Source organism: Acinonyx jubatus, chromosome X, assembly GCF_027475565.1.
Source record: "Acinonyx jubatus isolate Ajub_Pintada_27869175 chromosome X, VMU_Ajub_asm_v1.0, whole genome shotgun sequence".
Lineage (NCBI taxonomy): Eukaryota > Metazoa > Chordata > Mammalia > Carnivora > Felidae > Acinonyx > Acinonyx jubatus.
In genome coordinates, this window is record NC_069389.1 from 41,753,135 (window position 1) to 41,808,191 (window position 55,057).

At 50.5% G+C, this 55,057-nt stretch overlaps 7 protein-coding genes across 13 annotated transcripts in view; 3 read left to right on the forward strand and 4 right to left on the reverse strand.

Moving 5' to 3' along the window:
• The window catches only part of HDAC6 (histone deacetylase 6), a 23,133-nt gene extending 19,261 nt beyond the window's left edge, over positions 1-3,872 (forward strand). For all 5 annotated transcript variants that reach the window (XM_027053898.2, XM_053202286.1, XM_027053896.2 and 2 more), the window contains 7 exons: positions 453-602; positions 1,844-2,018; positions 2,127-2,572; positions 2,656-2,763; positions 2,898-3,044; positions 3,142-3,270; positions 3,475-3,872. In XM_027053898.2, the coding sequence (XP_026909699.1) occupies positions 453-602; positions 1,844-2,018; positions 2,127-2,572; positions 2,656-2,763; positions 2,898-3,044; positions 3,142-3,270; positions 3,475-3,543 (1,224 nt within the window). In that variant the 3' untranslated portion in view covers positions 3,544-3,872. The remainder of the gene's footprint in view (positions 1-452; positions 603-1,843; positions 2,019-2,126; positions 2,573-2,655; positions 2,764-2,897; positions 3,045-3,141; positions 3,271-3,474) is intronic.
• Positions 3,873-7,421: 3,549 nt separating this feature from the next.
• Positions 7,422-8,694, forward strand: ERAS (ES cell expressed Ras). The gene has a single exon (XM_027053902.2). The coding sequence runs from the start codon at positions 7,756-7,758 to the stop codon at positions 8,455-8,457; it is 702 nt and encodes a 233-aa protein (XP_026909703.2). The 5' UTR covers positions 7,422-7,755; the 3' UTR covers positions 8,458-8,694.
• A 905-nt stretch (positions 8,695-9,599) lies between these two features.
• PCSK1N (proprotein convertase subtilisin/kexin type 1 inhibitor) lies at positions 9,600-14,809 on the reverse strand. The gene is made up of 3 exons (XM_027053901.2): positions 14,602-14,809; positions 10,412-10,878; positions 9,600-9,965 (listed from the first exon to the last, which is right to left on the reverse strand). The coding sequence occupies exons 1-3, from the start codon at positions 14,713-14,715 to the stop codon at positions 9,770-9,772; spliced, it is 777 nt and encodes a 258-aa protein (XP_026909702.1). The 5' UTR covers positions 14,716-14,809; the 3' UTR covers positions 9,600-9,769.
• Positions 14,810-29,803: 14,994 nt separating this feature from the next.
• Positions 29,804-33,984, reverse strand: TIMM17B (translocase of inner mitochondrial membrane 17B). The gene is made up of 6 exons (XM_027054109.2): positions 33,829-33,984; positions 32,859-32,958; positions 31,397-31,460; positions 30,473-30,601; positions 30,276-30,386; positions 29,804-30,179 (listed from the first exon to the last, which is right to left on the reverse strand). Exons 1-6 carry the CDS (start codon positions 33,852-33,854, stop codon positions 30,091-30,093), a joined length of 519 nt encoding a protein of 172 aa, XP_026909910.1. The 5' UTR covers positions 33,855-33,984; the 3' UTR covers positions 29,804-30,090.
• A 51-nt stretch (positions 33,985-34,035) lies between these two features.
• On the forward strand, positions 34,036-38,046 carry PQBP1 (polyglutamine binding protein 1). Of its 2 annotated transcripts, none has more exons than XM_015087485.3 (7): positions 34,036-34,187; positions 34,608-34,692; positions 36,411-36,522; positions 36,779-36,891; positions 37,072-37,356; positions 37,584-37,647; positions 37,830-38,046. In XM_015087485.3, exons 2-7 carry the CDS (start codon positions 34,626-34,628, stop codon positions 37,984-37,986), a joined length of 798 nt encoding a protein of 265 aa, XP_014942971.2. In that variant the 5' UTR covers positions 34,036-34,187; positions 34,608-34,625; the 3' UTR covers positions 37,987-38,046. The 2 variants fall into 2 exon arrangements, with proteins under 2 accessions (XP_014942971.2, XP_014942973.2); XM_015087487.3 differs by lacking the exon at positions 34,036-34,187 and adding an exon at positions 34,255-34,413.
• Positions 38,047-38,101: 55 nt separating this feature from the next.
• On the reverse strand, positions 38,102-47,982 carry SLC35A2 (solute carrier family 35 member A2). Of its 2 annotated transcripts, none has more exons than XM_027054107.2 (5): positions 46,363-47,982; positions 44,635-44,817; positions 41,335-41,486; positions 39,732-39,884; positions 38,102-38,407 (listed from the first exon to the last, which is right to left on the reverse strand). In XM_027054107.2, exons 1-5 carry the CDS (start codon positions 46,451-46,453, stop codon positions 38,312-38,314), a joined length of 675 nt encoding a protein of 224 aa, XP_026909908.1. In that variant the 5' UTR covers positions 46,454-47,982; the 3' UTR covers positions 38,102-38,311. The 2 variants fall into 2 exon arrangements, with proteins under 2 accessions (XP_026909908.1, XP_026909907.1); XM_027054106.2 differs by having other exon boundaries at positions 39,732-40,474; positions 46,363-47,280.
• Positions 47,983-48,114: 132 nt separating this feature from the next.
• On the reverse strand, positions 48,115-53,230 carry PIM2 (Pim-2 proto-oncogene, serine/threonine kinase). Its single transcript, XM_027054108.2, has 6 exons — positions 52,947-53,230; positions 52,702-52,811; positions 51,920-51,970; positions 50,075-50,447; positions 49,406-49,582; positions 48,115-49,307 (listed from the first exon to the last, which is right to left on the reverse strand). The coding sequence occupies exons 1-6, from the start codon at positions 53,005-53,007 to the stop codon at positions 49,144-49,146; spliced, it is 936 nt and encodes a 311-aa protein (XP_026909909.1). The 5' UTR covers positions 53,008-53,230; the 3' UTR covers positions 48,115-49,143.
• Positions 53,231-55,057: the final 1,827 nt, after the last annotated feature.

The window sequence follows — 55,057 nt, forward strand, 5'->3', positions numbered from 1 at the left end:
CTTCTGTGATGGAAGTATGCGTGCATCTCTCTTTGCCACCGTGTGTATAAAACCCTGTGTTGTATACATATGTCCCATTTCACCATCTCTTGACATCGGAGTCTCCAAGTTTCATGTTTCAGTCTTATGACTCTGCCTCATGTCCCAAGTGTCCATTTCTGGAAATGTCTCCATGTCTGTGTTGTGTCTCTAAGTCTGTGTTTGGTGTGTCCACAGTAGCTCTGTTGATCTGTCTCCATGTTTCTGTGTCTCTGTGACCCTGAGTCTGTCTGTCTTGTGTCTCCACGTCCTCCCCTTCCTGTTTTCAGGGCTCCGGGCTTGTGTCTCCCAGTCTCCAGGTCCCGTGTCTCCATTTTTCTGACTTGCGTGTCTGTGTGTCTGGGTCGCCCTCACCTACCGTCTACCCAGGTCTCCACCTTCACACTCATGTGTCTCTTCTCTCCCTGCTCCAGTTTAACCCAGAGCTGGTGCTGGTCTCAGCGGGCTTTGACGCTGCATGGGGGGACCCCCTGGGGGGCTGCCAGGTGTCGCCTGAGGGCTATGCCCACCTCACCCACCTGCTGATGGGCCTTGCCAATGGCCGCATTATCCTAATCCTAGAGGTAACTCTCGGTCCCTCTTCCTGTGGTGGGAGGGTGGTTTGGACAACTTGAAGTCCTGCCCTTTCTGCTGGCTGGCTGTGACACTCGGGACAATTTCCTAAAATCTGCTTTGAGTATCCCCACCTGGAATTGTTGGCACATACTGGGCATTAATAATACCAGTATCTAGACAAACTTGAGTGCTCAGTATGTGCAAAACACTCTTCTTGGAACTTTGTGTGTATCGTTAATTCACTTATTTGACCAAGTAGCCTGCTGAGGTAGTCTGCTCGTCATTTTCCTCTCTCAAGATCAGGGAAACTGAGGCACAGAGAAGCATAGTGACCAGCCAGAGGTCATACATTTAATAATGGCAGAGCCAGGGCTTGAACCCAAGCAGCCTGGCTCTAGCATTGAAGCTTTTTATCACTACCTGAACTGCCTCTAGCAAGCTCCCAAGACAAAGTAAATTCACTGACCTTTTGTAAGTTACTCAGTGCCCCTGCCCCCCATGCCTCAGTTTCTTCATCTGTAAGATAGGGCCGGCTACTCGTGGAAAAGTGCCTGGCATATGGTGAGCAATGTATAAGTAGTTTCTCATCATTGTGAGTCATCACACACTAGCTTAACCCTCTTGGCAGCCTTACGTGCTGCTGTTTTCACTACTTTTCGGATAAGGACAATCACTCACTACTTTGCAGATAAGGGCAATCACTCACAGAGATTAACTGGCTGCTATAAAGTCCCACAGTGTGCCCAGGAATGCTTGTGGCAGGGCAAGGGAATGGTTAAGAACATGAACTCTTCCATCGGATAGCCCAGCCCCCAACCCCAGCGCTGCCTCTAACCAGCTGTTAGGGCCTCCGATGCATCATCTAGCCACCCTAAGCCTCAGTTTCTTTATCTGTAGAAAGAGCAGAGACTGGGGTTCCTATAGAATGTGAGAGAAGGGGGTTCCGGTACAGATTGAGCACATGTGGTTGTAAGGATTAAGTGAGTCGATACACATAAAGTGCTTAGAATAGGGTCTGGCACACAGCAAGCACTTAATAAATCTCCGCTGTTATTAATGTTGCCTCAGTATTATTGTGGTAATTATCATGTTGTACTTTACATCACCCTCAACAACCACCTCACACAATGTGTGCTGCCCCTCTGACGGTCGTGCAGGGCCCCAAAGGGAGATTGGGAGACAGAACATCTTGCCTCCCAGATTCCATGAGGGCCCCCCATCATACCTTTTCTTCCCCTTTCTCTTAAAGGGTGGCTATAACCTGACATCCATCTCGGAATCCATGGCTGCCTGTACCCGCTCCCTCCTTGGGGACCCACCACCACTGCTGACCTTGTCGCGGCCTCCACTATCAGGGGCCCTGGCCTCAATCACCGAGACCATCCAAGTCCATCGCAGATACTGGCGCAGCTTACGGGTCATGAGTGAGTAGGCGTGGGGAACTGGGGCAACGGGGGCTCAGGGGAGGTCAGGGATCAGAGGTAGGATAGGGATAGCACCCACACTCAAGGATCTCCCTCCCATGGTTCCAGAGGTGGAAGACAAGGAGGAACCCTCCCTTTCTAAGTCAGTCACCAACCCTGGGTCAGCTAAGAGGATGACCACACCAGAAGGGAACATTCTGGATGCAGGCACAGAGAAGGCTGTCTCAGCATCATCTGTGGAAGAGTCCACTCTAGGCCAACCTAAGTCAGAGACTGCTATGGTGGAGCTCAGTCAGGACCAGTCCTTGGAGGCTCCCACACAGAAAGCCATGCTGGACCAGACCACCTCACAGGCAGCCACAGTGGAGGCCACAGCAGGCCAGACCACCTCAGAGGAGGCTGTTGGGGGAGCTGAGATGATCCAAACCCCTCCAGCTTTATGTACTGACAACCAGACTCCCACAGCCTCACCTGAGCAAGGTGCCACATCCCAAATATCTCCCAGTGAGCTGATTGAGAATCTCAGGACCTTGGAACTAAACTGCAAGGCTCAGGTAAGACCCACCACACCCAGGTAGGGGGAAGAAGGGGCAAGAATCTGGCCTCTCAGATGCATCTCTTTCCTCTGTACATCCAGGAGGCACCAGAATCTCAGATCCCAGAAAAGGATAAGCTACTGGGAGAGGCAGCTGGAGGTCAGGACATGCTGATTCAGAGCTTTGGGGTCCATGCTAACACTGACCAGGTGAGCTCAGGGACCAGGGAGGAGACTGTGACTTCCTTCTCTTGCCCATTTGCACCTCCAGGTAGGAGCATGTGGTGCAGGAACATGTAGTAGTGAGATGGAGTCCCTAGCTTACTCAGTTGCACCCATTCCAGGCCATCTTTTATGCCGTGACACCGCTGCCCTGGTGTCCCCATTTGGTGGCAGTATGTCCCACACCTGAATCAGGCCTGGATGTGACCCAACCTTGTCAGGACTGTGGAACACTCCAGGAGAACTGGGTGTGTCTGTCTTGCTATCAGGTAGGCAGCAGAGGAGGAAGGGGATGGAGTGGAGGTTGGCCCAGGAGCAAACTGAAGGTGAGTGCTGATCCCTGCCCGATACTCTCCCCAACCCCAGGTCTACTGTGGTCGTTATGTCAGTGCCCATATGCTGCAACACCACGAAGGGTCAGGACACCCGCTGGTCCTCAGCTACGTCGATCTGTCTACCTGGTGTTACAGCTGTGAGGCCTATGTCCACCACCAGGTGGGTCCTGGGCAGACCCTCTAACGCATGCGCACACATACACCCTCACACACATACCCTCTGCGATTGGGTAAGGGGAGAATGGAGACCCTTCTGCGTGTGAGATAGCCCAGAAGGGTGGTTGAGGGCTGGTGCAGGGGCAGCTCCTGGCTGAGGTAGAGGAGGGGTCCTCTCTCTCTTACCTACCCTCTCTTGCCTCCTCAGGCTCTCCTAGAAGTGAAGAACATCGCCCACCAGAACAAGTTTGGGGAGGACATGCCCCACTCACACTGAATCCCAGGATGTGCTCCTCTTCTCTACCTTCTGAGGCCCTGGATGAAGGGCAGCCTCACTCCATCCCATCCTGCAGACTCTTTTCAACTCCCCAAGGGTGCTGATTTAAGCGTAAATACTTGTAAGATGATTGTGATGATCAATTGTAAATCTCCGTCTGCCCACTGCCTGCTTGAGGGACTCTATCTACTCTGCCCTGGAAGGAAAGGAGGGTAGCTCAGTGGTCCCAAGAGGGGCTGATAACACTAAGCTGATGCTTTGTTGGGAGGGGGATCAACTGGCAGATACAGCAGAGTTGCATATGTAATAAAGTACAAGCTGTTACAAAACCTGGAGAGAGCCTTTTAACCTTGAGTGGGTACAGAACCCCACACCCCTGGCCAACAGGTCTGATGAGTAACGAAGCAATGAGGGCATGGGTCTCTGGTCAACCCCCTGCCCATCCAGTATCCAAAGAACTAACTGGAAATAGGGCAGGTGGCTTGGCTAGTTGTACTATAGATTAAATGGTAGAATCCCTAGGAAAATATGTGCCTGCCTCAGAAATAGCCTCACAGCCAGTCACAGCTACACCCTGGGCTGAGTGAGCAAGAAAACTATCAGGAAATGTCCTCACCAGGCCTCTCTCCCCATCTCTCTTTTTGTCCTGATTTGGGGGTGGGGAGTCTAGGTTTAACATACTTAGACTTGGTGGTCATGGGTAACTTCCTGGGGGGAAGGAGTTCCTACCATTGACCAGGGATGAGGAATTGGAGGATAGTTTGGACGTTTTATTTCTCCCATATAATGAGAATTGCTTTGGCAACTCAGAACAGAGTCTGGGCTGAAGTTTCTTAGACTTTTCTTCGTGGCCACCTTATGACTCCAAGATAACCACGAGTAAAGAAGAAGGGGAAGGGGGCTGAGCCGCCAGCTCCGCCATCCCCCTTTAAAAAGCATTCTGGATGCCCCACCCCAACAACCTCAGCATACATCTGATTGGTCAGAATGGTGTCACATGACTGCCATAGCTGCAAGGGAGTCTGGGAAATGCTTTGACAGCTGTCCACTTCAAATCGGATTCCTAAGGCCCTGACAGAATAATCCCTCCCCTGCAACTCCTTCCCTTCAGAAATGGGCACAAGGGCACAACGCTCTCCCCCAAGTTACTTTGAAAAAGCCTGCTTGAGGCAGCCCAGGGTCTATGGCCTCAACGAGGCCCTCAATACATATCCCCAAGTCTGGCCGCTCAGGTGAAAACTCTGACACCCTCTGCACACTGAAAATTTGAGGTCACAACCCAGATGGGGACAAGGTAAGGGAGAGGTGCAGCAGGAGGCAGGGGTACACGAGGAGGTCCCGCAGCTCTCTAGCAGCGCACCCCCAAGACCGCTGCCTTTGCACACGGTAAACTGGGGCTGGATGCCTCCTCCCGCACTCAGCCCCCCCACCCCAGGCGGGGGCGTGTCCACGAAGGGCCCCCCCCCCCCCCGACTACTGCGCATGCGTTCTCCCTCTCCCCTCCAGCTCCCACCCCCACCCTCCCACTCCCCGCCCCCTCGCCAGGGTGGGGGTGGGGGGGTGGGTTTGGAGCATCTCATCTGTCAGGCCTGTGAGAGCTGGGACGGCTTGCTTCCGAGCGCATCCGGAGTGCAACCATCTTTCTCAGGACTTGAGGTGAGCTGGGCCACCAAGCCTCTAGCCCCGGCCCCGGGCAGGGAGGCCTTTTCCCGGTGGGTTGTGAGGGCGCAACAGAGGTGGGCTTTGAGGGGGAACCTTCCCCTATCGCCTCCTATTCTCAGGGGTCAGGAGCCACCTCCAGCCCCTCACTCAGCCGCCTTTGTGGAGACAGTCCTGGGTGCAGGTGTCCGCGCCGGGCGGGAAGCGGGCTGCTGTCCCGAGAGGCGGGTGTGGGGTGACTCCAGGAACTGGACGAGTGGGACTGGCCACAGTCAGGGGACAGTTTAGGGTAAAACTTGCGGGTCCCCCACCCACACCTCCCCAGCTTAGTCCAGGGGAGGGTGACCTGGCGCAGGTGTTGGCTTGTAGGGGCTCAAGTTCAGGTGCCCCCCGCCCCTCGACGCACACCCCTGGCAACTGGGCGAATCCACACACCATGGGCCAGCCGGCTCCGAGTGGGGCCACAGCGTCTCAAAGGCCCTATGGTGACACTCGTAGGTCTCGGCCCACCGCAAGTGACTTGGTATCACCCAGGGAACGCGAGACCCCTCTGTGGTTGATCTCCCGTGGGCCCTGTGATCTCGGGCCGGTCACCGCCACTGCCAAATCGCTTGTCCCGGCATCGCTGTTCCTGCACTGACAAAGCAGCCATGGTGGTGATGGCCCAGCATCTCCAGGGTGGCGGGAAGAGTCGAGTGGGCCGTCATGCGGGTCCCCTGGCACCTGCTGAGCTCCCAGGAACGAATGCTGCTGCCCCTTATCGCTCCTGGTGCCCTTTGCCAACGGAGCAGAGCCCGTCTCATAGGTCCCTGGCCTCAGGCGAGAACACCCTCAGATTCCCAGCTGCCCGGACCCCAATCCTGATAGTTATCCTTGAACCACCGCCCCCCCCCCCCCCCCCCCCCGCCTTTTACTCAAGAGCAAATCCTCTCCATGAGTTCCACCGTCGGCACATACCAGAATCCGATCCGATCTCTCCCCTCAGTCTATCTTTGCTGCTACATTTCTCCCTCTTTCTGTCCCCCAAGCCTTCGGGTACCGCAGAGCTCCATCCTCAGTTTACCTTTTTATCATGCCCCCCCCCTCCGCCCGCGCTCTTCTTACTGAGCCAGCGTATCTACCGAGAACCCCACGGGTGGATCCCCATCTGGGATCTGCCCCGCCCCCCAACCCTGACCTCCAGAGCTCAAACTCAACAGAACCCCCCACTGATACCTCTAACCCACCCTCTGTCCCCAAACTGCCATCATCCCGGGTTTCCAGAAAGACCCGAGGTAGCAGCCATTATGATGCATTTCCTGAGGCCACACACTGAACCAAGACCAGAATGTGTATTGAATAAATTTAATCGTAATTTGCTATTAATAGCTAACACTAATTGAGCGCCTGCTGTGTGCCCATCCTCTCCTTAACTGCATGATAATTTACTTGCTTATCTTGTTGATCGGCTCCTTCTCACTTCCAGAATCTAATCCTCCCAAGGGCAGGGATTTTAGTCTATTTTGTTCGCTGCCACTTCCCCACCCCCACACCTCCCACCTTCCTTCCCCACACCCATCACAATGCCTGGCACGCCAGGAAAACTCTGGAAATAATGCACGAAAATTAAATAATAATAAGAATGCCTAACATTAACCAATCCCCTTCTGCATGTTTATCACCTATTGTTGAGATATATTTTGCTGATTCCCCTTTGTTGTCTGTTTTCCTGACTAGAATGACAAGTTCCTGGCAGCCAGGGTTTGGTAACAATTTTCCCAGTTGTTTGTCCTTGCCACGCAGTAGGTTCTCAATAGCTGTATGCTGAATAGGTAATAAAGGCTAAATTCTAATGTTAATGGATAGCTGACCTCATAATTTGCTGATTTACTTGGTTTATTGTCTCCACCTTTTAGAATACAAACTCCCTGGGGGCAGGAATGTTGCTCAGCATATAATATGCGATGGGGCACTATGTGGGGCTTGGGGATCAATCAACAGTGATACAAAACCAAATAAAAACTGACCAAAATCCCTGCTCTCCCTCCTCCGGAACAGGGAGGGACTGCTAATGGGCAGGAGATTTATTTTCCGGGTGATGGAAATATTTTAAAAGTAGATTATGGTGATGGTGGGGGCGCATGCGACTCCGGACCTCGAGGTTGTAGGTTCGAGTCGCGTGTTGGGTGTAGAGATTAAAGTGTAAAAAAAAAAAAAAAATTATGGTGATGGTTGCAGAACAGTTGAATATACTAAAAAACAGTGAATTGTGCACTTTAACTGGATTGGCTTTATGGTCTATCAATTAAAAGTAAATAAAACTTTTTAAAATCACTGCCTTCACATAGAGGGAATGAGACAGAAAGAAATTAAGCAACATAAATAATGTATATAGTATATTAGAGGGTGATTCGCACACACCTAGGCCCTTAGGGAAAGTGATGCGATGCCACCCAACTGTCCCCTTGCCCCCAAATGGTCTTGCCTAACCTACCCCCGCCCCCATTGTCTTTTCTTCTCTTTCCCTCGTAGGGTCTGGTGTTCACATCCCTTCCCTGAGCTGCCCACGGGGTAATGGCACTGCCAAGAAAGCCTAACATGTTTGATCTGGGCCTGGGCACGTGGAGCCTTAGCTCCCAGGAGGAGAGCCAGAGGGCGCAGGGACCCCCCAAGGGTGTCAGCAAGCAGCTGCCTGAGTACAAGGCGGTAGTGGTGGGCGCGAGTGGCGTGGGGAAGAGTGCGCTCACCATCCAGCTGAACCACCAGTGCTTCGTGGAAGACCACGACCCCACGATCCAGGATTCCTACTGGAAGGAGGTGGCCCTGGGCCATGGGGGCTGCATTCTGAATGTCCTGGATACGGCAGGGCAGGCCACCCATAGGGCCCTGCGTGACCAGTGTGTGGCGATCGGGGATGGTGTGCTGGGGGTCTTCGCCCTGGATGACCCCTCGTCTTTAACCCAGCTGCAGCAGATGCGGGCCACCTGGGGCCCTCACCACACCCAGCCCCTGGTCCTTGTGGGCAACAAGTGTGACCTTGTGACCACCACCGGAGACGCTCGTGCGGCCGCTGCAGCCCTTGCGAAGAGCTGGGGAGCCCCCTTCGTGGAGACTTCAGCCAAGACGCGGCAAGGTGTAGAGGAGGCCTTCACCCTGCTCATCCATGAGATCCAAAAGGTCCGGGAGGCCATGGCAAAAGAGGCCGTGGCAGGGCCAGGTGGGGAGAAGGGCCGGCACGAGAAGGCCATGTGTCGCTGCGGCTGCTCCGTGGCCTAAAGATCTTGGTCAAGAAAAGTGGCCCTCCCCCAGGCCAGGGTGGTGGTTCCTAGACATGCAACCTTGGAAGCAGCTAGCTGTGTGGGGACACTGTTGCTGTACTGGGGATAGATGAATCCCTCTCTCTCGGGGAGTTTTTTCTTTGGTGATGGGCATCTGATAATGTAGGGCATAGTACTGGTTACTGTTGAGCTAAGAGATTTTGTGCAAAAATAAATGGTGTTCTCAGGTTTCAAAGCTGCCTCTGTGCCAAGTGTTCTGTGGGTGGGAGTGAAACTGAGAGAATGTTACTTGTGAGATTTCTTTCATTCAAGAAATGCTGGCGGGGGGAGCCCACTGTGTGCCAGGCCCTGCTTTGAATGCAAAGGATGGAGAGGCACAGACACTTAAAAATCCCTGCCCTCCTAGATCTAACATAAGGCAGGTGTAGGAATAAAAAGTGGGGGAGGTCGAGGAAAGCCTTATCGAGTAGGTGACATTTGAGCAAAAATTTGCAGGTAACCTGGGGCAGAGGGAATAGCCAGTGCAAAGGGCAGGAGCATAAACCAGCTACCACCACACCAACTCCCAGGGCTGGGTGAGAGTACAGGTAGAGCGAGCCTCTATACTGTGGAACTCAGTATGTCAACATTAGAAATCAAGCTAACTCAAAATGCACCCTAGCTTTCTGCCCTGACAAAGACACTTTGTTAATGACCTGGAGCCCCAGGTTCTAATTTCTCAGACTCGGAGTTCCAAGCCAGGATAAGGCCTGCAGCTTGCTCCCTCTCTTCCCACTGGGAGCCCCTCCCTGCATCTGGAAGCGCTCACGTGTGCTTTTGGACACCGCCCCCCCCCCCCCTCCGTACAGCCCAAACTCTGCTCCCACCTCACAGCCACCCCTTGGTCCTCAGAAGGATGGACCCTAGAAAGATGCTACTGCGGGCCCCTGAAAGAGTCCTCCAAGCCTTCCGGAGTGGGGCATGGGATCTGGGTGGTTACTACCATTGTCTTTATGGATGCCTCCTCCAGCGAGAAGAGGCTTTAGAGTGGGGGAGGGTGTTTCTACCGCCCCAGGGCAGGGGTCCCTCTGCCTTTGTCTAAGGGCAGCCATCACCATACAGCCCACCAGCCCCCTAGAAACTGCCACTCAGACAAGCAAATAGCTGCTTTAGATCGCATTTATTGTGGGGGCAAGGGCGGCGATCTTGGGAGTCCAAGGGCAGCAACTGCAGCTGACGGGGTAAGCCGCTCTCAGTGTGCCGACGGGGAGCAGGTGGGGTGTTGGGGTGGGTGGTCCTGGGCCGGAGGGCGCGCAGGATTCAGGCGGTGCTCAGGGGGGCAGGAGGCGGCGCACCGGCGCCTGGGGCGAAGGGTTCTCCAGGCGCTTCACCCGCAGCAGGGCCCCCAGCACACCCTCAGGGGGCACCTCTGAGTTCAGATCCTGGTCCGCGGCGCGGCGGAGGCGGCGCGGGGCAGCCACAGCCTCGGGGTCCGCGCTCCCCGCCAGGATCCGCCCCAGCAAGTACCTGCAGGAGAGCCGAGTGGAAGGCACGGAGAATATGCCCGCTCATCAACATCGCGGGCCTAGGTCCCAGATGACCCTGCAACCCCATACTGCCTGGGGACCCGGCAGTCACCAGCCTCCTCCCCACCCAGTCGTCCCCAGCCCACTGCTTTCCAGCTGTCCCTGCCTCCCATCCCAGAAACTATAGTTTCCCTGCCCCCCACTACTCCCCCCAGGAAGCAGACATTGGAGCCCCCTTCCCGGGACCGAGAGTCCCGTTCCCCCCACTTTCTCCCCAGCCAGACATCTCTGACCCTACACCCTGGGTCCAGCTCCTCACTCCCTCCTAGGGTCCCAGGGCCTAGGTGTTGGCACCACGCTGTGAGGCAGGCCCCAGCCGTCTCCCCTCGCCTTCCTTCCCCCCGCAGGATGCAGGCACCGCCCCCTGCCCGCCCCTTGCTGGGCTACCTCAGCAGCTCCGGGTCCACATCTGGCGTCTCCTCGCCGGCGTCCTCTGCATCCGGGCCTGTGGGGCCGTCGTCGTAGACTGGGGGCCGGGGTCTGAGAGCAGCGGCAGGGGCAGGGACAAGCTGGGCCGCGAGGGCTGCAGGGTCCAGACGGGCGCGGAGCAGGGCGCGGGCTAGCTGCGCGGCGGGCGCGTCGGGGTCGTCCTCCAGGCCCAGCGCGGGGTCGTTAGTGCGGAGTGCGCTCCAGGCGCGCAGCAGCTGTGCCAGGACGCGCGCCTGCTGATCCTCGGCCTCCTGCGCCTCTGCCCGCGCTCGCTCCTGCCTTTCGGCCTCTAGCAGGTGCGCCAGCGCCCGCGCCAGCTCCTGCATAGCCCCCGCCCCTTCGCCGCGGGGCACTGCTCGCCGGAAGCGGCGGGGAGCTCCAGCCTCCGCCAGGGGCGAGGAGGCTGCGCCCAGGCCGCGGAGTTCCTGCCAGAAGACGAGGACGAGGAGGTGGGGGAAGAGATGTCAGCGTCCGTCAGGCCAGGGACCCCCCCCCCCACCCAGGGGATCTCCATGGACCTCGAAAATCCCCAGATGCCACCAAAGGCACTGTGGCCCCGCAAATATACCCAGACACCCCTAAGGCCACTGGAGACCCCCAAATATCTCCAGACACACTTAAGACAACCAAAGCCTCCTATAGATCCTCAACCCCGCAATGGTTTCCTAGTGATTCAATTTACCCCAGGGCTGCTGAAGAACAGTTTTTCTTTTTCTTTTTCTTTTTTTTAACAGGAGTGGTGATGGCAGACATGACAGCCATAGATTTTTCTATATTGATGTTATGGACTATAAGAACGAACCATATCTGCATTTCATGGGTTCCTATTTATTGTTCACTTGTGTTACCCAAGAGATAGCAGACTGCTCTGTACCTTGAACTTTGGAATCTATATCTAGATCAGTACCTTTAAGTTCATCTTTTCCCTATCCCTTTTCTTTCTCCTCACTCCCTCCCTTCCTCTCTCTCTCTCCCTTCTCCTCTCTCTTCCTCCATCTCCCTCTCTCCTTCTCCCCCTCCTCTCTCCCTCTCCCTCTCCTTTTCTTTCCTCTGCATTGAATTGTTTTCCTGTGGATGTACATATTTTATTTAACTAGTCTTCAATTGATGGACATTTAGGGTGTTTCCAATCTTTTGCTATTCTTTTTTTTTTATATTTTATTTTTTAAGTAATCTTTACACCCAAAGTGGGGCTTGAACTCAGCCCCATCAAAAGCCTCACGCTTCACCCACTAGGCCAGCCAGGTGCCCCCAATCTTTTGCTGTTCTTATCATGTTGGGATAAATAACCTTGTTCATATATTATTTGGCTTGTGTGTACGTCTTTCTTTAGAATAAATTACCCAATGACTAATTTTCAATTTGGACAGTTTTAAAACAATTTCAAAAAGTTTAAAGAAATTTTAAAAAGGTATCAAAAGTGCGAGTAAGGAACAAAAGACCATAAAAATGACCATGAAGAGTTGAAAAAGAAACACATCGAACATCTAGAAATATGTTTTGTTCTTTGTTTTTGTTTTTATTTAGGTAATCTCTACAGCCAACGTGGGGGGCTCGAACTTACAACCCCGAGATCAAGAGTCGCAAGCTCTTCTGACTGAGGTATCCAGGCGCCCCTAGAAATATGTTTTAAATGAAATTAAAAATTAAACAGGCAAGGGACGCCTGGCTGGCTCAGTCAGAAGAGCGTGGGACTCTTGATCTCGGGGTTGTAAGTTTGAGCCCCCCCACGTTGGCTGTAGAGATTACTTGAAAATGAAATGCTAAAAAAAATTTAAAACAGGCCAGTTAAATAGCAGATTCAATAGAGCAGAAGGAAGTGATAAGATTGAACAGATCTTGACACTTGCTACACAATGGAAGGGACACTCAGAGCAGACAGGATCAACTCCTTCAAAGACTCATGCAGAGACAACAAATGATCCTAATGCGGGAGCAATGGAAAGGAAAAGATGAATACGTTTGACTCCATTCAAATTAAGGATTTCCTGTTATCCCAAGACACCACAAATAGAGTGAATGGGAGAAGATGCCTGCAACACAAATAAAGGATTGGCATCAGATACACAAATAATGCCTAAAAAGCAAAGAGGCAAACAAACTAAACCTAGGGAAAACTGATGATCAAATATTTCACAAAAAAGTAAACTCAAACAGTTACTAAATATATGAGTCATAGGGCACCTCATTAGTAATCAGGAAAATGCAAATTAAAATGCCAATGAGCTACTATGCACAGTGCGTCCAAAAGATTGCCAAAAATCAAACTAATAATGTCCAATGTTGGCATGGCTGTGGAAAAAATGGAAACTCTCATACACTGCTGGTGGGAATTCAATTGCCAGAATAACTTTGAAAAAACAATTTGGCAATGTCTAAAAAGACGCACACAAATCCTGTGACCCACTCCTGGGGTGGTACACTGTTTGAAACAGCACAAAAGTGGAGAAGGGGAGGACAAAAGCCTGGAAACAACCCAGATGTCTACGGGCTTATTGAGAATGCATTTATAAAACCATGATATACTCATATACTAGCAATGTACTCAGAAAATAAAATAATATGCAGCAATTGACTTTTGTAAATGAATTACAGCCACGCACTTCAATGTGGAAATGTGGATGGTGGACATATCTCACAACCGATGCACAGTCAAAACAAAAACAAAAACAAAAAGGAGGTTGGAATTCGATTTCAGGCGGCCTAAGACATCCTGATGACTTCCTAGTGACCCCTAGTGACAACTAGGAGCCAGATGCCTGGCATGATTCCATTTCTATGAGGAAAGGCTAAAACAACATATTGTTTAGACATATATACCTATATGAGGATTCCTTTAAAAAGTAAGGAATCAATGAACAGAAAATACAGGATAATGATTCTGGAGGAGAGGGCTGCTGTGCGCAGGGGCACCCAGGGGCTTCTAACTACTGATCATGCTCTATTTCTTAAACTGAGTGGTGGGTAGACATGGGGGTTATTTTATCATTATTCACTACATCATACATGTATGTTAACTATATTACGCCATATGTAAAATATTTAATAATTCTTAAATCCCCCATCCTTGACGCCGACAGCGCTGAAGAGTTGGAGGATGTTGTGCTCCAAGCGCCCTGTGCGCCACAACCCCTTAGCCCCTGGGGAACCACACACTCACCAGCAATCACAACCTCACACACACTCACATGGACTAGCAGGCGTTGAGATGTCACATGTGCAACGCAACACTGCCACATCCACACACAAGCAACCGCACACGTTCACACACACGGCTGCTCATGCAGTTACGATCGCCAAGCTACCCAGATGCGTGGACACGCACCATCCTTAAAGACACAATGCAGCACAGAGACATTATGGCTCCTCTCCCCACAATGACACAGCTCCACAAAGAGACAGAGAAACAGACTCATGAACACCCATACAAAATCCTAGTCACTCGGTCGAACAGAACCCAAATGGGATGTGCACATGGGAATGCAAAAAGTATTCCCTCTCAAAAGATGAAATCTTTCTCCCCCCCCCCCGCCTCTGCCTCTCTCTCTCTCTCTCTCTCTCTCTCTCCCTCCCTCCCTCTCTCTGTCTCACACACACATAGACACGCCCAAAGGTCAGTCATCACCATAGGATTCACCAACACACGGTGTCACTGAGACAAGTCACACGCAGGAACACCACCGGCATCACACACGATGCACACTCAGACCCACAACCGCACCTCCGTATGGACGCTTGGAAGCGCTGACATCAAAGGACACACACTTACAGGGCCATCACGTTCTCACGCCCCTGTCATCGCATCTCGTGCACACAGACCCGTGCGCGCACTCCCTTCCCGAATGCGCGCTAGTCCCATGGACAGCGCACAGGCGACGGCGGGGCGAGGCCCGGCCTGCGCCAAGTGCCAAGGATGGGCTGGGCGCGGCTGCCAGGCGAGCCCCGCACACCGCCACCCACACACCCAGAGACCGAGTCCGGCTTGGCCTGGGCGCCGACTGGCGGCTGCACCCCAGGCCACCCTAACCGACCTCCCCGCACGTCCGGGAACAAGGGCAAGCGAGGATGAAGGGCCAGCAGCCGAGCGCAGACCCTTGCCCGCAGCACCCTTCTCCCCACCCCCACCCCGAACCCGACTGGTGTCCCACCTTTCCCGGCCGTGCGCAGAACGCAGGGAGAGGCCAAAGTAAGCCCAACAGCAGCAGCACCAAAAGGCCGACGCCCCCGGCCCGCGGCCCGCCGAGCAGTGGCGACCACGCCATGCTGCCCCAGCGAGCCGGGCTCCGGACGGGCGGACTGGCTGGCAAATGCGCAGCACCTGGGCTAGCGGGCAAGGCTGCGGTGCTCTGCGGCTGCGCACACCAGGGAACCCGGCCCTCCCCTGCCCACCCCCTCTGCCGCCACTCCACGCAGGCGCAGCTTGGGAGCACCAGCAGCCCCTCCATCCAGCCCATTGCCATGGAGATGCCCAAGGGGCAAGGTGGAAAGCTGGAGCCTGCGATGGCGGTTGCCATGGCAGTAGGAGGGCAGTTGCCGGGGCAACAGACCTTGCTGTCCCTTAGCAGACAGGCAAGAAAAATGGGCTCAGTGGAGTGGAATGGGGGTCTGGTCCCCACCTCTCCCTCCCTGGGAGGAGATATATGACTTGTTCAGTGGATAAACAGTCGCTACTGTGGGCAAGGATAGATACATAGATACATAGATTTCACCCATATATTGCTCAAGAAAGGATTTCAAGTCACTTAAAATGATATATCAAAAGAAACAAAACTGGTAAAATTTGTGTATCCATTGGGCAAAAAATGTTGGGAAAGGAATGTTAGTAGTTATTTCGGGGTGAGGCAATAAATAATGGTTTGTCAGTTTCTCCTTCACACCTCTCTCTGCTGTCTGAAAAATGTTGCAATGGATATGTATTACTATTATAATTAGATAAAAAGATAAAGATTATTTTCATTTTGGAATTAAAACAAAGTATGCTAACACGGCATAAATTAAAAGTGAAGAAAAGAAAGACCCATTTATGTTGCTGTGAGTATATCTCATCCATTGATTCTGTCTCCATCTCTGCAGTATAACAATTTTACAATGAAAATCATTATACACATCCCTTTATGGACCTGAAGATGATATACCCAGCCACAGTGTGATGAACACGTTTAAGGTGATTCCCATGATCCTTGCCTCCTGGTGTCCACAATATTTTTCTCTTTCTTTAATGTTTAGTTAGTTTTGAGAGGGGGGAGGGACAGAGAGAGGGAGACAGATGATCCGAAGTAGGCTCCCCGCTGACAGCAGCCAGCCAGACGGGGTGGGGGGGGGGGGAGGGGCTTGAGCTGAAGTCGGATGCTCAACTGACTGAGCCACCCAGGCGCCCTCTGGTGTCCACAATGTTGTGTAATCCCCTTCCCTTTGAAAGTGTGCATAACCAAAGGTGACCAGATATATGGGCTTACGTGTACATAATTATGTTAGAAATGAGGTTGACACTGTTACGGATGGGAGAGTCTGCATTTGTGTGAATGGAGGTCTGGGTTCTTGGATTCCCCAGGAGAGACTCATGTGAGGATCCTTGCTCAAAGAAAGACAGCCAGAAGGAAGGTAGCAACCACAAAGCAGTTTATTAAGGACAATACACTGTCAAGAAGGGAGGGTGGGCAAGCCCAGAGGCAACAACTGCTCCAGGGCTAGGGGTGTCTTTTCTTTTTATGTTTGCAGAGGTTATGGGTCATAGCTTGGGTGGTCTCCAACTGAGGTTTTTTCCATTCATCTAAGGGACTCCTCTTACCAGTTGGGAGGGGAAGTTTTTGGCCCTACAAGGTTCTTGATGGAACTGTCACAGCCATCTTTCCCCGGGGAGGAGGGGCTGTTGGTGTGAGGGTTGAAACCATAATGCAAATATATTTTAATGGAGCTATAGGTTACCCTGGGGCAGAGGTTGAAGAGAAAAGTGTATGTTCTGCACCTGAGGCTCTTGGTCTGTTAGCCCTGGGGTATTGGAAGCTGTAAGGCCAGGATGCTAAAAGCCACAAAGTCAGGGTGTTGTGCCCTCAGACTTCTTTTAAAGTTTATTTATTTATTTTGAGAGAGAGAGAGAGAGAGAGAGAGAGAGAGAGAGCGCGCACACAAGTGAGGGAGGAGAAGAGAGAAGGAGAGACAGAATCCCAGGCAGGCTCCACACCATCAGCACAGATCCTGATGCAGGGCTCAAACTCACACTGTCAGATCATGACCTCAGCTGAGATCTAGAATTGGACATTTACCTGACTGAGCCACCCAGGCACCCCTGCCCTCAGGCTTCTAATGTGTCACCTATTTATCACTGTCTTTGCCTCCAGCTGATGTCTAACTAACTGCCTACTCTATTGAAATGACCACGTTGTGAGGTGATTCCCACTCCCTTACCTCTAGGTAGCCTCTAGGAACTGAAGGTGGCCACCAGCTGACAGCAAGAAATCAAAGCCCCCAGTCCTTCAACTGCAAGGAACTGAATTCTGCCAATGACCTGGGTGGGCTTGAATCCTTCCCCAGTCAAGCCTCAGATGAGGCTGCAGCCCTTCCCAACACCTTCATTTCAGCTTTGTGAGACCCTAAGCAGAGATCCCAGTTAAGGAACTGTGAGCTAATGTCCTTGTAAGTATGTTGTGTTAAGGTGGGAAGTAACATATCATCAACAAACGAGAAATAGAAGAGAACTTCTTCAGCCTGATAAAGGACAAAACCCCACAGCTAACATCATACTTAACAGTAAAAGGCTGAAAATTTTTCCTGCAGGGATCGGGATCAAGACAAGGATGTTCCAGGGGTGCCTGGCTGGCTCAGTTGGTAGAGCATGTGACTCTTGATCTCAGGATGATGAGTTCAAGCCCCACATTGGGCGTAGAGCTTACTTAAAATAAGAAAAAAGATGAGGATGTTCCCTCACCACTTCTACCATTTCTATTTGACATTGTACTGAAGGTTCTAGCCAGGGCACTTAGGCAAGAAAAAAAGGCATCTGTAGTGGAAAGGCAGAAGTGAAATTATTTCCATTTGCAAATGACATGATCTGTTACGTGGATAATCTTAAAGAATCCACAATAAACCCATTAGAGTTAATGAATGAGACCAGAAAGGTTGTGGGATATAAGATCAATATTATAAAACTCAATTGTATTTCTATACACTAGCGATGAACAATCCAAAAACTGAAATTAAGAAAACAATTCCCGTTGCAATAGCATCCAAAAGAATAAAAACACTAGAAACAAATTTAACAAAATTAGTGCAAGACTGTACCCTGAAAACTACAAAAGCCATCTAACATAAGCTCAAATCCCATAATCGCTCACTTCCAACACCCCTTTTTCAGATACTCCACAGTTCCCCATGGTGTGTGGGCTCCCTCATTGCAGCAAGCCAATAAACCCAATTTGGTTTGACTGCAGCTGTGTTCTGATGGTCTTTGACTGATGTGCATTAACATAAATGAAGGAGGTTCAGCAGAAACCCTCACTTCCCTGCTCTGTGACCTTCAACTCAGTAATAGTGTTCCTATCTGCAACCCCTTGTGTCTCCAGCTAATTAAGTCACCTCCCGCCCATGCTTGGAAGGAAGTTCACAGTGACTTGAATCTAGACATTTCAGTGAGGCCCTCTGCATTGGGTTTATTTGTTTTGTTTGTTTTCCTAGGAATAAGGATCCCTGGGACTGTGGTTATCTGATCAGATATGTATTGTTACTTGGGAAAATTGTTTTGTAGCTTTCTACCACCTGCTCCTATGGTCTGTCTAATTGTGTATAGTAAATATATAAGTGTTCTATTTAGTTACATAGTTGATTGTTACTACACAACAAAAAGAAAAGTCTATAGGAAGACAAAAAAAAAAAAAAAAAGGCCCTGACACATTTATTCTCAAGCTGGCCCTGGGAGGCTAAGGAGCTCAGGTTTCCTCAGACCAGCATCCTTTGGACAAACAAGGCTTGGATCACCATTAGAAAATCTTATGTGGAAGCAGTCTCAAATAGGTATCTGTTCACACATGTGAACATTATTCACATTATTCACAACAGCTAAAACATGGAAGCAACACAAATGTCCATCAGAGGATGAATGGATAAGCAAAATGTGATCTATACCTAAAATGGAATATTATTCAGCCTTTAAGAAAGGAAATTCTGGGCGCCTGGGTGGTTCAGTCAGTTGAGTGTCCACTTTCTGCTCAGGTCATGATCTCACAGTTCGTGAGTTTGAGCCCCACATCAGTCTCTGGGCTGACAGCTCAGAGCCGGGAGCCTACTTTGGATTCTGTGTCTCCCTCTCTCTCTCTGCCCTTCCCCCCCACCCAAGCTCTGTCTCTGTTTCTCTCCCAAAAATAAACATTAAAATATTTTTTTCTAAAGAAAGGAGATTCTGACACACACTACAACATGGATAAACACTGAGGACATTATGCTAAGTGAGTGAGATAAGCCAGTCCCCAAAAGATGAATACTGTATGAGTCCACGTATATGAGGTACTTAGAATAGTCAAGATCAGAGAGACAGAAAGTAGAATGGTGGGTTGTCAGGAGGAAGGGGAATAGGGAGTTAGTGTTCAATGAGTACAGAGTTTCCATTTTGTAAGATAAAAAAAGTTATGGAAATGGATGGTGGTGATAGTTGCACAATCTTATGAATGTATTTAATACTACTGAAATGTATACTTAAAAATGGTAAAGATGGTAGTTTGATGTTATGTGTATTTCACCACAATAAAACAAACAAAACTTACATGAATTTCTTCATCAGTTTTGTCTTTGTGTCCCTGAGGATTGTTTTGTTTAGTTTCATCTGCCCAGAGTCAGGAGAGTTTTTATTCCTGGCCCATGATCAGTGACGATTGGCCTTTGGCGAAAATCTGGAGACACAGTTACACAAGCACCATCCTTATGGTGCATTGCAATTCTTGTGGGATCTTCTCAGTCTAAAACTGCCTCCTCCTGGCCATATACCTGCTTCCTTCATGTTTTCTCAGTGAAATGTCAACACCTATGTTTATCTCTCTAACTGGCATAATTTCACCAGGGAGATTTCAGAATTGCAGTAACCAAACTTTTGCTATGAAAAAGATAATTGATTTGATGGATACCTTAGAACCGAAAGGGCAGAAATCCATATGAAGAGATGGTTTGTTTCATTTATCTAAGAGAGAGATCATTTTGTTTAATAAAGGATACGTCCTTCTCTTCATTTCTGTATTTGGGAATTACAAAGTGCCGACTTTCGAGGCACCTGGAAGGCTCAGTCAGTTAAACGTCCGACTCTTGATTTTGGCTCAGGGCATGATCTCATGGTTCGTGGGATTGAGCCCCACATCATGCTCTGTGCTGACAGTGTGAAGCCTGCTTGTGATTCTCTCTTTCCCTGTCTCTCTCTGCCCCTCCCCTGATCATGTGCGCACTCTGTCTCTCAAAATAAATAAATACATACATACATACATATTTTAAAATTCTTCTTTATTTTTTAAATGTTTATTTATTTTTGAGACATGGGGCTCAAACTCACAAACCATGAGATCATACCCTGAGCCAAATTCACATGCTTAATTGACTGAACCACCCAGGCGCCCCTAAAAATTCCTCTTAAAAAAAAAGTGCTGACTTTTTAATAGTATGCCTCAGTGACATTGTCAAGGGCCTGATTTATTGTTTAAATCAGCTGTAATAACTCTCTTTGCAGTATGTTTATGTCAAATTGTATTTTCTTGCAGCCAAAAGTCTTCCCCTCTGCTTTCTGAGGGAACATGACTAGCTTTTTACAGTGTTCATTTCATGTTCATCTGAAGCCACTATGGGAACCCTTATCAAAATGGACAAACCAATGAAGGAAATTCTACATAGCTTGCCATTATTTGAGATAACCATAAGAAGACTGGAGGTTGGCAAACATACTTCATGATATTAGCCACAGTAGCAGAGAGAAATTGGCCTTGACACTGAACTAACATTGATGGGGTAAGTTTAAGGGTCTTGCTGAGATGGTCCCCTTGAATGTCATACTTCCAATGAGACAATCATGGCAAAGAATGTAAAGGTAGGACATGGATAGGAACCAAAGACTTGAGGCCCCTTTGAACACCTCCAAAGTGGCTATGAGCACATTCTGGCTGTGATTTATCTTCCAGGTGAACTGACCCTTTCATCGCCAGGGAGCTTTTGCTGTAAGGGTAGTAATTATCACCCATAATCTTCAGAAAAAGTAGAGAGACCTAATAGAATTCTAAAAGTAAAAGTGGGGCGCCTGGGTGGCTCAGTCAATGAAGCATGACTTTGGTTCAGGTCATGATCTCAAGATTTGTGAGTTTGAGCCCCGCATTGGGCTCTCAGCTGTCAGCACACAGCTTGCTTCGAATCTTCTGTCCCACTCTCTCTCTCTGCCCCTTCCCCGCTAGCTCAGTCAGTGGAGCATGTGATTCTTCATCTACGTCGGAGTTGTGAGTTCAACCCCTATGTTGGGTGTAGAGATTACTTAAAAATAACAACAAAAAAAAATCTTTAAAAGTAGGAGCAACAGAAAACAAACTGATGGTTGTATGGTTGCCAGAGGGGAAGAGGATGGGCAAAAAGGGGTGGAGGGGAGAGGGACATACAGGCTGACAGTTATGGAATGAAAAAGTCATGGGGATGCAAGGCACAGCATAGGGAATATAGTCAATGGTACTGCAATGGCATTGTATGGTGGCAGGTGTTCAGCATAGCATAACATACGGAGATGTTGAATCACCATGAATCACTATGTACACCTGAAACTAGTATAACATTGTGTGCCAACTATACTTCAAAAAAAAAAATCTGGGGCACCTGGGTGGCGGAGTCAGTTAAACATCTGACTCTTGATCTCAGCTCAGGTCACCATCTCTCGGTTCCTGAGTTCGAGCCCTGGGTCGGGCTCTGTGCTGATAATGAGGAGCCTGTTGGGATTCTCTCTCTCCTCTTTCTCTCTGCCCCTCCCCTGTTCACGTTGTCTCTCTCTCTCAAAAATAAATAAACATTAAAGAATAAACCTCTGTGTTTCTTTAAAAAAAAAAAAAAAGTAACAGGGTGAGAATAAAGGAGATCATCCTGAGAGATACTTTAGTTGGATACTAGAGGGCGTCATGGTACAATAATAGTCAAGATCCACAGTGGAATAAAAAGAAAAAAAGGAGTGCTGTAGAAATCAGAAAGTTAATCTTGTTTCATCACCTTGGGGACAAGCTCTGCACCTCTGCAGTCATCAGCTTCTGGAGAATTCCTAAGAATCCTGTTTAATGCCTATTAATATGTCTTTTTCAACAAGTTTGAGGGAGATTTGCCCTCTGATTATGCCGGCTTTGTTCTGGTGGATATTTTGAATTTTTTTAAAAGTAATCTCTACACCTAATGTGGGGCTCAAACTCAAAACTTTGAGATCAAGAGTTGCATGCTCTTCTGACTGAGCCAGCCACACGCCCCTACATGGATTTAAAAAAAATTTTTTTTCCATTTATTTATTTTTGAGAAACAGAGTGAGACAAAGTGTGAGTGGGGGAGGGGCAGACAGAGAGGGAGACACAGAATCTGAAGCAGGCTCCAGGCTCTGAGCTGTCAGCACAGAGCCTGAAGCAGAGCTTGAACCCACAAACTGTGAGATCATGACCTGAGCTGAAGTCGGACGCTCAACGGACTGAGCCACCCAGGCGCCCCCCTACATGGATATTTTGTAAATGCAGCTCGAACCTGTTAGGGAGACATCTAGAGGCATCAAATGAATTTCTAGTGGTATGAAGTTAAATTGGCCTGTAATAGGGTAGAATCCAGAATTCCAAGTAAAATTACAAAACACATGGGCTGGTCTGTTATTAACTCAGAAATAATTAACAAGAGATGGTCCCCAGAGGGGATAGATAGATCTTATTGCCATCAGTTTTGAGGGGTTACAGAGAGGGAGGGAGGCAAACCATAAGAGATTCTTAAATACTGAGAACAAACTGAGGGTTGATGGGGGATGGGGGAGAGCGGAAAGTGGGTGATGGGCATTGAGGAAGGCACCTGTTGGGATGAGCACTGTCAAACAAATTTATTTGACAATAAATTATATTTAATTAAAAAAAAGAAGCGTGTTGACTTTTTACATTTTTAAAAACTTCTTTTAAAAATAAAATTTTTTGAGAGAGAGTGGAGGAGCGGTAGAGAGAGAGAGGGAGAGAGAGAGAATCCCAAACAGGTTCCGCACTGTCAGTGCAGAGCCTGGCCCCGGGCTCTTGGTTGTTTTCTCAGACCATGGCTACTACTCTGAATGTGATTTCTCTCTCAGGCACACACACTCATCCACCTGACAAAAATTTCATAGCTATTGTGTCGTTTTGTTTTTTTTTTTTTGATGTTTATTTTTGAAAGAGAGAGACAGAATGCAAGCAGGAGAGGGGCAGAGAGGGAGGGAGACACAGAATCCAAAGCAGGCTCCGGGCTCTGAGCTGTCAGCACAGAGCCGGATGCGGGGCTCGAACTCACAAACTGCGAGATCATGACCTGAGCTGAAGTCCGACGCCCAACAGACTGAGCCTCCCAGGCGCTCCATTCATAGCTATTGTTTTAAATATCTCCAAAGTGGGGCACCCGGGTGGCTCAGTCGGTTGAGGATCCAACTTTGGCCTGGGTCATGTTCTCACAGTCTGTGAGTTCAAGTCCCGTGTTGGGCTCTGGGCTGACAGCCCAGAGCCTGGAGCCTGCTTCAGATTCTGAGCCTCCCTCTCTCTCTCTGCCCCTCCCCTGCTGATGCTGTCTCTGTCTGTCTCTTAAAAATAAGTAAACATTAAAGAAATTTAAATACCTCTGAAGGTAGATTTCTTTCTTATAGGTCCCTTCTGGTACTAACATTTCCCTCAAAAAACTAATCTCAACCCCTGGTCCTGTAAAAATTGGACACTGACTTCACAGAATGCTTCTGCTGAGGTCATTATAACCCTATCAGCAAGAACTAGACCATCAGGAATGGGAACTAGCCTTGGGACATTTTGTTCTTTTCAGAGACTCCAGCCTGTTGGGCTGCTATGTTTAACTCCACTCAAGCAATCTTTTCCTCTTGGGGCGCCTGCATGGCTCAGTTGGTTAAGCATCTTGACTTGATTTTGGCTGGGGTCATGATCTCAAATTCTAGTGAGACTAAAAGTAAAAGCCTCTGGGGCACCTGGGCGGCTCAGTCGGTTAAGTATCTGACTTGGGTTCAGGTCATGATCTCACAGTTCGTGAGTTCGAGCCCTGCATTGGGTGAGCTTGAGCCCCACATCGGTTGAGCACCGTTTCTCTCTCCCTGTTTCTTTCTCTGCCCCTCGTGGGATTCTCTCTCTCTCTCTTCCGCTCCCTCTGTCTCTGCCCCTGGCTCACTTGCGCCCTCTCTCTCTCAAAAGAAAAGAAAAAGCCGCCTGGCTCCTTAGAGACCAGCTGGACTTTGGGACATGTTTCCATGGCTTGAGTTTGGTCATCTAGGCCCCTGTCTCCCAAGGTTTATTGTGAAGACTAATCATTATCTTGTTTCTGGTAACTGCTTGTGCATTTGGCGTATGTATCCTGTCCAGAGTGTTAAATGGCAACTGTGCAGCCCTTGTCACCTCAGGGGATCCAACACAAACACATCTAACACAAATCCAAATCCTGTAATGTCTTTCCTAACACCCTTAACTGAGATGCTCATGGTTCCCCATGGTGTGTGTATTCTCCCTTGTTGCAATGAGCTAATACACCCAGCTTTGTTTAATCATTGGTGTGCTCCTGGTGGTCTTTGGCTGAAGTCTAAGAACATTATTTACTTAAAAAATCCAAGAGAATCTTCTAAAAAGACTTCTAGACCTAATAAGAAAAGTAAGGTGACCAGAAATAAAATCAAATGTGAAACTGAATAGCCTTCCCTTATAGACATTAAAACATTTTTCAATGTAATAGAAAAGGACATTGTTCCTCATGATAAGAAAATCCATCAACTTCCTGGGAATGCCTTGAGCGAGAAAAGTAAGAACTCTACACATTTTTACAGAAGAAAAAAAAATGGTCTGAAAGAATGGAAAGAGATATCGTGTTCCAGGCATGAAGAATCAACACTGGAGAAATGGATCCCCGAATTAATCTATATATTCAATTTAACACCAGTAGAATCCCTTTTCATCTCCTAAATCATGAAATATTTTCAAATGGACAATAATCTGCAGAAGATATTGATACAATGGATGCCTGGGAACTCTCATCATTTTCTCATTTGCCTCAATTTTTTTTCTTTAAAAAACAAAATATTTTGGGGCACCTGGCTCAGTTAAGCGTCCAACTCCTGATTTCGGGTCAGGTCATGATCTCACAGTTTATGAGATCTGCACTGACAGCAAGGAGCCTGCTTGGGATTCTCTCTCTCTCTGCCCCTCCCCTGTTTGCTCTCTCTCAAAATAAATAAACTTAAAAAGAAACAAACAAAATATTTCCGCTCCAGCTGAAACCTGTCCCTCCACCCAATTCAATCCTCCCCTCATCCTCTGAGGTAAGTGCAATTCTGAGTTTATTACAGATCATTTCCTTGCATCTTTTTATTCTTTTATTATATAATTAGGGATCCATGAACTGCATGTATTGTTTGCATGTGTTTAAAACAAATATCATACTCTACATAGCAGTCTTTGACTTTCCTTCTTCTGTCTCATACTGTAAGCTTGAGAATGATCCATGTTGATACACGTCTCTAGTTCGAATTTAACTCTTTAGTGAGATATACATACATAAAAGTCAATGTTAGAAGAGTCCAATCTGATGAATATTTTTTTTTATTTTTGAGAGAGAGAGAGCACGCATGCAAGAGAGAGCAGGGTAGGGGCTCCTGGGTGGCTCAGTCAGTTGAGTGTCCAACTTTGGCTCAGGTCATGATCTCATGGTTTGTGGGTTCAAGCCCTGCGTTGGGCTCTGTGCTGACAGCTCAGAGCCTGGAACCTGCTTTGCATTTTGTGTGTGTCTCTCTCTCTGTTCCTCCTCTGCTCACACTCTCTCACTCGAAAATAAATAAACATTAAAAAATTTTAAAAAAGAGAGAGAGAGGAAGAGAGAGAATCCCAAGCAGTCTCTTCAGTCAGCGCAGAGCCCGACTCGGGGCTTGAGCACACAAAACCGTGAGATCATGACATGAGTCAAGATCACGAGTCAGAGGCTTAACTGACTGAGCCACCCAGGTGCCCCATGAATGTTCTTAAACTGAATGCACATGATCATCTAAGATGACTGTGAATGCCCAAGATTGCCGCCAACTTCATCTCCACGGAGTCACTGAGATTACTGAGATTATTACTTTAACAAAGGGAGTTCAGAAATTGTTACGATGGCCTGTGAAAACCTTCAAATGACACCTGTCATGACTGATAATTATGTGTTGGAAATTAGGGTGCAAAACACATGTTGGAAACTCTAAGTGCTATAAATAAGGATATAAATAAATGCCAGCTTTGCCACTTTCAAGTCAGTGTGACCATGGGTGAGTTGCTTTACCTCTTCGTGCGTTCGGTTTCTCCCTATGTATAATGAGGGTAACAAAAGGAAGGTTTCTCTGTCCCCTCAGAAGGGATTGTCGGCCCATCCTTCCTCTTCCACATGTTCGCAGGTAATTTGATGACACTGCAGATTCTCTAGAGGTGGCTCCCATTGTCCGCTGCAGAGGTTGGCCCCAAATGGGCTCCTTGACACCATCTGAGCTTTGCTCTCTAAAGGTGTATCCGCAGGGGAAGCTGCCCTCCCACCCACTTCAATGACGTGGGGTGCTGGGGGCTGGGGCTGGTAGAGCTGCCCTGCCCAGTCAGGCCCTGTTCTCTGATTGCCACTAAGAAAACAAAGCAGGGGCACCTGGATGGCACAGTCGATTAAGCATCTGACTTTGGCTCAGGTCATGATCTCGAGGTTCATGAGTTCAAGCCCCGCGATCGGGCTCTATGCTGGTGGTACAGAGCCTGCTTCGGAGTCTCTCTCTCCCCCTCTGCCCCTTCCTCACTTGTACTCTCTCTCTCTCTCAAAATAAATAAGTAAACTTAAAAAAAAAAAAGAAAACAAAGGAAATAAGAACACTCAGACCAGCACCCCCAGACGCAGGATAAGGTGTATGTGTCCAACTCTCGTCTCTCTTGCTTTCTCTCTGCCTTTCTCTGCTCTTTTCTCTCACTGCTTTGTTTTGTTCTCTCTCTGCCCATTTTCAACCCCTGCCCCCTGCACTGACTCTCCTAATCTTTATGTCTATCTCCCCACTTACACTCTTTTCCCATCATTTTCACTTGTCATACTGTTTTTCTTTCTTGATATCTCTCTGTATCTCTCTCTTTTGAAGTCTCTGTAAATTCTGCCTTCTCTTTGTCTCACTACCTTTCTCTGTGTCTGTCCTTTTCTATTTTCTTTGGGTCTAATTTCCCCATGTCTGTCTCCCCATCCTCTCAGGGTCTCTGCCTTAGACAGTGATTCCTTACCCCACTGTCATGGCTGGACCCCCTCGTACTTCCCTGATTCTGTCCATCTTTCTAACTCTTCTTGTCCACCAAATATTTCCCCCCACCGCCTGCCCCATGCACATCAGTGGGTGGCAAAACCAGGGGCCACAGGGCGTGTGGGAGCCACCAGCCATGGATGGTGGCAGAGAAATGGGGGAGGAGGGCTGAGAGGCAGCTGAAAGCATATGGAGGGTGACTTGGGGCTAAGGGGGTGGGAGTGGGGGGATCAGGATAAGAAGATAGGAAGGAAGAACTTGAGGCATGAAATCTTCGTTGGAAGCAGATGGGATTAGAGATGAGAGTGAGAGACAGCCAGAGGGAGGAAGGGGTACCTTTCTGCTTCTGAGGCCCCTCAGCCAGAGGGTTATGGGAGGGGGACCTGATAGCCCTTCAGCGCAGCTCGCAACTACAACGGCTGCCTCACCTTTCCTGCGGTTCCTTCCATCTAGTGCTGACGGTCTTCCCACATCCCTACCTGCATTTCTGACCCTCACATAGCATCTTACAGTTTGTCTCTGCCTTTTCTCCTCTCTTTTCCCATATCTTCTGTATGTCCCTCTCTGCCTCCATCTTTTTCTACCTCTCCATTGGTGTCTCTGTCTCCCAACGTGTATGTCTCTAGGCTTCTATTTCTCTCTGTTCATCTCTCTGTTTGTCTGCCTCTCACCTTCTCCACCTATTGCCTTTTCTTGGTCTCTGTAGTCCCTCCCGATGGAAACCGCCCAGGATCTGCACCCGTATTCCCTTCTCTGGGAAAGAGAAGCTGTCTGTGGGCCCAGACCCGACCTGGCCGTTGCCCCGTGGCCGGCTCCAGCTCCGGAGACCTGGGTGACTCTGGGGGCCCCGGGACCAGCTACGAGTCCAGGGGCTCCGCGGATGCCAGGCCCCCATAGAGGCCTGATACCGCCCAGAGCCACTCTCACCCAAAGCCCTGAGCCTCGGTTGCTAAGCCCAGTCCTCCGCTACGAAAGACAGCACTGGCCTGGCCCCCGCAGCCAGCGGCCCGAGGAGCCAGAGCAGAAAGGCCTGAAGGTCGCCACAAACTGTGCTGAGGTCCTGCAAATCCGGCTGCCTTCCAGGTCCAGAGACAGTGAACAGAGTCCCGGGGTTGGGAGAGGAGGGCAGAGCGCCTGGGAGTTTGGAAGAATCTGAAGGGGAGGGATCTTAAGGAGAGGGGTGGGGCCTCAAGGTGGGAAGAGGTTCGGTCTAGAGGTTGAAGAACTGCAGGTGTAAGGTGCCTATAGCAGCGGAACCCACTTGGAGGGAACCAAGGAGATACAGTAGGGACGGGGCCTCAGAGGAGCCAGAGCTGATACATAAGGCAGGTAGGTCCTGCACGAGCCTTAGAGGACAGGGATGGAAGAGAAGGAGCCAGGGCCTGGAGGGACAGGTCTGTGGATACCACGGCCACATGAGTGGGGTGGACGGGAAAGGCTGGGAGGTGTTAGTGGGGCAGTGTTTGATAGGGGCTGGATGGGGTCTGGTAATACGAGGCAGGCGGGTGGCACCTGGTGGTGAAGGAAGAAGGGTCTTGCGTGGAAGTGGCAAGACCAAAGAGGCCCAGAAAGGACCACAGCCTGGGATACCCTGGGCCTGATGGGCACCTGGGCCGTAAAGGTTGTGTGTGCCACTGTTGCTGATATGCCTGCTCGTGGAGCTTTGAGTTTGAGGCCAGGGCCCTGCGAGGGCTGTGTGCATAGTGCTGGTGGTCCACCCTCACCTTGCTTCCCGGGAGGTCTTCAGCCTGGTGGCTGCAAAATGTCTGCCACTGAGGCACTCAAGCAGGCAGTGTTGCAGTTCTGCTACCATTGAGGCCTTGAAGTCACTGGGAGGTCAGGGACTCTGTACTTTCGCCCCAAGGAAGCAATTTTGGATAAGAACATAACCTCTTTTTAATGGCTTGCACAGAAAAGACCGTTCTTAGGTCTCCCATGAGGCCATTGGTACCCCAGTGGTGACGATATTTGTCTCGTATGTAGGGGTCTGCCTGGAAGAAACAGTGTTTGGGGCTAAAGTCCATCCAGAAAAATTTCTTTCCCATAACCACCTCCCACCCCAATATGAAAACTTTCTGGTTATTTTATGGTTGCCCTTAAAAAAATTACAGGGGCACTGGGTGGCTCAGTCGGATAAGTTTCCGACTTTGGCCCAGGTCATGATCTCACAGTTCGTGAGCTGGAGCCCCACATCAGGCTCTGTGCTGACAGCTCAGAGCCTGGAGCCTGCTTCCCAGATTCTGTGTCTCCTCCTCTCTCTGTTCCTCCCCCACTCACGCTCTGTCTCTCTCTCTCAAAAATAAACATTAAAAAAATTACAACACAGACCATCATGGAGCACAAGTAACTCTGTGATACAGAAGAGACTGACACAGGGCATCTTCCTCAAGAAAGCTGGGTCTCTCGGACACCTACTTCCATCCCAGGTTCACAGGCCACACCGAGGGAGACTACCTTCATAAATGGGTTGACTGGTATCCAGAAAGCCAGAATTTATTGTGAGGCCAGATTTTCCAGCCTTGGCAATGGGGGCATGGGAAGGAGGGGCCAGGGTATTGGTGTGCATGTGAGGGTAAGGGGTACAAGATGCAGTACTATACCCCGCCCCCCAGCAATCCTTCTGTTCACTCACTTCTTTCCCAAGCCTATTGCCCTGTTTGCTTATGATTCATCACCAGGCCCCCACATACCCTTATTCACGTACCTATTCATATCTTGATTCATTCCCCCTCCTGCTCATTCATCCCACAAATATTTAGTAGAGCGCCACTCTCTGTGGGATTCCAAATCCTACAGCTTCTGAGTCCCTGGAAGAGGGCTCTGTCCCTTGTCCTTAAGGAGGGGCTCCCATGGGTGACCCAAGGAATACATACACAGGCATTTCAAAACTGGCTTTAAATACTCATCAGGGCGCCACGAAAAGGGGATGGGGTGAGAACTTGTTACATGTGAGTATGGGGTTGGGGTGCCCTGAGAGAGAAGGGGACCCATCCGTCAGGGCAGCTGGGGTGCCCCACCCCCACCCTGGGACAAGGAGGCAGAGTAGAAGCCCTCTCTGGAGGGTCCCAGGGCCAACTGGGAGCCAGCCCTCCCTTCGAGGTAGATCATCTGGGAGGGAACGGAGGAGGGGCTCCCATGGTGGTGATGAGAGGCAGTCACTTCCTCAGTGGTACTGCTGATAGCTGTGATAGCCTGGGGCTGGGGTACCCTCCTTAGGGGGCAGCTGGCTGGGGTCCTCCAGGAACGGGGGTGCTGGAGAGGATAGAATCAGGTAAGAGTGAGAAGCAGTGCACAGGCAGAGCAGAGCATTCTGCCCCTCTCCCTGATCAGCATGCGCCAGGTACTCACCATTGCGGAACTGCTGGGCAGTGTAGCGAGTGAGGAGGATGCCAACACCCTCTATGAGGGCCAGCAGGATGCCCCCCATCATTGCTGAGCCCACCATGGCCAATGGGCCACCTGGGAGAGTGAAGAGGCAGGGAGAAAAAGGTGAGGGCAGGCGGAACAGGGAGGAAGGGGCTGGGGCCGGGGGCCGGGGCACTCACTGCGGGCAGCCAGCACAGCCCCAGTCAGTGCTCCACTGGTGATGGAGTTCCAGGGATCTTCCTTGCCCCGCAGCCGCACCAGGCCACAGTCGATGGTGGAGAACAGGCCCCCCCACACGGCAAAGCTACCTGCAGGGAGACCAAGGCCTGATTAATGTTCCTGAGGAATCCCAAGAATCCACAGCACAGGGTCTGGGGACCTCCAAGGCCTGAATGCTCTGGCAATGAAAGGGGAGAAAAACCCAAACACAAAGGCAGATGAGTAAACTCCTACAGGATATTCCCCCTCTGCCATCATGACTGCTCCTTCTTCAAGTGACCCCTAATCGTCAGCAACATTCCCTTTACATTTGTAGGGGTCTAAAGTGTTTGGAAGCAAATTTTTCTTCTCTATGACTTTTAAGAGAACCACTTTGATCTTCCTAACCATCACACAGAGTTGGGAATTCTGATCTTGGTTTAAGGGAGAAGAAAACAGGTTAGGAAAACCAGTTAATATGATAGTTAAAAGCCTTACTATGTGCCAGGACCTGTTCTAGGCACAGCACGTTATTTGACTTCTGAAGTCTTAAATTCGTTCATATTATTCAAGTGCTTAGCAAAGCAACCGGCACTCAGCAAGTACTACGTAAACTACAGAAATTATGAAACAACTTAGGTGGTTATTGCTATCATCATCCCCATGTTACAGATGAGGTTTGGAGAGGTTAAGCCATGAGCCCAAAGTCATACATCAGGGAAAATCCAGGGACTGGATTTAAACTCCAGAATTCACATTCTCACCCCCTCCAAAACATCACTGACCCAGAAATCCCCAGGTAGAGTTGGGGCTGGAATCTGTACTCCAAATTTGCAGTCTAGACCCAAAGGAGCAACCACCCCCAACTTGGCATCACATCTCTTATGTCTCTCCAAGCCTCTCACCTCCAATCTGGGGGGCTCGGATCCTCACAGCGTTGACACTACCTCTCAATCGGTGCCGTATTCCCTGGGAAAAGTGAGGAGTTGGGGAGTCAGAATAGGGATGAGGTCCCTGGCACACAGGGTTTCTAGCTTTTAAGAGAGGGAGAGTGATGGATTAGGGGTATCAGGAGTAGAGATGTGGAGAAGTGGCCAAGAACTAGGAGGCTGGGGAGCACTCTAATATGGGTGTCCTCAGACCAGCGCTGGGAAGTTCTCATTTGTTCAATGATTACTAGCACCTGTGTGCCAGGCACCATGCTGTATGCAGGGATAGTGAATGAGACAGACCTTAGCCCCTGCCCCCTCAGAACTCACGTTATAGTGGGAGACAGATCCCTAGCAGAGGTACAGATAAACAAGATGCTTTAGACAGCAATACATACTCTAGAGGAAAGAGGATCAAGAAATATGATAGGGGTGCCTGGGTGGCTCAGTTGGTTGAGCACCCGACTTCAGTTCAGGTCATGATTTCATGGTTTGTGCGTTCGAGCCCCGCGTCAGGCTCTGTGCTGACAGCTCAGAGCCTGGAGCCTGCTTCGGACTCTGACTCCCTCTTTCTCTGCCCCTCCCCAGCTTGCACTCTCTCTCTCTCAGAAATAAATAAAACATTAAAATTTTTTTAAAAAAAGGAGATACGATGACAACTGAGGGGTTAGGAAAGGACTCCAAAGGAGGGGGCATTTGTGCTGAGGTTTTGAGGATGAGAACAGGAAACTTGGGCAAGGATCCAGGAAAGAGTCCCAGGAGTTGAGGGGAGGGATAGGACTAGATATGTAAATTGCAGGGACCTAGGCAAATGGATGGCCTTTAAAGCCATGAAATTTGAGAAGATCTCGGGAGAGGGTGGTCAGAGAACGAGAGAGAACTGATTAGGTTAAATTAAAAGCATTTTCAGGGTGCCTGGCTGGCTTGGTCAGTAGAGCACGCAGTGCTCAATCTGAGGGTGGGTCATGAGTTCGAGCCCCATGCTGGGCATTAAGCCTACTTAAAATAAATGAATGAATGAATGAATGAATGAATAAATAAATAAAAGCATTTTCTTAACTTTAAGGCTGTCCTTCTCCTGCCAGTTAAACTCCTGTCACTTCCCCGTACAGGTTTCTGACCCAGAATCCGCCTCTGGGTAAAATCTTTCTGGCTTTGCACAGTTAGAATTTGGTAATGATCGTTTTGACAGTGCAGCATTTCTACAGAGGAGCTCCAGTTGGGTTGGGGGGAGAAGGGGTGGTGTTGAGGGATATGGGGCCCTGTCTGCAGTTCTCCCCAAATCACATATCCTGGAGCCAGGCAGGGCACACAGTAGGTGGGCAGGCACCATAACGAGTAAGTGCATACGACTGGCAGCTCCAAGCAGTTTTCAGAGCAATATCGCGTGTGGGCAGGGAAGGACCCCCTGCACCACCCACGGAAGGCCACAACTCACGACAGGGGCGTTGCGGAAGCCCTTGATGGCCTGGAAAACTCCGCCGCCGATGACGCCCATAGTGAAGGCTCCACCGCAATCGTCCACAATTCGCCATGGGCTGCAAGCCAGAAGGGGAAGATGGGGTTAAGTGAGCCCCTCGACCCCCGCCAGGTCACATGGACTCTTTCCAACTGGGAGAAACCAAGTCACCCGAATGAGAAGCAGCACTTCAGATAATGAGATTATTTTCCCCCTCATTTATGCAAGAAATGGTGCAAAAGGGGAAAAGTATTAGTCTTTGCCCTGTCTTCACCTCCCCCTATAGCCAACTAAGGAATCTGCCAACTGCTTTACTACCATCAAAAGATTAAGTGAACTCATACAAGCAGAGTGGGCGCGTGTAAATCAGCGTTACGTGTTAATTTGCTAATGTTATTAAAGCGGGAAATGGTCTCACCCCCGTCTCCGACGATGAGCACGTCCAACCAAACCCCGCCTCCTTCCCTCCTTTTTTTTTTTTTAACCGGCTGCAGCTGGTAAAAACCAAGAGCGGACCGTGGGGAGGATCCAGCTTGTCCACAATAGGCTCACCCAGGCCCCGCCCCCAACAACTCAAGAGACGGGGGAAAAGCCACGCGTGGCAACCCTGGGGATTTCCGCTCGACACCGCGCCACCCCTCGGCCGGAATGGACTCGGCCCGCGTGTCTCTTTTAGTTAACAAAGAGGGACTGGGGAAATACGGAGGCGAGGGAAACGTGGAGTGGTTGGTCCTGCACGGCATCTTCTCCAGGCACATGCCTGTGGCTCCTCTTAACGGAGCCCGCGTGGGAGGAACGAAACTGGGGGAGCGGAAGGATACCACAAATGTCTCAAGAGTCTCCCGAGTCTGGGATGTGGCGCGGTGGGGCCAGCACCTCTCCCGCCCGCCTCCCCCAGCTGGCCGTGGCGCCGCGGCAACAGTCCCCAGGCCTGTGCCCATCGCCGTACCAAGGCTCCCGAGCGTACTCCTCCATGGCGCCGGCGTCCGGCCGCACAGTCTGGCTAACACCTGGCCCGCCCACGCCCCCACTGTAAACGCACACAGGCGCCCAAGCTTGCCACCTATTCCAAGACAGCGATTGGGTCGCTTTGCCGCTCGTCACGACAGGGTCGCACTGTCATTGGCCACCCAGGTTTGCGTCATCTGCACTGCAGCCCGAGCGTCGTCCAGTTACTTCAAGGCTCGGGGAGAGACGAGCTCGTTCTGTGCTTTGGGAGAAGGCAGTCGTATGGCCCTGGCGGTCTTAGTGGCGACAAGAGAGAGGCGGCCGGTCTGACAGCCTTCCGCTACTCGCGTGACTGTATTGGTAATGTCGGGGTGGGCGTATTTTTTGGAGCTGGAGGAAGTGCTGCGCTTTGCTCCCCCATCCCCAGCGCTTTGGTTCCTCCTACCCAGCAGTCTTTGGGGGAAGTTGGGTGAGCCCATTTCTAGGGCGCGGGTGAACCGAGCTTGGCCCCTTCGGCGGTGGGCGGAGCCTGGGCCCGGGAGAGCTGTACTGGGTCCTGGAACACCCAGCCTGGAGGGAAGGGTTGGTGAGTTTTGGTGGCATTGCCACCTATGTTCCATCTTTTAGCACGTAGATTCCGTCCACCCAGCTATTGGTGCAGGTGGGCGTGAGCACATGCCGGGAGGAGGCGCTTGGTTTTAGGATTTGGATTTGAATCCTCATTTGAGCTGTTTTTGGGTTTTTTGTGTTTTTTTTTGCCTGCATGTCCGTCCATCCTAGGTCCGTCTGCTATCCGCTATGCCGCTGCCTGTTGCACTGCAGACCCGACTGGCCAAGAGAGGCATCCTTAAACATCTGGAGCCTGGTGAGCGAACTAAGAGCAGATGGGCCTACCATGTGCCAGGCTTGACAGGCACTTTGTTGTTGATACTTCCACTTGATACCTAGCATGGGTCTACCGCGAACCAATCAGTAGGGTGGCAGGCATTTCACTGATAACAATATGGGTTCCTGGTGTCCATTCCTATTTCATCCTTAATACTGGCACCTAATGGCACGTGCAGTCCATCAAAAAATCCGTGGAAGTGATTACAAAGTATGTAACGCTAAGGGCAGCTGACAAGGGTAATAGGATAATAAGATACTGATACTTTGTTCTTTATCTTACTGGTCGATACCATTATCTCAGACCTATTGTGGCGCTAGTAGTGATCTATACCTTATTGGTCACCATATCAGTAGCTGACCTGTATTTGGGGCCTAAGTGTTTGGTATACACATTATGGTTAACAGTATAAAATAATGATAGGAACTATCATTTACACGCTTACTCTGCTGCTGCTAATGTTTACACCTCATTGTCAATAATAGTAAAAGCTGACATTTGTTTTGGGCTGCAGTGTGCTAGGCACTGGAAAGTACATCTTATTTTCATCTTACTGATAAATGACATCTGTCACCAGCGAATGTGTGCCAGGCATAGATCTTGTGGTTAACAATACTGATAATGATCATTGATCATCTATTTTAAGCCTATTGAGTACCAAGTCTTGTGCTGATGGTATATATATCTTACTAATAATACTGATGCTTACAGCTGACATCTTTGGGCCTATTGTGTGACAGGCAGTATGCTGTTGCTGACATATACGTTTCATCGTTATATCCACAGCTGAAATGTGTGGTAGGCCTACTGAGGGTCACATACTGAGCTGACAACCTACACCTTTTTTTATTTTACTGATAGTGACAACTGTTGCAGGCCTACTGTGTGTCAGGCCTAGGAACTGAATGGATTCAGAGCAGTGTTTGGACAGATCCCTTGCTATCCAGACCTGCTACTCAATATACAGAGTCCGAGGGGCGCCTGGGTGGCTTTGTCGGTTGGGTGTCTGACTTCAGCTCAGGTCATGATCTCATGGCCTGTGAGTTCGAGCCCCGCGTCAGGCTCTGTGCTGACACCTCAGAACCTGGAGCCTGCTTCAGATTCTGTGTCTCCCTCTCTCTCTGCCCTTCCCCTGCTCATGCGCTCTCGCTCTTTCTCTCTCTCTCTCTCAAGAATAAACACTAAAAACATTTTTAAAAAAGGATTAAAAATACACACACACACACACACACACACACACACACACACACACACGGTCCGAAACTCTGTATTTGCCAAGCTTGGGAGCTGAATAGATTTAGACTATTTTCAGCTAAACCCCTTACTTTGCAAGCTCATTTTACCCAAATAGATTTGGATAGCATGGTGTCACGTGCTTCCTGAACTCAGGAACTGGAGGATACATTTGTTTTGATGAATCCCTATCTAAACTCTGAAACCAGATAGGTTTAGGTGACAGTATCAAATTTCAAATCTTATCTGAAGCCAGAAACAAAGGATTTAGGTAAACTTTTTTGCAAATCTTCAGATTTGGAATGTGAGTGACATCTGCCACAGCAGGTGAGATGCGGAACACACACGTGTGTGTGCACACACACACATGGTCCATGTGAATCTGAGTGTCTCACCAGGCTCTGACTGTAGGATGAGAATCCCTCTGGCCCTTACTGCTTTTCTCAACCTCGCTGTCCTGCCAGAACCAGAGGAAGAGATCATTGCTGAGGACTACGATGATGATCCTGTGGATTATGAGGCCACCCGCTTGGAGGGTCTGCCACCAAGCTGGTACAAGGTGTTTGACCCTTCCTGGTGAGCCTGGGGGACTCGTGGGGGGGGTGCTGACTTCTGACTTCACCCTTCCTGTGCTGTCCCTGGCCTTGGGGTAAATGGGGAACACAGGGAAGAGGTTTGGGGGTCCTCCCTCCGGGGTCCTGACATGGGGCAGGTCTAGGCAGAGATCGGGGAAGACAAGAGTTGAGGCTACAAGGAGAGGACATCTGTGCTCACTCCTTCCCTCCCTCTTCCCCTCCCCTCCTCTCCTTCCTTCCCTCCCACTGCCCTGTAGTGGGCTCCCTTACTACTGGAACGTGGACACAGACCTCGTGTCCTGGCTCTCCCCACATGACCCCAACTCGGTCGTTACCAAATCTGCCAAGAAGCTCAGGAGCACTAATGCAGGTGAGTTGATAGATCCAAGGGTGCCTCACATGCTTCTGCAGCTCTCACAGAGGGGTCAGGTAAATGATTGTGGATCAAGAAGGGGCAGGTGAGGCAGGCAGGCCCAACCCCCGGCAGGGGAGGTTGTTGAAGGCAGAGGCTGCTGGGTCCCGAGTCATTTCAAGGATTTTGTGTCCCCAGACACTGAGGAGAAGTTGGATCGGGGCCACGAAAAACCAGAGCGGGGCCACGAAAAACCAGAGCGGGGCCACGAAAAACCAGAGCGGGGCCACGAAAAACCAGAGCGGGGCCACGAGAAGTCTGACAGAGATCGAGAGCGTGGTTATGACAAGGTGGAAAGAGAGAGAGAGCGCGACAGGGATCGGGATCGTGACCGCGGGTATGACAAAGTAGACCGGGAAGAGAGCAAAGAACGGCGCCATCATCGCCGAGAGGAGCTGGCTCCCTACCCCAAGAGCAAGAAAGGTAAGCAGAGCAGCAGGACCAGGAGTCGGGGAAGGCAAGTGAGGCACCACAGGTGAGCCGCGTAAAGGAAGTCCTCACTTTGCTCATGCGACTGCCTGAACCTGGGTCCTGCGCCAAGGTGCTGCCATGGCAGCCATATGCTCCATTCCTTCCTGGGATGAGGGAGCTTGGTGATCAGGCGCTCCTTCTGCCTCCACTGAAGATCTCTCTTTCACCTATTTCCACAGTGGCGAGCCGGAAGGATGAAGAGTTAGACCCCATGGACCCCAGCTCATACTCGGATGCACCTCGGTAAGTGACAACGCCTCATGAGCCCTTCCTTCTCTTTCCTTGTGACTTACTTGTGTCGATGACCATTCCTTTTCTCCTGTCTCCTTTCCCCATTTGTCAGTTGTTGGGAGTTGGGGAGAGTGCCTACCACAACCCACATTCCCAACCGCTGACCCATATTCCCTAACCCTTGTCACCCCCAGGGGCACGTGGTCAACAGGACTCCCCAAGCGGAATGAGGCCAAGACAGGTGCAGACACGACAGCAGCTGGGCCCCTCTTCCAGCAGCGCCCCTACCCGTCACCAGGGGCTGTGCTCCGGGCCAATGCTGAGGCCTCCCGAACCAAGCAGCAGGACTGAGCCTCCCCGCCACCCTACCACTCCGGGGATTTTTAATAAAGGCTTTTCAATGGATTGTGACCATGAGACCTGAGTGCTTCCTTCCCATGCACTTTTGAGGCTTCCCAACCCAAACTGGCAAGATGCAAAACACATTTTATTTGTAAAAACTCACCTAAGAAAGTGCGGGAGTGGCAGGGATAGGGGGGTGGGGATGGGGCCGGAGGCAGGGGTGGGTTCCTTCCGTGCCCTCATTACCAGAGTTTGGCCGTGTTAGCCTTGCGTGGGGGTAGGGGGTGGGGCCATGGAGGGTTCAGTGTCTACCTCCCCCCACCGCTAATACTGATCAGAGTTTGTTCCTGGCTGGGCCAGGGCAAGAAGGGAGAACGAGGCCAGCGTCTTCAATCCCAGCAGCTACGAACCCTTCACCTTGGTGAGCAACCTGTGGTGGGAACGGGGAGGAAAGAAAAACACAGAGAGCTGGGGTGGGCTGGCAGGCCGGTGTCCTGAGCAAGCGAGGGTGACAGTTGTGAGGCTGGTAGTTCCTGGGGTTAGTAATAGAGCCCCCGCAGAGTCCCCTGGGTCAGAAAGCTACACGTGGACTAAATAAATACAACATCTTTATTTGGCATTGGGTATCCTGACATTTGTTCATTACAGTTCCTTAGAAAACAACCAAAAAATCAGAACAAATTAATCAAAAATAAAGATCCAATGACCCTATTTACACATAGCAAAGACAGCCCAGGCATCTCCCACGCGTGCATGTGCGCACGCAAATGCACGCACGCACGCGCACACACATCCTGGGAGACAGTTAAGGGGTTAATAAGCTTTGAGGAGTGCAGGGGCAGGTTCCACATTCCAGCCATTTTTAAGACACCCTTGGCCCTGTTACAAAGTAAGGGTGCCTCATACAGCCAGTGCGTATCAAGAGTGTGGTTGGCAGCTTAATTTTCCCTCTCAGAAAATAACCCTGCGTCCAGCAACTGACAGTGTCTTAGGTTCAGTGAGATTCAATCACCCCAGTGACCTCGCCTGCCTGCTTTTCCCACACCCTGGATCATTAATTACCCGATTACACCACAAATTCCCAAACCTGTAAAAAACCGATGGCCCCCTGCTGCACCCTCCCCTGGACCAGGCAAAAAATCTCAGCTCCTACCTCTTCCTCCCCGGGGCGCTCACAACAGGCCCATTTTTCAAGGGTTTCCTGTCAGGAAAGCTGCCCCAAGGCCACACACAAAAAAAGACTGAGCGGCTAACACCATCCATTGTGGTTGTGAGGGAGGCAAGAAGGCCTCAAGCCATGGGAAGCTGAGCCCCACAGATCAGCATCTGTCACTAAAGAGCTGTAGGATTTTTGTCCAATTTGTCCTTACAAAGGTGGAGGGATTGCTGGGAGGGACTCTCCCAGTCATGGAAGACAGGACGCCTCTGGCTAAGGGCAGGCAGACAAAAAAAGGCCTTGAATGACAATACTGCCAACCTGGTCCCCAAGGGGTTAACTTGGGGCAGAGGAGGCAGCTCTTAAGAACCCCCTCCAGGGGAGGGGGAGGTCAGTCTACAAGGAAGGGTTCATGTGATACCCTGCCCAGTTCCACGCCCCTCCAGAAGTCTCCATGACCTGGGAGAAAAGACTCGTCCAACCCCAGAGGAGCCAGGCCCAGTGGCGACTCAGGTCCTGAAGATGCCCAACACCCTCCACCCAGTCCCCCTCCCTGTCTCCCCCCACCACCACCAGCCCTCACTTCACCAGCACTGACTTTGGCAGAAAGGGCTCCGTGCTGAGGTCTCCACGATGGGAAGACAGCTTCGGTGGCGGCGGCTGCCCTGGAGGCTGCTGGTGAGTGCAGGGCCCGGAGGTGGAAGTGGAGGCAGAGGTGGAAGCTATGGCTTTGGCTGCACCTCGGGGAAGGCTGTAGAGGTAGACGGCACCGATGACCAGCCCAGCGCCAAGGGCAAACAACGGGTCCACATGGAAGCCAAAAAGGCGGATGGAGGCAACAGTGGACAGCACAATGGACAGGGAGGTGGCAAAGCCCTTGAGGATGTTGTCGGCGTACTTGACGACAACAGCCACCAGCAGCCCGCCAAAGGCCTGGTTGAGCACCACGCCCCAGACAGCAGGTGTGTACCCGAAAAAGAAGCCACGGCGGGCCACGGCAGTGCCCTCAGCCCACCAGAGCCCCACCAGGCCCAGGGCTGTGCCGAAGAGGCCCAGCTGCAGGTTGCGCAGCCACACCGAGCCTGAGCTGCCCTTGAGGATCTTCTCGAAGTAGACACCTGCGAATCCCGAGGACAGACACGAGGCCACCACAGCTGCTAGGCCTGCCCCAGGGTTCTGATCCAGCGGCCGAGGGCCCCCACCACCGGCTTGCTGTGCCTGGACGATGGCGACGCCAGTGAAGAGGAGCAGCAGGGAGGCCCACTGTAGCCGGGAAAGGCTGCGGTTCAGCATGAGCACGGAGAACAGTGCTGTGGTCAGGATCTTCAGCTGGTACGTCACCTGCGAGCGGTATGTGGAAGGCACTAAGGGGTGTTCCCAACCCCCGACACGTGCACAATGGAGGGATGGGGTGGGACAGACAACAATAAAAATATCCAGCCACTGGCCACTGACTGGCATGCAGCATGACATGCCTCCCAGAAAGTCCACAGCTGTGGAAGTCCCGGGCCACACCCAGGTCGACATCCCAACCCCATTTTCTGGCTGTGTGATGAGGAACAAAGCACTTGCCCTGTCTTGGCCCAGACATGATCTATAAAACACAGCTGTTGTATGTGAACCACTTCCCACGGTAGGTAAAGAATGGGCAACAGGCTCTTTGACGAGGGTGTTCGTGATAAATATGTGCTGAAACAAACAAATCCACCACAATGACATCAGCAAACGTTTTGTGTGCCAGTGTGGGTCTAAGTACTTTGCATGAATCCATTCACTTAATGCTCATGTATGAAGTGGGCACTATCGTAACGTCCAACAGAAAGAGGAGAAAACTAATTAAGGCACAGAGAGGTTAAGTGATTTGCCCAAGATCACACAGCTGGAAAGTAGCAGAGCTGGCATTTGAACCCAGGCAGTCTGGCCCCAGAATCCAGGCTCTTCAACCATTTTCCAAGGCCGAAAGCTCACCTATTGCCAACCAAGGGCACTTCCTGGGCATCATTTCTTTTAGCTGTCCCAGCCTCCTGGTGAGGCGGCATTCCCATTCTCAGTTCTCACAGATGAAGAAACCGAGGTTGAGGGAGAGCCAAGGCCATTTCAAAGGTGACACGGCTCCTGCTCTCTGCAGCCCTCCCTTGCCACCAGCACACATCCCCCACCCTGGCCAGTTCCTCCGAGGCCATGCTGGGCATGGGGCTCACCTGGAAAGTGGCAGCTGGCAGGTTGGAGATGGCAACATACTGGAGGTTATTCTGCAAGGTGTAGATGAGAGACGGCACTGCGAGCTTGAGTGTGTCCACATACTGCACCAGGACAGCCTCGTGGAGGAAGAGAGCCAGGTGCTTCACGTTACCTGGGTGGGGTGAAACACAGCCCCTTTTAGCACTGACTACACCAAAGAAGAAGATCCTCTGAGGGCCAGGACTGGGCCTGGGCCTGTGTCTCCCAGCCCCCTGCTCTGACTCCCTGAGGGCCATTATGAGGTCTGTGTTATCAGTTTCCTGACAGTACAACCATGTCCCTAGCGGGTGTCTCAGGTACCAGTTTGATGGACACAAAACAATCATCCTTAACACTGCGCCTGAGAATCAGAGACCGTATTCACTCAGCTTACAGCCTACCTCTGTGGCAGAGTCCCATTCAGGGCAATCACTCAGTAAATGTCTGTACAAGGAAATAATCAGCATGAACTAGCTTGTGAAGCAGAAACCTTAGGAGTATGAAAGCAAGACTGTTTACCAGAGGGGAAGTTTTAGACTCGACTTTTACACTTATCCTAGCTCCTTACTGGCTGGCGAACTGCCTGAGGGCAGTGGCCACCTCCCAGTTAGACACTTCTCTCTGTCAGCCCCACACACAATCATGTGGTTGCCCTTGCCGCAGGGAAGAGTGGAAGCTTGACTATTAAGCAGAAAGTCTGTTTGGGATCTGCTCCCACCAATACATGAGAACACCTTCCTGTGTCATAAGGCCTTTGCAAAGCTCACCCCATTTTTTTTCAGTTCATCTTTAAAAAAATAAAAGATTTTAAGGGTGCCTGGGTGGCTCAGTTGGGTGCCTTCAGCCGAAGGGTCCAACTTCGGCTCAAGTCATGTTCTCATGGCTCGTGGGTTCGAGCCCTGCATCAGGCTCTGTGCTGACAGCTCAGAGCCTGGAGCCTGCTTCGGATTCTGTGTCTCCACCTCTCTCTGCCCCTCCCCCACTTGCAGTCTGTCTCTCTCTCAAAAATAAACATTAAAAAAATTTTTTTTTAAATACCAGCCCTATGAGGGCAAGATGCAGACTGCATTGCTAACGCATCCACCTCCACAGCTGGAGCAGGGCCTGCTGCAGTGAGCACTTGAACTGTCTCAGAGTCAATCAAAAACAGAGCAGATGGCCTGGCAGGGCATTATGTTAAGGGAAAGAAGTTAGACCAAGAAAGAGAAATACTGTATGATTTCATTTATTCGTGGAATGTAAAAAAAAAAAACAACAAAAAAAAAGACAACAAAAACAGCCTCAGGGAACTGGTGGTTGTCAGGGCAATGGCGGGGAGGATGGGCGGAATAGGTGAAGGGGATTAAGAGGTACAAACTCCCAGCTATAAAATAAATAAGTCACGGGATGAAAAGTACAGCATAAGGAATGTAGTCAATAATATTGTAACAACATTGTATGGTTACAGATGGTAACTACACTTACCACAGTGAACACCGTGTAATATACAGAATTGTTGCATCACTATGTTGTACACCTGAAACTAATAGAATATTACAGTTGCCCCTTGAGCAACCAACAGGAGGTTGGGGCACCAACCTCGTGCACAGTCAAAAATCCATGTATAGAGGGGCCTGGATGGCTGTCTGTTGGGCATACAACTTCGGCTCAGGTCATGATCTCACAGTTCCTGGGTTCGAGCTCTGTGTCTGCCTCTGTGCTGACAGCTCAGAGCCTGGGGCCTGCTTCAGATTCTGTCTCCCTTTCTCTCTGCCCCTCCCACTTGTGCTCTCTCTCTCTCTCTCTCTCTCTCAAAAAAAAAACATTAAATGTTTTTTTAAATCCACGTATAATTTTTGATTTCCCCCAAACTTAACTCCAATAGCCTACTGTTGACTGGAAGCCTTATCGATAACATAGTCAATTGATACGTATTTTGTACGTTAATATGTATTATATGCTGTATTCTTACAATAAAGTAAGCTAGAAAAAAAATAATAAGGAAAATGCATTTTCAATACTGTAGTGTATTTATAAGAAAAAAAACTTGGGGCACCTAGGTGGTTCAGTCGGTTAAGCATCTGACTTCGGCTCAGGTCAAGTTCTCATGGTTCCTGAGTCCCGCCCGCATTTAGCTCTGTGCTGACAGCACGGAGCCTGCTTGGGATTCTCTCTCCCTCCTTCCACCCCTCCCCAACTCGTGTGCTCTGTTTCTCTCTCTCAAAATAAATAAATAAACTTAATTTTAAAAATATACTGAGGGCAGAGCTAGATCATACATCTATATCCTTTACACACGCAAGGCCTTTATAGAGAAATGATTGGTAACGTTTTAAAGGAGGGCTTTAAATTAGTAGATAAATCCACCTTACAGGAAATACAGAGGATAAAAGAACATGTTAAATGATACACAGGGAGGCAGCCAGCAAAATCCAGGCCACCCAAAATCTACAAGACATACAACCTGCTCTCTTCAACAAATTAACTGCATATCAAAAAGAGCTAGAGGGGAGCCCTGAGGTTGACAGACCTAGAAGCCATCAACCAACTACAAGATACTGACCATATATAAACCTGACTGAGACAAATTCTTAAGACCTGTTAGGATATTTGAGAAACCATTATAAATGTGAACACTTGACTGGATATGTGATTATTTTATTAACTTTAAAAATTATTAATTTTCTGGTGTATGATTTTTAGATATCACAGTAATTTTTTTAATGTACAAAAATATTTATTCAGGACTGTAAGGGGGGATTTACTGCAAAATAATACTTACTTCATGTGGGACATACTGTAGTATAATAAGGCAGGGGGTGGGTACGTGGGCAGACATGTAGACTGGCAGTGAGTGGATAATCACTGATGCTGTTTAATGGTAGAGTGGTCATGGGTTGATAATTGATGAATCTGGGTGATGGGTACATGGACATTTTATTACTACCTCGGATTTTGTGTATGTTTAACATTACCCATAATGCAAAGTTAAAGGGAAATAACTGAATCACTATGTAATGGTCACCTGATACCTTATGGGCACAGATGGTCTCACTCCTACAGTCCACACAGGCCAGCTCCCAGGGGATGAGGGATATAAAAGTGTGGGTGCAGCTACTCATACCTGGAGGGACAAGGCAGCTTAGCTACACATATATATTCTCCAGGCAATTTCACGGACACAGTGATACTCCTCCAGCAAACCCGAAACTCCCCCAGCAAACCCTCCATGTGGGGATGGGTACACACCCACACAGTCCCACCCGCCAACTCCAGTGCAGCACCCCCTTTCTGGTTCATACCCCTCTTTTGTGCGAAGAGCAGCAGCAGGCAGGTGAGACCTTTGAGCACTTCGGCCATGACCACAGCAGTGGTGGCAAAGAAGCGGTCCCCAGGCAGTGTGCGGGCATAACGGATGCTGAGGATGAGGGAGGCATTCTGGACCACCAGCACAGCTAGGGATATGTATTTGAGGCGCCGGTGAGCTGTGGGGAATGGAATGAGCAAGGGGGAAGAAGGGATCAGAAGCTGCTGGGGCACAGCCACACCACCACCTTCCCCCTCACTCCTTTCTCAACCAGGATCTTCCTAGCCACTTGCCACTTCCTCCCTCTGCCTCCTTCTCCTAACCCAATGAGGGTATGACTCCCATATACTTCTACTGCCTCAACAGGCAGGAAGGGCCACAAAGGGAGAAATGGGCCTCACCCTGTCCAGCCCATACTTGGAATCCTTGGTGACGTATCAGGAAATGGCTGGGGCAGGTTCTGGACACACTCTGGCCCCTTCTCCCCCTCTTCTGTGTGAGAAGCAACTCACGCCCAGACAGAATACCAACTACATTCTCAACATTTGAGTGCTGACTGTCTGCCTATCACTGGGCTAAAGGATTTTATATGCATTACCTCAACAGACCTCTATATTGCTCTGATCTCTGAATGAGCTACAAGGATTCCATTCTATGGATGAGCAAACCAAAGACTTATATGAAATGATGCTTCTATTTAATGAGACGCTGTCCTATGTAAAGAATGATACCTCAATACAGGGATCACTGTATAAGGCATGTCCACCCCCTAGTAACAGTCTTTCTACCATCTAAAATATCATTTCATCCCCTTCAACTATGAATGGTCTCTCCAACTCCTACCTTATATGACCACCAGAGTCCACCTGACCCAGAATGGTTTCATAAACATAAGAAATAATTCCTCCACAGTCCCTAGGATTGAACCCCATATAATAAATGGTTATTGCACCAAGAATGGTCTGGTTCCCTCTAGACATAAGGAAATATTTTTCTATACTCCACATGGTCCAGTCATCCTCCAACCACCGCACCACCCCTACCTCCAGCCAAGGAATCATTCCTGTTCTACTCACACTCATAACGAACTCTCCCCGCTATAAAGAAGGGCCCTGCACCCTTAGAAAGTCTTTTCTCTGCCATATAAGGAAGGACCCTCCCACTCCAATCTGCAATGAACTCTACCTCCACTAGGAAGGCCCCCCCCGCAATGGTCCTCTCCCCTTATGACAGACATACCAATCCTCAAAATGGACCCTCTTAAGTTGTGTAAGGAAGGACCCGCCCCACCCTAACTCACAATAGCCCCTATCCCTTTATAAGGAAGAAATCACCACTCTCAGAATAGCTTTTCTCTTCTATAAGGAAGAACTTCCCCACCCTCAGAATGCTCTCTCCCTTCTATAAGGACGGACCCCCCCACACACACACTCAGAATGGTCTTAATGATCTTAGCCTCCACCAAAGGGAATAACCCCCCAGACTCAGAATGATTTCTGCTCTCCATATGCGGAAGGAACCCTCCATCACCTTCAGAATGGTCTCTTCCCCGCCTTCCAACACACTCACCACAGTCCGTTCCGTCCTCCATCCCCCACCCCCCCAAAACACATAGGTCGGTCCATATGGGATGCTCCCTCTAGCTTCAGTGAGGAACCTTCCTGACCCCCCAGCGATCTCGACTCTCGCCCCGCCGCCCCTGCTCGGTCACAACCTATCTCACCCGCACTCGCTGTCCCAGGCTCCAACGCCCCCGCGGAGACCGCCCCAGGTCCTGCCGCCGCGGTGGAACCGCCAGACCCAACCGCTGCCATGTTGGCATCTGCCTGGTCCGTCCCCTCGGCAACAGCAGGCCACTTCCGTGTCCCTCACTTCCGCTTCCGGGCCTCTTGGGTGGGGCTGGGACAAGCGAGGGGCTGGCCGGAGCCGGGGCTTTCCTCGTCCGCTCCCGAACAGTGAATCTAAGACCGCGGCCTTGGGATTTCCAGATTTAGTCGGGAACAGGCGGCTGGCTCAGTCTCTTGATGGCTCTACAGAGCCTCATTGGCTTATTCCCGTTACCAGACCCGCCCTCATCTTCATTGATCCTGCTTTCCAGATCACCCGCCCATCCTATGTCCTCGTCTCATTGGTTCAGCTGACCCTCTTCTATCTCGGCTCTTTATTGGCACCTTCTACAAGAGGATACCGCCCTTTCCGCATCAAAACTCCTGGGTCCTTTCTGGTTGGACTGAAGTTCCCCTTTCCCCCACCTCCAGCGAGGTCTCGCCTCCTGGAGAGCCCACGGGCATCTGGGAGGAAAATGAGACTGAGGGGGCGGGGCGGGTGTGCGTCAAGTTTCATCAAGCAGATGAAAGCAGAGCGGTAGAGGCCACACAAGTGACAGGGCATAGGAGAATTGAGACTGGAGGATAAATGAGCCCCTATTGAGGGTGCGAAGGAGACCCGTAAGCCAACAGGTGAGGCGGTGTTCAGGTTAGCTTTTGAAAGAGGGGGAGGGGGCGCACCTGGGTGGCTCAGTCAGTTAAACCAAGCGTCCCACTTCGGCTCAGGTCATGATCTATCTCCTGGCTCCTGAGTTCGGGCCCCGCATCAGCTGGGGAGCCTAGAGCCTGCTTCAGATTCTGTGTCTCCCTCTCTCTCTCAAAAAAGAAAAAAAAAAAAAAAAGAGGGGCAAAAGAGGGTTCAGCTGAGGTCAGGACAAGTGAAACCAAGACAGAGCAGGGCAGGTATGTCAAAAAGTGAGGACTGAGGGGCGCCTGGGTGCCTCAGTCAGTTAAGCGTTGGGCTTTGGCTCAGGTCACGATCTCCAGGTTCATGAATTTGTGCCCCACAACTGGCTCTGTGTTGACAGCCTGGAGCCTGCTTCAGATTCTGTGTCTCCCTCTCTCTGAACTCTACCCGTTTGCACACTTTGTCTCTCTCAAAAATAAACAATTTAAAAAAATTTAAAAAATAGAAGTGAGGAATGAGAGAGGAGAGGGATGAACAAGTTAAGACTGCAAGGGAGACATGAGAATGTAGGGGCAAAACATGTGACTTACACCCTGAATGTTACAAGGAAAGGCTGGGAAGGTTTTTGTCTGTGCCCAACCCTGGCCCCTCCCTCATCAGTGCCCTGAAAGGCATTTTCTCTTGTGGGAGGATTTTATCTCCTCCCCTGGGGGTGAGGAAAGCAGTTTTCTCTGCCTGAGCAAGCCCATTTTTGATTCGGGAAGTGTCCCAAACATCTTCAGTGTCTATGGTATCTCTAATGGAGCCCTTCTGCACATCCTGGGAGCTATATAAGAGCTGAAGAGGGGGAAATCAAGTTTTTCTTTGTGGTCCTGCTTAAATGAACCCTAAAGGAGCTTTAGGATGGTACCACAAGGCTAAGAATCCCCAAGAGCTGAGGAGAGCTCCAGCCCACCTCCCTCTTGGCTCAGCATACAGATGCTCCATAATTGCCTCACTGTATCTACAAATGGCCAGTTGCTTCTGATTCTATAACATTTATTAAGTAGTGGGTTTCCTTGCTGCATCTACAGTGGCCAGTCGCTTCTGATTCTATAACATTTATTAAATAGTGGGTTTCCACACATGGCTTTTTAAATAATCCAGGCAGGGGGAGAAGGAAGAGGAGGACACAGTTGGAGTTCCGCTCCCACCAATACATAAGTATTTACATTTCAGCAACTGGACAATCCTGGCTCAGAAGGAGGCAGCAAGAATCCGAAAAAGATGGAGGGGGGGGCCCCAGGAGAACAAACAAGACTTATTTCCCCCACCCCATCCCCCAAAAAACCATCCACCCCATCCTAGCGGACTCTGGTGGTGTCCATCTTCCATTCCTTCCCCAAATCATGGAAGAAGGGTTCTCCTCACCAGAATAAGAGCACTTGGGATAACAGAGTAGGGTCCCCTCACCAAAAAAAAAAAATAATAATAATAATAATAAAATAAAATAATAATAAAAAAAATTTTAAAAAGTCCTGGAATAACAATAGGGCATTACCTCCCCCAGAATTAACAACCCTGGGCTGAAGTAGGCAAGCAGCTTGACTGAATATAGACCCTGGGCTAGGGGAAAGGGTCCTTTTGCTAAAATAAGAGCTGCTGGGGCATTGGAAGGAAAGCACCCTTGCCCAAGTGAGAGCATTTAAACTAAGTGTGTGCGGTGGTAGCAGGAGGTGCCAGTGTAGGGGTTACAACTTATCAGAATAAGAGTCCTGGGGCTCAGAATGGAAGTAACTTCAAACCAAATAAACATCCTTAGCAAAATGAGAAATATGGAAGTCCCCCTCTCCAGAATAAGAGACCGTAAGTTCTGGGAGGAAGGCTCCTTAGCAGGATTGGGATGGGGACTGGGCAGACTTGGCTTATGTCTCCTGATCCCTGATCCCCAATCTCTGACCCTAGTAACACTGGATTTTTACTGACCTGTATAACCAGGTCAACAGATGTCCATCTATCCCTGTGGCATGCCATGGGACGGGTATTTAAACTAGTGGGGGCCTGGCCAGGACTAGGGCAGCAGGGACCAGGCCAAAGGGGTGGGACCCCCTGTGGGGGCATTGAGGGATGCATCCTCAGCTGGTGTCTGCATCCAGGGGTCCAGCAGTATCTCCTCCAGTGAGGGTCGGGCAGAGGGTTTGGGGGCCAGGCACCGGCGGATTAGGGCACAGCAGTCTGCAGATCAGAAGTACACAGAAGATTAGCAGTCAGTTGGGGGCACTAGTCCCTGGGAAGGATGCAGTCCATTGGGATGGGACCAGTGAAGGCCTCACCTGGGGAGACATGGGGAGGGAAGTGGAGCTCAGCCTCCAGAATCTCCTGGTCCCTCTCAAAGGGAATGTCCCCACACACCATGTCATAGAGGAGGATGCCCAGTGACCAGACAGTGGCTGGGAGCGCGTGGTACTGGTGACGAGAGATCCACTCTGGGGGGCTGTACACCCTTGTTCCTGCACACAAGCCAGAGATTAGACCACTCTCTGATAATGCCCTTCCCCCACCTCACCCTCCCCAGGAAGTGTGGTCCCCTCACCAGAATTAAGAGAACTCAGTACACGAGCAGGGTTCCCTCACCAGAATAGGAGCTCTTTAAAAATAACAGCAGAGTCTCATCATTAGAAAAAGGTAATAGAGTGCCCTCAACAGAACAAAAGCACTTAAAAGTAACAGTAGGATCCCTTTACCAGATAGAAAAGGAATATTCAGGATAACACAATCCCCTTACCAGAATAAGAACCCTGAACAAGGTCTAGGCATTGTCAGAAGATGGACTTTATCAGAGGACAAGGCTTGAGCATTGCCAGTATTAAAGATCAAGAACCTTACAAAGGTGCAATACAGATCGAGGATTACAGGACACCCCAGCACTAGGGGCCAATGATCAAGAGACCACAAAGATAAAAGGTAAAAAATCCCCCCACTGAGATTTAGGGAAGACTTACCATCAAAATCAGTATAGGGTTCATCATGAAGTAGGGCACCGGAACCAAAATCAATGAGTTTGGCACAGCCCCGGCGAAGGTCCATCAAGATGTTCTCATCCTTGATGTCACGATGGACAACTCCACGAGCATGGCAATGCCGAACAGCTGCCACTACCTGGGCAAAGAGGCAGCGGCTTCGGCCTTCACCTAATGGGCCCTGCTCTGTGATGTAGTCAAAGAGATCCTGGGCAGGCAAAGGTCGCTCGAGGACCAGCATGAAGCCTTCTGGTGTTTCAAACCAGTCAAGCAGGCGGATCACACCAGGGTGCCCACCACCTGCACCCACCTTCCATAGCAGTGCCACTTCCAGTGGGCATGTGACTGAGTCTGACTGTGAGGGGAAGAGGAGAAAAGAGAGAACACAGACGTCAGGGCAGCAGCTGTGAGGCGGACTTCTTGCCTGAACTTAATTCATAGCCCCTCAGCCTCCTGACTTTGTGGTCTTCAGCAACCCACTTCCCTCCCTGAGCCTCAGTTGCCTAGCCTTAAGGGCCACTGCAAAGGTGGTTTGAGCCAAAATCCTATGAACATCTGGCTCAGTAACTATTTGAATAAATGAAAGTGGTTCTTAAAAAAAAAAAAGCCTTCTGCAGAAGGAGCAACTGATGAACACTACTATGTAATAGGGTATCTTTTGTTCACTGGCATCTCAGAAAAGATTACAACAGTACCTTACATACAGTAGATGCTCAATAAATAGCTGTTAAATAGCTGAAAGTACTCTATAGCATAGAGTCTAACACAGAGTTAGCACTCAATAAATACTATTATTGTGTAATAGTTGTAATGTTTTGTTCACTGACATAGCTCAAACACTAGAACAGGGTCTGGTAACAGGGCAGGGCTTAATACATGTTTGTTAAACAGGTAAAAGCAATTAGTAGAAAGGACCTAGCACAAAATTAGCTCTCAATAAATGTAATATTTTGCCAAATGCCTAAAACTGTGCCTGGCACATAGTAGGTGCTCAATATACATTTGTTAAATAGCTGAAGCTGATTAAGTACAAAGGAACAAAGTAAGAACTCAACATCATGTGATGTTTTGTCACTGACACCAAACATCTATAGAACTGTGTTGCAAGTACTCAGTGGGACTTGGAACACAGTAAGCTTTGATGATGAAGCAAAACCTGAGACATACAGTCAGTGCTCAATAAAAGGCATAAATGCTAGGCCATAAAAGCCACCCCACGCTAGAAGCCCAACGCGGGCACAAGGGTTGCCAGAAGCAGCCTCCCAGCCTGAGGTGGGGCCCTCTCCCGGCCAGTCCACTGACTTGCACAGCCGCAGACAGGTTTTCTCACGGTGGTGAAAATTCCGCTACTGCGCAGGCGCACCTTCTCCCTCCGGGTCCCACAACCTGCGCGGGCGCACTCTCCCCTAGAGTTCGCCAGGGGGCGCTCGCACTCCTACAACTAGCCCAGACCCGCCCAGTTGTCCGTTAGCGTTCTAACGGCCGGAGTGAAGCAGCCACTGTCACCATGGCAACCAGTGACCTCTGCCCCTCTTTCCCCACCAGCATGCCCCGCGGGCAGCCCCCGAGGCAATGTTTGGAGGGAGAAGGAGAAAGGCGGTTTGGAGGGGAGAATCCAAGGCCATGGGGGTAGCTGGGGTGAGAACTGTTTGGAGGTGTGGATGTCACCACAGGGGAGTAAACACGGGCTGGTAAGAGTGTTCTCCTCACCATTACAGGGCCCAGGAAATCATACAAGCCCTAGAAAGGCAAGGGGGTGAGTCCCTCGCTAGGGCCCATCGTCAGAGATGGCGTCGCCAGGTCAGGCAGGACTCCAAAGATACTCACCAAGGGGGACCAGCCCAACACACGATTCCGGGGGATCACTTTGATGGCCACCTGGAGAAGGGGGCTGAGGTGAGGGGACCAGCAGACGACCCCCAGGCCCCTCCTAGTCTTGACCCTCACCCCAGTCTTTCTGGTCCCAACCTCGCCACGCCACAACCCAAAATGAGCTGGAGCTTCTCCCCTGCTCTCCAAGTCCCCAGAACCAAGTTCACCTCTCCCATCATCCTTAGCCCTGGGTTCTCCCTTCTCAGGCTTCAGGCCCCTCGCTCCAGCTCCTCAGCTCTGAATTTCCTAATACCCCAAGCCCTCGATCTTTCCATCCAGCTCCAAGACACCCCAACTCTCTACCGGGGTCCTGGTCCTCAGGACTCCACGCTGGACATCTGCCCTCAAAATCCCCCAAATCTCAGCTCTGAGTCTCCACCTTCCCACACAGATACATATCCCCTGGATCCCAGGATCTAGAGTCCTCACGACCTCCCAGTCTTCAGTCTCACCCCCCTGGACTTCCAGAATCTCTGCCCTGAAACCCCCCTCCCCCCACATACCCACCTGGATAGCCACACACACAAACAAGCGCGCGCACGTGCGCGCGCTCGGGCACCCCCACCAACCTGGATCCTGGTCCTCATGACCCTACCACGCACACATTGTTGGCTCATCCCCTGGTCAGTCAGCATCCCAGCCCCGGGACTCCGGGGCCCCGAGACTCCCTCCCCCGCCGCACACACACACGCACACACGCACACCCCTGACCCTCCCAGGACCCTCGTAGTGGATACCTGGAGTCGGTCTGTGACGCGATGTCCTGCGAAGACGGTACCAAAGCCCCCCTTACCAAGGAGAGGGCCAAGTCGGTACTCGGCCTCGAACGCTTCCCGATCCTTGCCTCCTACGCAGGCGGGGGCGAGGAAGTCAGGGTGGCTGCGTGCTGAGCCCGGCTGCGACCCTCTCCTCCCCTCCTCCCGCGCCTCCCTCAATCACTTAAGCCCGCCCGGCCTAGTCGCGGTAGGGGAGCCTCGCTCACCTGGCGGCGGCGTGGGGGTCACCGGGGCCACGGGGAGCCCTTGCAGAGGCTTAGTCAACATGGAGGAGGTGCTGCGCAGATTGAGCCCGCTGAGCCCGCAGGGCGTGGACGCCCGGGGCAGCGAGGCTGGTGAGCCAGGACTTGGGGGCGCCAGGGTGGAAGGCAGAGAAGCTGGTGGCCCAGAAGGGCCCTCAAACAGCGCAACGTTCGGATTCGACGCGCGCGCCAGCCCTAACGCTACTGAGCCGGGGCACGCGCCTCCCGAGAGAGTCGCCCCGGGCGACAGCCCCGCCCACTTGGCTTTGATCAATCCGAACGCGGCACCTGCTGTACCCCAGCCAATCGGAGCCAGTCCTTATTTGCATACCACCCTCAACGTTTCAAGTACCCCCTTATGCAAATACATGCCCGGATCTTCCGCGGGGGCCGGGCCCGCATGCAAATGTGGGGGGGCGCGCGCGAAGAGGAAACCGGTTCTGGGAATCCCTTTGCAGCGTCCGCATTTGTTTTGGTTGTTGCGCGGGGTTGTTTTTATATATATGCGTATGTGTATGTGTATAGATATAAACTTAAAAAAATAACTGCACCGCCTCCTTTCCTAGGAAGTTGGTTTGCGGCCGCTGCTTCGAGATTAGCGCGGAGATAATGCCAGGCCCGGCTTCTAAGAATGCGAGCCTGTGGCTACCCTGGACCCGGTCTCCGAAGAGTGCTCAACACCCAGGACCAGAGCCCTCAAGGCGACCGGCGGCTTCTCCCCCCAAACTGAAGCCGGGGATCCTGGAAGAATCCGCCCAGCTTCCAGGGAGGGGTAGCCCTCCTGACCACCACCGCGGGGGACGCGCTGGTCAAAGACAACGTTCCCAAGCCCTGAGGCGGAGGCCTATGGTGTGTTTTTAGAGCCCTTAACCTGGCCAGACCTGGCTAGGTTTGGCCACGAGCCCAGTCAGCACGTCTAGAATCTGGAATGGCAGGGGGAAGTGGATCTTGGGCAGGGGTGAGGAGCAAGCCAGAGTGATGGTGGCGTGGGGGTATGCTTCCAAATGGCAGAGACAGACGGGGAGAACTCAGACAGGTGGCAAAATATCCTCAGTCACAAATTTGTGAAAAATAAGTACAGTGTCATGCCACAAGAAGATATGCACTCAGGGCACTCACAAAAGTACCATATGATATACACAAAACCCATACTGTCAGACACATTCATGTAAACTTACATGACACAGATGCAGACACGTACTGTCACAGAGACGGACATCCACTGTCAGGCAGGCATGCTGCCAGTTATGTCCCAGAATGACACCCAGAGAAACACTGTTACAGAAAGACAGGCACTCCAGAGAGACTCACATGGACCTACGTTGCCATGTGACAATGACACAAAAATGTCAGACTCACCACCACCAGAACTTGTCATGATACTGGCACCATCAGACACACACTATCACAGGAAGACTTGTATACTGCCCCAGAAATGAGAGACCTCGTGGCTGTCACAGGAAGACACACAGATGCTCCAGAGACACACAAGTACTGCTCCAAAGGCAGACATAAATACTTATGCAACAGAGCCACATGGATAGGCAGTGTCACAAAAACAGATGTGGAGAGACCCAGTCAGACACACAACCAGCAAACATGCAGCGTTGTCACTGAAATTGTCCAGAAATAGCTACCTAGAATCTGTCAAAGGAATACAAACGGACATCCACCACATCAGAATGAAACCACAGATGCACTGTCACAGACAGACCCACGCAGACATGCACTTGTCTCAGAAACAGGCATAAACTGTCAGAGACAGAGTCCCACACTCAGTCACCATCTGACACACCTGGAAACAAGCCCTTGTCACACACACTGGAGACACTGTGAGAGGCATGTGAAGACTTGGGCTCACCAAAGTCACACACAGACAACACTCAAAAAGCAAATACACACATGTACTCTCCCTTATTCATCCAGTATTTATTAGGGGTCTACCGTAAGCCTGCCAGGCCCTGGCAGGGGTGCAGATATTAAGAGATACACAGATTAAGTCAGGCATCACAGCCCTTGCACAGTTATTGGGGAAGGAGTAAAGACACATTTGTGGATAGAAGTGAGAATGTGGA

What these genes read in the sequence shown, in the direction of transcription:
- ERAS (XM_027053902.2), top strand. Translation starts at nt 7,756, where the DNA reads ATGGCACTGCCAAGAAAGCCTAACATGTTTGATCTGGGCCTGGGCACG.
- PCSK1N (XM_027053901.2), bottom strand. Translation starts at nt 14,715, where the DNA reads ATGGCGTGGTCGCCACTGCTCGGCGGGCCGCGGGCCGGGGGCGTCGGC. An exon ending in TCTGCGCACGGCCGGGAAAG is followed by an intron (nt 10,879 to 14,601) that starts GTGGGACACCAG and finishes GTCTTCTGGCAG; the next exon opens with GAACTCCGCGGCCTGGGCGC. An exon ending in GTGGACCCGGAGCTGCTGAG is followed by an intron (nt 9,966 to 10,411) that starts GTAGCCCAGCAA and finishes GCTCTCCTGCAG; the next exon opens with GTACTTGCTGGGGCGGATCC.
- TIMM17B (XM_027054109.2), bottom strand. Translation starts at nt 33,854, where the DNA reads ATGGAGGAGTACGCTCGGGAGCCTTG. An exon ending in GAGTACGCTCGGGAGCCTTG is followed by an intron (nt 32,959 to 33,828) that starts GTACGGCGATGG and finishes TCTGGCTTGCAG; the next exon opens with CCCATGGCGAATTGTGGACG. An exon ending in GCTTCCGCAACGCCCCTGTC is followed by an intron (nt 31,461 to 32,858) that starts GTGAGTTGTGGC and finishes CACTTTTCCCAG; the next exon opens with GGAATACGGCACCGATTGAG.
- PQBP1 (XM_015087485.3), top strand. Translation starts at nt 34,626, where the DNA reads ATGCCGCTGCCTGTTGCACTGCAGACCCGACTGGCCAAGAGAGGCATC. An exon ending in CCTTAAACATCTGGAGCCTG is followed by an intron (nt 34,693 to 36,410) that starts GTGAGCGAACTA and finishes CTGTCCTGCCAG; the next exon opens with AACCAGAGGAAGAGATCATT. An exon ending in GCTCAGGAGCACTAATGCAG is followed by an intron (nt 36,892 to 37,071) that starts GTGAGTTGATAG and finishes TTGTGTCCCCAG; the next exon opens with ACACTGAGGAGAAGTTGGAT.
- SLC35A2 (XM_027054106.2), bottom strand. Translation starts at nt 46,453, where the DNA reads ATGGCAGCGGTTGGGTCTGGCGGTTCCACCGCGGCGGCAGGACCTGGG. An exon ending in GCTCTTCGCACAAAAGAGGG is followed by an intron (nt 41,487 to 44,634) that starts GTATGAACCAGA and finishes CACCCCACCCAG; the next exon opens with GTAACGTGAAGCACCTGGCT. An exon ending in TGCCAGCTGCCACTTTCCAG is followed by an intron (nt 40,475 to 41,334) that starts GTGAGCCCCATG and finishes TACCGCTCGCAG; the next exon opens with GTGACGTACCAGCTGAAGAT.
- PIM2 (XM_027054108.2), bottom strand. Translation starts at nt 53,007, where the DNA reads ATGTTGACTAAGCCTCTGCAAGGGCTCCCCGTGGCCCCGGTGACCCCC. An exon ending in GACCCCCACGCCGCCGCCAG is followed by an intron (nt 52,812 to 52,946) that starts GTGAGCGAGGCT and finishes CCGCCTGCGTAG; the next exon opens with GAGGCAAGGATCGGGAAGCG. An exon ending in TGTTGGGCTGGTCCCCCTTG is followed by an intron (nt 50,448 to 51,919) that starts GTGAGTATCTTT and finishes TTCCCCTCACAG; the next exon opens with TCAGACTCAGTCACATGCCC.